Here is a 72089-nt window from a genome sequence, read left to right on the forward strand (position 1 = left end):
TCATACAGCTAGGTGAAACCCAAAGTTGGGGCTACTCTGTAGGGGGCGCTATCGAGCCAAAATGTCATGCCGCAGCTGGACACCCCAATAATACTGGAATTTTCACCACGATTGAATTTTGTGCCAAATTTCAAAAGATTCCCAGTATCCCAAGCACCTCCTTTTTGCGATGAAACTGGTACGATAATAATAATAATAATAAAAAACATTAGAATAACAATAGGTCCTCCGCTCCGACTACGTCGGTGCTCGGGCCCAAATAAAATAAAATAAAATAAAATAAAATAAAATAAAATAAAATAAAATAAAATAAAATAAAATAAAGGAGTTCTATCATTTCGGTGACTTAAATTATTTTACTCAGGTAAATTATGTTTCTTTCACGTATTGCAGTACATGTCCTGCCCTCAAAGTGAATGCATCTTTTAGATTTAGTTCCTCCGCTGTTTTTAGTCTTTCCGCACAAGCGGAAGTGTCGATTTAGTTCCGGGCACATGGTGCAGGGTGGGCGTGCCCAGGACACTGATGTAAACACAGAATACGCCCCCCCCCCCTCTGATAAATCACAGTGGAGCGAATTTGCGAGATTAACCCGAACAGCCTCCGTCTGTTGGGGAAAGCGCTCCGTGTCCGTCGTGTGTAATATGCGTTAAGGCGAGGACGGGCGACGCCATGGACTTCTACATCAATCTGAAGGTGAATTTCAGGGGAAATTCCAAAAATTTCCTCCTGTCAGGATCTGAGACCAAGAGCTGGGAGTCGATGGAGGCCATGGTAAGAGAGGGGAGAACCGCCGGGCCCGTCCTCACACACACACACACACACACACACACACACACACACACACACACACACACACACACACACACACACACACACACACACACACCGACCGTGTAACCTGCTCTCACACACTTAGCAGCGCTCGTGATGGTGATGGATGACATCGCTGGGCTACATCGGAGGGCTGCGTTAGCCCCAGCTCCGCGTATGCTATGACAGGTTCGATGCTATGAACGACCGTCAGCTGAGACGGTACAGCTGTGAGAAGCGTCCATCGCGCTCAGCAGAGCTACCGGTAGATGTGACGGGAGAACACAGCGCAGTCCTGAGGGTTGTTACGGTGGTGTGTCGCCATGGACACACTGTTTACCAGCATCACAACAGTCTGGATCACACCTCATCTAGACGTGCTCTGTGTGCTGTGAGGGGGTCAGCGTCAGTGCATAGAGCTCTGTTACACATTGATCAATCAGACATTATGATATAACAGCTGTAGGTAGTCCTAATCCCACAATGCATTGCTCTCTCTGTTTCCAATGGGCTGTTATTAGAGGCCTGGCTTTCATATAATTTGTTTATTTGTTTATATTTGCTGCCATTTTTAGCCTAGTCAGTACAATGTACATTTCCTAAACCATTAGAAACCATAGCAGTCATGTGACAGGCTAGTTAGTGTACATTACAACATCAAAGAGACTAGTCTGTGTTCAGCTGTGTCAATACAAATCTTCCACTTAGACATTTTTACCAAGGTATGTATTGAATCATTATCAGCAATGAAGATTTACTGGTTGAATATTCATACATATTCATATCGCATGCAAAACGACCCCAAAGAGATGCAAAAAGACCAGGAAGAAATGCAAAAGTACAGTGAAGACGAGTGAACGGACTATGGACAGGAGAGAGTGAAGCCACTCTGGACTAGGGATGGGTATCGTTTGGGTTTTTTCTGATACCGGTGGTAAAACGATACTTTTAAAACGATACCGGTGCTAAACGCTGCCTGAACCCATACTTTAAAAAAACAAACACACAAAACGACGATTGACGACATTAAAGAAAGGCTTTTTTTTATTGCCAAGGCAATTTGTTTTCTTCAAATTGAACAATATATTAACTGTTTGAAGTATACTATAAATATAAATAAATACAAAACTCTTGGCTTCAAACTACAGCTTCAAACTTTTTAACTTCAAACTATGAACAATATATTAACTGTTGACAACAGTTTACAGTATACTTAAATACATATAAATAAACTTCAGCAATTCTTTTGCAGAAATATGAGCATATTTGCCTCGGCACCGAAAGGCACCGAAAGGAAGCACCGAATGTATTTCAGTCGACTCAGGCACCGACATCTGCGTTGCGTTTCGGTCCGGTTGGCACCGGTTGTATTGGCACCGGTTTTTGGTACCCAGCCCTACTCTGGAGACTCAAAGTGTCTGGGTGTTGTGCTCCTAATGGCGTCGTAATTTCTGAAGAATCAACTTACAGTACAAGCTTAGTTGTATCGGTCGAGGTGAAGCTCTCAACTGCTTTCCTGTTGACTAGATTTCTTGTGTTACCAAAACACTAAACGCTAAAATGTGTTTCTGAAAACATTTGAGCCAAGAACTAAGTGACTCAGCTGCTGAATCTTTACTTCCCCACGCATGTGATTGGCCTGTTCAACTCATACATGCACAGGAGAGGAGAGTTTCATCAGTAATGGCCGAAATACCCACCATTGTTTCTTCGTACAGGTTGTGGAAGTCCCAGACACTGCGGGACACCAGAGGCGGTCGTGTCTGGGTTCATCCGGAGGTGCTCTGTGAAGTTCACTGAGCCGTATTCTCCGTATCTAGAGAGCCACGCTGTACTACGGCTGTATGAACCCAAAATGAATCCAAAAAGCCAATTCTGATGTCATGTAATAGCAATAAATGGATAAAAAGGATGCAGTTTGAATGCAGGCTCTGACAGCTCTCTCAGTCTACTGGAAACACTTAATGCACACACCAGTGTTATTTCACTGCATCCACTGCCAGTGGCTCACAGATAGACTGAGTTAGCACAATCTGTATCCAGCTAAGCTGCTGTATTATGGTAGCACTGGGGCACAGAGGAGATTCTAGTAGCGGGACACTACGCTAGCAATGCTAATTTAGCAGCACTTGCTAGCGTTTAGCCAACAAGCCAAAGACGGTAGCCACATTTCTTGTGTTGAATGTAGCTTAGTGTCTCGCAGACTAAAGGTTCACCTGAAGGATTCAATCCCATCTGTTTTTGTGACTCTGAATGTCTCGCTTCATAGCTAGCTCCCCTCTAGATAAGTACCGGTTTAACCTTTACCATGTTTTTGGAAGTACCCTGAAAGTACCTGGAGCTTGCATCGAGTGTCACTCTCCTGAGTAGAGGCCAAATGTATTTCCAGAAACTCTTCCTTAAACCTGTGTCATTGACTTCCTCTTAATGAACTGGACAGGAGCTAACGGTGTACCAAGCCCCAATCAGAATGAGCCTCTAGCCTCTCAAAGGTGTGAGGGTGACAGACCGGAGGAGCTGCTTTCTAGCCGGTAGCATTGTTCAGGGCCAGCGTGGAGGCAGGCGGTGAAGTGTGGGCTGGGAGCCCTGCACTGTCGGATTTATGGTCCGTCTCTCTGGACTTCATTTGTCTGAGTGCTGCTGAGTCACAGAGGTCAGACGTCACTTTGAGTTGTTGTTTCTCCAATGAATGCGTTTGGTGTACAGGTTTACCATCATCTGTTTTTCATTGGACAAGAACTGCTGAATAATAGGTTCAACATGAGCCAAATGAAGAGAAGTGAACATCTTTCAGTCAGTTAGGACCCAGTAGGAGTGTGAACGAAGAAGATCAGTCGGGTTCATCCGAATTGAAATGACTGTTAGGTCTGACATTGTGACCACTTTATTTTTCCCCTTAGGCCTTGGCCCTTTATGTCTCTCATCCTCCTGTGATGAGCCGTCAGTCCTTATCACATCTGGTTGTGTGTTGGGTGTGTAGGTGAAGCGCTCCTTTGGCCTGTGCAGTCTTCAGCTGACCTATTTCGACGAGGAGAACGAGGAGGTGAGAAACTCTGTCTCATTGACTGTTTTCTTCAAACATCACAGTAAAGTTGGTCAATATCACCTAAAATCAATGCATAAGGATAATGCATTTTATTTGTAACGCACATTTCATTCAGAGACTCTCAGAGTGCCACAGAGCCAGTTCATAGTAAACACAGAGTATAATAAAAGCTGGTAAACATGAATGAGCTCATGATTCAGAGGGCTACGACGCCATTATAACACTACTTTTGATTTATCTTGATGCATCAGCATGTTTCTATACCAGATTTATTTTCTCTCACTGTGACTATCTGTATATTTTAATCATTCATAATAAAACAAAGTGATACATTTCTTCCATTATCTTTTATTAATTCAATATTAGTAACAAAACAAAGAGATGTGTCAACTGGAGGGTCACATTTCCAAGCACAGCAAAGATCACCAACAAGAAGATCAGTAACATGTGGCCTGTAGTGAGAACACAGAACTCAGCATGAGTCATGTGACACAACAAGCTGCCCTCATTCTCAAATACATAATGTAGACTTCTCTTCAAACAAATATCCCCTTGTTACAGGCAATGACCAGCCAGCTCTCTGGAGCATGTGGTGAAGCTACTCCGTGATAAAGTGTTCATGGTGACACAAGACTCTGTCACGCATTGCGTCTCTATCATCATACCCGCATGAGTTATCGATTATTGAGTTTTCTGCATTGAGTCTTAATCTTTTAAGAGACGATCTAAAAATCCATTTTTCCCACACCCCTAGCAGTGAGAACGCTCCTCCAGAGCAGCAGAAGACATGATCCAACTGTTTTCACGCGCTGACTAGTAGCCTACTCTCCCTGATGAGTACATTGAGCTGCGTTCTTATTGGTGTGCCTCCTTTAATTCACTGTGTCACAAAACCAAACCGCATAGTGTGAACGTTCACAGATTTACATGAAGCATCTCTCCTTGTCTTCTTCCAGGTGTCCATTAACAGCCAAGGTAAGTGAACAAACAGCCTCAGGACACGGCATGCTGAACAAAACCAAATGGATCTGTGAGATGATAATGGGTTCCACATTAATGTCATGTTAATTCATATTTCTGCTTGTATTCCAGTGGACTATGAGGAGGCGTTGAAGGTAAATTGACTTGAAGTTGATAACTTTGATGTACTTATGGGAAACAAATAAGTACTGTACAGCACATTTTGGCCATAGAAAAAGAATAGCAGTAGAACAGACATTAAACAGTTTGCTGTGGTCATTTGAACAGTACAAAAGAAAAACGACTCTCATCAGTAGGTATTCACACAGCTGAAACAAAACAAGGCAAACAAGACGTCTTTTACCACCAATTAATACAGTCAGAAGACCCAAACAATCCATCCCCACTCTATGTACATTCAAAATGATACTTTTACTAGTAAGATAAGTAATACTCAAAGCTGGGAAAAAGTCCTGGATGAGGTTATATATGATCTGTTTCTGACGGCTTGTAATTTAAGTTACGTACTGCAATGCTTCAGGAGGCTGACGTCTCCTCTCTAGCAAAGCATTGTATTGTTATCAGAAGAAAGACAAAGCTTCGTTTGAATTGATCTAAAATGAATAAAAGAAATGGCAGCAGGTGACACTAACGCATTTGCTATTTCCTAGAGTGCAGCGAGGCAGGGGAACCGACTCCACATGAACGTATATGAGACCCGGGGCCAGCCGGCGAGGGTCCCCACCACCAAGGCCAGCGGAACAGAGCCCAAGAGGGGTTTCAGACCCCCGCAGCACTGTCCCGCTCTGGCCCAGGTGGTCAGCCGCAAAGTCCAGGCTGCAGTGCCAGAACAGGGCATGGTAAGACCCCAACACACATTCCTTCAATATGGCCCCTGGGAATTTCTTTGTTCATTTACTAGTCAGCTGCCACGGATCAGAATTTTGACAAACTTTGAACATCATGCATCTCATCACTGGACTTCAGTATTTGTACATTAACAAAGGGTGTGGATCAGTCATTTGTTCCCTCAGATTACTTAATTACCTTTAATTAATAGTGTTTAATTATGCACTCAGTTTTCTTAGGTACACCACCTTAAACTAATGCAGTCTAATACTGCAATAAATCCTCCCTTAATGAAGATTTGAATGTTCAGGTTTGTTGAAACCTTAGTGTTGATTCAGCTGTATGATCATCTTGGCAGATGTAGTTTGTGCTGCTAGTGAACTGTACTGCGTTATATATAGAGAGGAGTTTTAAAATGTTATTTTGCTCCGCCTCATTTGCATAAATGCTGTGGACAAAGTGTTACAAACACCTGTCAGTGGAACACAATACAATCAGTTGCAGAAATAACACCTTACCATTTAGCCTTTGATTCTAATTTTTTCACATTTTTATTTGAAAGTGATGAAGCAAGTCTTGACAATGGGCTATATGATCTTGAACTAGGACTTGTTGTCTTGACTTTGGTCTTGACTTGGGTCTAGATCAGGGGTATTCAATTAAAATTCCAAAAGGTCCAGATTGAGTAAATCTCCTCGTGCAAAGGTCCAGAACATTACAATAATATCTAACTTGAGCTATTTAGTGCCATGTGTGTGTGTGTGTGTGTGTGTGTGTGTGTGTGTGTGTGTGTGTGTGTGTGTGTGTGTGTGTATATATCTATCTATCTATCTATCTATCTATCTATCTATCTATCTATCTATCTACACTGGATGGTTATCTGATAGAACCACCCGGCTGCTCATCAAATCCCTTATTGGAAAGTATGTTGAGAATATGAACTCACTGGATGGTAGGCAATCTTTTCTACTCTCTGACCTTTTGTTTCACATGAATTCAGTGTAGCCATCGTCGCAGCTTCTACTTTTGTTTCCACTGTCTCGGGATCGCCTCTCTGCTGTTTGCAGATGATGTGGTCCTGGTGGCCTCCTCGGATCGTGACCTCCAGTATTCACTGGGGCGGTTTGCAGCCGAGTGTGAAGCGGTGGGGATGAGAGTTAGCACCTCCAAATGTGAGGCCACGGTGCTCTGCCGCAAACCGGTGGATTGCTGGAGACGGAGTGCCTACCTCAAGCGAAGGAGTTTAAGTATGTCGGAGTCTTGTTCACGAGTGAGGGTGAGATGGAGCGGGAGATCGACAGGCGGGTCGGTGCGGCTGCAGCAGTAAAGCAGGCGCTGCACCGGACCGTCTTGGTAAAGAGGGAGCTGAGCCGGAAGGCGAAGCTCTCAATTTACTGGTCGGTCTACGTTCCTACCCTCACCTATGGTCACGAACTCTGGGTGGCGTGACCGAAAGGACGAGGTCGCGGCTACAAGCGGCCGAAATGAGTTCCCTCTGTAGGGTGGCCGGGCTCAGCCTCAGAGACAGGGTGAGGAGCTCGGAACTTGGAGTTGAGACGCTGCTCCTTCGCGTCGAAAGAAGTCAGCAGAGGTCTATATATATATATATATATATATATATATATATATATATATATATATATATATATATATATATATATAGAATAATAATTGATGTGTACTTTATTTATTTGATTTGACAGTTGTTTACTACACAGAGACGTTGTTACTACTACTAGGCTTCTTGAATATATATATATCTATATATATATATATGGCACTAAATAGCGCAAGTTAGATATTTATTTATTTATTATTTATTTATTTTATTACACTATATTTATCCCGTTGAGGGGGAAGTTTTTCTCTGCATTTGACCCATCCCTGTACCAGGGAGCAGTGGGCTGCCCATGACAGGCGCCCGGGGAGCCGCAAGGGGGACAGTGTCTTGCTCAAGGACACTTCGACTCAGAACACGTCCCAAACACGGTCGAACTGCCGACCCTCCGGTTCCCAGAACAACCCTCTTAGCCTAGTGAGCTAGTCGCCCCCAATATTATTGTAATGTTCTGGACCTTTGCACGAGTAGATTTACTCAATCTGGACCTTTTGGAATTTTAATTGAATACCCCTGATCTAGACCCAAGTCAAGACCAAAGTCAAGACAACAAGTCCTAGTTCAAGATCATATGCATGTTTTATCTAATGAATATCATAACTTGTGTTGATCAGGTGATCTTGAAAGACATGAAGGGGACCAAAGAAGAAGACAAGACTCCTCCAGCCTGGTTCACCTCTTACATGGAGAAGGTAAGAACAACCTGATGGAGAAACTCACTGACTCATTCAACAGCACAAAAACACAAAATGTGCGCTCTCCTCCTGTCTCCCATCAACCCCCCTTTTATCCCTCCAGTTTAAGGACCAGGTAGTCCGTGAGGCGGTGGAGAAGATCTGCCGGGAGTTCTCTGGACAGTGCTGCATTCACAAGCCCCTGGGAGGAGGAGGAGCAGGAGCAGGAGGTGGGGGAGGTAGAGGGGAAGCGGTAGGAGGAGCAGAGGCCCAGCAGGTCCCCGAGGTTTCCTCCTCCACTCTGCCTGGAGCTCCGTCCTCCTCCACGCCTCCCTGCTCCTCCTGCCGGGGGCAGACCACGGGAGGAGGCTACCAGTGCAGGTATGTGCTGTCGGCAGCTAACTGGCTATCGCAGGTCGCTTTAAATGTAGTGCTGGAACTTCTTTACTTATCCAGACTCATGCTGTCCTCTCCTGCCACCGTCTATCTCTAAATTCCACATCTGTGTATTCTTCACTTTGTTTGTCTTCCTGTGCTTTGTGCTGGGAGAAGAATGAATGAAAGTGAATCAGCTTCTCAGATACCATTTTGGCTGATGACGTTTGACAGCATTTACAGTGCTTCTGAGTGGTCAAACAATGCAAAACAATGCGGAAAATGTTCTGATTGGTGGACAAAAGTCTCAGGGCCCGTGGGTAAACGTGAAGGACACAATGTGAGGTCGTATTTATTTTGAAAACTCTTATTTTTAAAGAAAAGATTGAGGACTGTGGAAAGGCCTTAGGAGTACTCTACTGATTTAGCATCGCAGTCCTGTAACCAAGCATCCATTCGGGGGTCAGGGGTCATGCCACTTTAAATTCATGAAAAAAAGGAAATTAAAAAAAAAAAAGAAGAAAAAAAAAGCTGAGCAGAACTCAGAGGAGAGGCTTCTCACTTAAAGGAGAATACCACTGATCCATCATAAAGGTCGGCCCACCTTTAGTGTGCCTGAACTGGAGCACTAACCTTAGGGAGAAGTCCCTTCATGTAAATCAGCAAGAACTTAGCATGGGCCTTGAGGAGTGTAGTGTAGCATTTATGTAAGTAAATACACTCGCTAATGTTACGCTGTGCTTGCAATACGCTGCTGGAAACCCCGCCAGAGTCTGCCAGGCAGACGCGTGTCTGACGACCTCGCAGCGTAACTCCTCCATGCGGTGGAGACGAATGCTTCGGTTGTACTAGCGCTTGGCGCCGCAGCTCAAGCCTCCGCAGATGGCGCGTAGATTTTACTCAATGTGCTGAGCGCTGCATTATTCTCTAAAACGCCAGAGGGCATGTACAAAAAAATATCTAATAATAAGGTCAGAGAGAGGAGGAGGAGGATGGAGACACTGCTCTACTCTACACTGGTGGGTGTAGCAGGGTCCTCCTTCAATCAGAGGGTCGGCGGTTCGATCCCCGGCTCCACTAGTCGATGTGTCCTTGGGCAAGACACCTAACCCCAAGTTGCTCCTGTGGCTGTGCCCACGGTGTGTGAGTGTTGTAGTCCTGATGGACAGGTGGTTCCTTACATGGTAGACCTGTCATCAGGGTGTGAATGTTGTAGTCCTGATGGACAGGTGGTTCCTTACATGGTAGACCTGTCATCAGGGTGAATGTTGTAGTCCTGATGAACAGGTGGTTCCTTACATGGTAGACCTGTCATCAGGGTGAATGTTGTAGTCCTGATGGACAGGTGGTTCCTTACATGGTAGACCTGTCATCAGGGTGAATGTTGTAGTCCTGATGGACAGGTGGTTCCTTACATGGTAGACCTGTCATCAGGGTGAATGTTGTAGTCCTGATGGACAGGTGGTTCCTTACATGGTAGACCTGTCATCAGGGTGAATGTTGTAGTCCTGATGGACAGGTGGTTCCTTACATGGTAGACCTGTCATCAGTGTGAATGTTGTAGTCCTGATGGACAGGTGGTTCCTTACATGGTAGACCTGTCATCAGAGTGTGAATGTTGTAGTCCTGATGGACAGGTGGTTCCTTACATGGTAGACCTGTCATCAGGGTGTGAATGTTGTAGTCCTGATGGACAGGTGGTTCCTTACATGGTAGACCTGTCATCAGGGTGAATGTTGTAGTCCTGATGGACAGGTGGTTCCTTACATGGTAGACCTGTCATCAGGGTGAATGTTGTAGTCCTGATGGACAGATGGTTCCTTACATGGTAGACCTGTCATCAGGGTGAATGTTGTAGTCCTGATGGACAGGTGGTTCCTTACATGGTAGACCTGTCATCAGAGTGTGAATGTTGTAGTCCTGATGGACAGGTGATTCCTTACATGGTAGACCTGTCATCAGGGTGAATGGGTGAATGATGACATGCAGTGTTAAAGAGCTTTGAGTGGACGTAAGACTAGAAAAGAGAGAAACCAGTACAGTCCACTTACTATTACTACACAGACATGTTTCTTTATCTGAAACTTAAAAACGGGATTCAGTTTGGGTTTACCTGAAGAGTTTGACTGCAGCTGCTCTGCTTATCCCTCCATTTGACCCTCAGCCTGTCTCGGTGGACAGTGTTGTGGACTCTAAAGGATGTCCTTTTGGATTTGTCTCATGTCTCTCTCTCTCTCCTCTCCCTGCGTCTCTGGTCAGTGTGTGTACTTCCTGTACTCTGTGCGAGCCCTGCAGCTTCTCTCATGATCCCAGTCACAACCTGGTGAGAGCCAGGACTCCTCTGTCCATCCCAGAGCACGGATCACCCGCCCCAGACCACAGCAGGTACGACACAACACCGTCCATGCTGTTCAATAGCAGAGATCAGAGTTTGTTTGAATGGGTTTGGATGGCTGAAATAGTGTCTGTGGTTAACACAAGCCTAAGAGGTCTTAACATTCTGTTCTATGATAAAGAATATATCGTGAATTCATAAGCCTTTACAGATTTTAAGAAAGGGAAGTGGCTAAATGTCTTCATGGTAATTTTAATTTAATCATTTTAACGCCTAACATTAGCGTCTCACTTCTGCCAATTGTGTCCAGGCTTCAAACATCATGAATGTGGTGATCGGTTGTAAAGATTATCTTGCTAAACATAGTGTGTAAGTATCATACCATTGTGTTTACCACAGAGCTCATTTTCTGCAATAATCCCAAATCCAATGGGAAAATCCAGGGAACCGGTGCGATGCTAACTTCTGGGTTGGCCAACATAAAAAGCGTCATGCAAATAAAAAGGAGTGAGGTCACAAAGGTCACATGGCCTACGAGAGACAGGAAGCAATCCACAAATGTGCAAAAGCAATTTCATGCGAACAAATTGATTCACAAATGCATATATATCACTTTACATGTAACCCTATAACACAAATGTATGAAATAATGTTTACAGAGTAATTCATGCAAATTGCTCTGTATTTTTGTAGATATGACTGTACATAATACAAATAAAAAAATACATGTTTGTGTATAGTGATGTATTTTTGGATCATGGTACACATTTTTGGATTGTCTTCTGTGGGTCCAGCTGTTAGAGTCCAATATAAAGTACCATAAGATTCCACCAGTGATCACTAACAGGCTCAAAGAAGAGTCAGGGTCAGTAGTGCTAATGGTAGAGCAGCGGAGGGTAAGGTGATGTCTATCCTGTTGACTGTCTTAAGCCCTATTTACACAGACTATTACCTGGGAACCTCCAGTAATTTGAAAAATTGTGGCGGTCGCGCCACGTCTGTAATTTGTAAATCGTAATGATAAATTCTACTGAAAATTAGGAATTTGCAGCAACAGTGTTGCTTTTTGCTGTAATGTATTTTTTTCATATTCTTAATCGCTATCAGTCCAATTTAGTGCGGTAGAAGAGTGAAAGGATGCGCCAAAGGCCTCCTTTAATGAGAACACGCACAGAACCTGCGGAACGTAGAACACCACTGTGTGTCCCCGTTATCTCTGGGGTAAATCTGAAGATGTCAACATAGTGGAACATGAAGTAAAAGCAGCAGAGAACGTTGTATTAGTGCGGTGCAGGTGAAGTGTTAGGTGATGCGCTCCGTATGCTGGTTAAAGTATAGATGCTTCATGCCTGAAAGTATAACTTAGATATTCCAAATAAATACTACCTGAGCTGACAGTCAGTACTTACGGACTCCAGCTTAAAGGGATAGGTCGGTGTTGTATGAGGTACTTAATATCCATGATCAGTGTATTACACCTACGGTGTATGGCGGTTGACACGCCCCCAGCTTAGAGAAGCAGACGGGAGTATACGCACGGAAGCAAAGTCGTATTCTGCTGTTGACTGGGCAGCAGGAAGGCCCGCCTAAAAGAAATCAATATCTGTAAGCTATATTCAGAATATTTTACCTTGCCATGAGACGGCCGTTTCCCCCGTCGTATCCATCTATGCTCTCGCCAAAGCCACCAGACTCCATTGGGGGGAAATAAAGCGGTTGCTGGTCTACCAATGCCTCCATCTGTTTGTGTTATTGTGTGGAATCCAAACTAACCAACACATACTAATGCTGACTATGGATAAGTACCTGATCCCACCACGCTCCAAAACACTATCCATTCAAACATGAAATCAACAAATGAGATGTGACTCATTGTCCACATGGCACACTGGCTCCAACTCTGGTGTCCCTTCAGGTTCTACAGGCGAGGTGACCGCAGTTTCCGAAAGGCGGAGAAGCAGCGACTGAAAGCAGAGAAGCGCCTGCTGAAAGCCGAGGTCAAGGAGATCCGGAAACAGCTGAGAATGGAAAGGCGGGGCATACAGTGGAGCTCCTCCCACAGAGATGGAAGCTCCTCTCCTGTCCTCCTGCAGCCTCGAGCCACCCAGCACAATAGCCCTGAGTAGGTTACTAAAAACAAATCGGTCAGACGAGATTGGTTATAATAGAGCAAAAAGACCTTTTCTCAGGTCTCAGTAAATGAAAACAAAATATTCACTAAAAGGTGCAGGCCAGTGATTCTCAAGCAGGGTTGTTTTGTATTTGTAGTCGGAGGATTGTGGAGTAGCTCAACACATTTGAAATAATATAAAATACAATTCAAATAGAAATAATTGTATTGATCCAGCTATAAATGAGCCAGCAAGCACAGAAGTGGAAACGTATATATGGATAAAGGGTTGAAATAGATGGCTAAAAGTAATGGATTCATGTTAAATATAGTTAGCTTAAATGTTATAATCAATTGTGAAATAGCTAAAAATAATGTAAAAACCTTTAAATAACTAGCTAGATGTAATATGGATAAATGGTTCAAATAGATGGGGTCTACTTGAGGGCCATGGCTAAAACGTTTGCCATTGTTCAATCTTACTTGTGTCAATGCATCTTAAATGCTTAGTAACAACACAGCAGGACAGGACAACACGTCCATGCTGACAGTTGGACTGTTAGCTTCCCGTCCACACGTGATTCTCATCACCAGGCACTTACCTGTATGCACTTTTAGGTCAATGCGCCACCCTGTGTTCAATGTCAGAACTGCATGTCTAAATTCACCTCGCGTTTCCCTCAAAGATAAAAGAAAACAACAAAACTACATTATGGCTCCAACATAAAGATGAATTGAAATCTTCTGGGATGTTAAAGAAGTTATCAAACCTGGTTTAAAATTCAACTCCAGATCAATGCAGGTCTAAAGGACTTTGTTTCTTGCCCAGGCGTCCAAAGCGTCCCTGTCCCCTGGTGGTTCCAGCCATGACGGCTGCATTTCTGGACGAAAACCTTCCCGATGGAACCCGACTGCGTCCTGGGACCAAGTTTATCAAGTACTGGAAGATGAGGAACACTGGAACAATCTGCTGGAGCGCTGACACAAAGGTACTCTTCTGTTGCCCATTCTACTCTTCCACAAGTGTGAAGTGTGTCGAGTGGATTAGAAGAACTCGTGTGCCATTGAAGGAAAGGTAGTGGAGTGTCTAACATGGAAAAGGTTCGTCGTCTGGGGAGAATGGGCTCGGTTGATATATCTAAGTCTGCCAACTTTTTGTGAATACAAATTTCAACCTCTCAGTGGAGCTGGTCAAAAGGTCCAGGTGGCACCAAGAAGGAAATCATCTCCTGGAGACCAAGTAGAGGCTCGGCTCCAGTGATGCCAGTGTTTGTTGGTCGGTCGATCCACCGCTTCAGAATGAAGTATCCTGGCATATATTGAATGGATGGTTGTATACTAACATTTGGGGATCCCAGAGGATGAATCTATGAAGCTATAGAAAGATCTTGGATCCGCACCCGTGTAGAAATCCACTCGGTGGAACGCCAAGCCGTCAGGGGAGAAGGCAGACAGTCCCAGAGGGACAGAGGCAAGGAGGAGGAGTCCAAACAGGCCGGGTCGGCACCGGGGAACCAGTCTGAGGGTAGACGTGGGACAGTCTGGCGTACTGGCAGTGAGGGTGAGACGGGTTTAAGTAGTCGGTGCAGCAGAGAGAGCAGGCGAGAGATAGAGGGTACATCTGTAACAGCTGGAGAGACGTTTGATAGTTTGTGTCTGTTCACATGATCACTGTACTTCATAATAGTCACTAATAACTAATAAAGAGCCTTCATCACTGTTAGAGTAGAGGTGTGTTCTCTCTGTAGTCTGTCACCTCTTTAATAAACTGTGTTCTGTTTATGAGCACAGGATCCACTTGTAGGCAGAATGCGTTTGTCTTATTTATGACTTATTGTGACGTCATTATTAAATGACCCAGAACATGATTATGGTTCCTCTTGAACACTGGAATGAATGTATTAGGCTCCATGTTTCAGGTTAAATGATAAAACTCATCAAACCCTCAGAATGATCAGCCTCACGTGACTGAATGAAATGATGATCAGTGATGTAAAAAGATCTCTGACTTTAATCGTTTCCATAATAAAAGTTATTGAGGGAAATATCAGATCATGAAAAGACAAATCTTTGTAATAAATGAAGAAGGTTGTTTTTGGTTCTTTTGTTGTTCAGATCAGTGAACACATATTTAAGCCAGACAATGAATCAGAAAACATATCAAAGATAAACTAGAGTTTAATGTGATCTGTCTTCACTCTGGTGTTAAACTCCAGTCAGTCTGATCAGCTGCAGCGTCCAATCACATCACAGATGAAAAATGAGGGGCGTGTCCGCCGTTAAAACACTTCCTGGAAGGCTGCTCTCGTGCGTCCTCGCTCATGTCTCCTCAGAGATCTCTCCTCTCTCCTCCATCCTCGCTCCTCAGAGCTAAATAAGAGCTTTGGGACGTCAATATGAGGGAGCAGAACAACTTCCGGTTCAAGCGAGGATCGAGGAGATGACAAATAACAGACTTGAGATGTACCCAGAGTGACAGGAGAGGAGGGGCTGAGCTGTGACCGTACAGACGGTAAACATGAGACCTGCTAGCAGTCTGACATCCGCTGCTAGCTCAAACAACTCTGTCGTTAGCGTTGCTGTAACTCTTAGCTGCAGACTTACTAAGGATTTGCAGCCTTTTTAGGTGCTAAACAGTCAGTTGCAATTGTCCTTAATGGGCTCATAATATATTTTCAATATGTATTTTAAGGCGTCAGAGTTGGTGATAATTACCTGTGGGTTCGGCACTATGAGTGACACCTTTCACTTAATTATTGATTTATACTGTCGTCATAGAAACTGCCATTGACCAGTGAGCATCATGTCTGCTCTTGTTTTGCTACCTGCAGCTGAAGTTCATGTGGGGAAACCTGGCGGTAGGTTCTGGGGACCGTTGGAGAGAAGTGTCTGTTCCCTTCCTCCAGCCAGGACAGGTCAGAGGACGTCTTCTTTTACACCTATTATTGGAAAAGTACCCTGTTGTTGTTGTCATCCTTCTTGTCTGTCTGCACCACTGCATCACGTGGCTGTGTTCAGCACCACGCTGCTCTGTGTACAACACATCCCTTCCTTCTTTAAATGTTGATGACGCCTCATGTTTTCTGTTGCCCAGGTTGGTATAGTGAGTGTGGCGCTGTGTGCTCCTGCCGTAGAGGGCTCCTACACCTCCCACTGGCGCCTGGCCCACGCTGGAGAGCAGTTTGGACCCCGGGTCTGGTGCAGCATCGTGGTCGATCCTCTGGCCCCAGCGCCCATGATGGCTGATGGGATACTGGTGTCACCGTGTGTCACGCCACAGGTAGAACCAATGTGTGGATGAATGAAAACGGGAATCTCATGACTCAATGCGTAAATCAATGGGGTCCCGCTTCAGAGCTCCAGGCTCTGACACCTCCGGTGCCGGGACCCAGCTCCCTCACCAGGACCACTGGTGGAAGATCACGTGTGTTTATAGCTCTTCTTCATCAACGCTGACATGCTCGCTCGACAATCGAGCATGAGCACTACACACAAGTGTGTGTGTGTGTGTGTGTGTGTGTGTGTGTGTGTGGTGTCATCCGTCAGGTATGGCAGTGGATGAAAACAACAAGAGTCGCCTTATTTAAAAGAGGTTATGAGGTTATTCTTTTAAAGAGAGCGGGTCGTATAAGTTATTCTTCTCTTTTGTGAAAATTGGTGGACCTGAATTCAAACCACATCTCACACTCACATATTCAGGATCTGGTGGGATTTTGGCTTTGTCCCGTTGTTAAGGCTTTTGCTTTTGCAAGTAGGCCTCATAGCTCTAAACAGGCGGCTCCTCTCTGCCCCACCCATGATCCTCTCTGGCATACACTGTTTCATAAAGGGTCCAGCGGAGGAGGCGGGCCTAAGCCTGGAACTCTGCAGCTGGACCCTTCTATGGATTATCAGAAATACACACTGATACCTTTACCGTATATACACACACACACACACACACACACACACACACACACACACACACACACACACAGTGTACTGTGTGCGATATGGAACTGAAAAGATGTGACTTTGTCTGCAGGGTAAGAACCCAGTTGCAAAGGATGGAAAAGCCTGTGCAGCAAGGGAGCAGCCACTAATGTCAGTGGACCAAGAGGAGTACTACATCCCCTCTGTGGACCTGCTCACTGCACAGGTAGTACAAGCTGCAGTCATCACCCTCCTGCACACGCTGCACTAAGGCCGCGTGAACGACCATCACACACCAGCATGCTTTTAATGTGTTGTGTTGTAGGTTTATGAAATTGCATAATTACACTTGAGCAACCTCATAATCACAGTCAAACAATCAAATTGTTGTCTAATATTTAACACACACACAGTGGTGGTAGAGGTACTCAGACCCTTTACTTTTAATACAAGTAGCACTTAGCACAGTAAGTGAAAGTCCTGCATTTTAACTTTAAGTATTGTAAAAGTACAGATGTGTAATACCAAAAGTACCAAAAGTACAAGTAGTCATTATGCAGATTGGCCCTTATTCATATCCTATATATATTGTATTACTGGATTGTAATTGGATCCCTTTAAAGGGACACATATGTTCCTCTTACCTGTAGTGCTAATGATCAGTGTAGTGTTGGAGGTGATGGCGTAGAGACATCTTCTCTTCATTAACATGGAATGAGATGAGTCAACATCTGTTATTTATTATAATGTAATGTCAGCCCTAAACTGAGCCTTTACCTTTTATTACGCTTTGGTAAACGTGTACTACAACTCATTTCATAACAACATGATGCGTCAACACTTCTGTTTTTACCACTGCACTGACATTAAAGTGTTTGTATTGTGAAGCACATGCAGGAAATGGCAAATACAGTATCAGCGGTAAGACAAATTAACAGAACATTTTCAAGTTTCCTTATTCAAAACACCTCTCTTTTCACTTCACATTCCAGAGTCAAGTTGATGCCTTCAAATGTCTTGTTTTGTTTAACCAACAATCCAAAACCCAAAGATGGTCAGTTCTACAATAAAAAGCAGAAAATCATCACATCGGAGAGGCTGAAACCAGAAAATGTTTGGAATTCTCCCTTAATAAATGACTGACTCACTGACTTTCATTCATGTGGGAAAGTCACATGAGACCGATCAGACAAAAGAATGGCCAAAACCTCTAAACAGGAGCTGCGATATCCTGAGTGAATCCGTAGTATGGCTCTCCTAACTCCTAAAACACACCCTCCTATATGTCCCATAATGCAGCAGCTCAAAGGCATTTTATTAGCTCTCTGTTCATCTCTCAGGATCTTCTATCTTTTGAGCTGTTGGACATCAACATCGTCCAAGAGCTGGAGAGTGTCCCAAACAACACCCCTGCTGGTAAGAAGACTTCTTGTAGTTTCCAGTTGGTTAAGGGAGCTCGTGTCCAAAAGCTGATAGTGTTTTGAATCAAAGATGCAGACGCCTGATACTGGAGCAGAGTGAGACATGTCTGTGTTTTGTTTTTGGTAGCAGCTCCTATTGTAACTACAAAGCACAGACCTGTGTCAGTGTAATGTGTGGGTAGCTTCAGAGACCTGACTGACCTTTTCCTCCGTCCAGACATGACCCCGTGCATGTCCCCTCTGCCTCAAGAGGGACACCTGCAGGACAAGGGCAGTCCCTCTCTGGCTCTCATCCAGGAAGAAACAGAAGTCATCAATAGCATCATGGGTAAATGAGTTTTCTATTCAAAGTCTTTTAAGGCTCTCGATGGAGTTTTGTTGATGAGTTGGTAAATGAAAAGACAGCTGAGTGACAGCTGAACATGATTTGAGGCCTCATGTATCAAAGCATGCCCATGTGTTAACACAGGCGTTTGTATTTATTAAACGGATGTACTCAGCCCCTAATACAAAGAACAATGATACATTTCACCTGTTCATCTGCTATCAGTGACCCCACAATGCCATATATGGTCAATACTTCCCTTTGGAGTACCCTTAACCTCTTCCAAGAGAAAAACTACAATTGCAGGAGACCTTGACAAGTTAAAGTGATAGAATGTGGACCAGCCTGCTTCTTCATATAGTCTCGGTGAGAAGAGCGATATTTATTTATCTCCTGTAATGAAATGCAAAGCACAGTGAAAAACTGCACCGACTGGTTGAACGGTGGAGTTTGCAGCATGAAGATGATGGTTGACTGTAAGTTCATCTTCATGTCCTCAAGACAGAAACATGCTTAATTCTGATATACATTTGATTAATTAAATTGGACTGAGTGGTACCTGGATGTAACGCTTGTTACAGCATGTGGTCCTCTGTATCCCTTAGGCCCTGTTCACACCTGGCACTACAGTGTGTCTTGAGGGACCTCTCTTTCCCACTCTATATGCAAATATAAATGTACATTGTTTTCGGTTTGCCAAATGCGTTGTTCTTTAACCAACGAGAGGCAGCGATGCACTTTGTCAACCACTGATCCGATTGTGCAAGACGCATTTTAAAACCAAGTGTAAACAGGGTGTGACAGGAGCCACAGGTGTTCAGTCCTGCTGAGAAACAAGATGAAGTAAATGCATTATGGCCATAAGTTCACTCTGAAACACATTATTTCCTTGGTTTCCAAATAACAGCTGAAACAAGTCCATGGGGGACGGTAGAGTTTGTTTGTGTGTCTGCATAGGAACGGGTTTTCCTGCGATTATACCAGCGGACCACTGGGGATTGTTGGTGTTTATGGTCAGCAGTGGTTCTCAATGTATGCAAGAGGAAGAACCTGGCACTGATAAAGGTGGTCCCTGATCTGGCTAACAGACATAACCTTTGTCCACCTGTTACTGGTCCACAGATGTCCCTCATGGGGGGGGATCTGGAGCAGAGGGGGGCGGAGTCCCAGCTCAGGAGGAAGGGGAGGATGACATCAGCGGGACTCAGTTTGTTTGCGAGACTGTGATTCGCTCAATGACCCTGGAGGAGGCTCCTGACCGCGCCCCTCTGAGAGGGTCCCGCCCAGGGCCAGGTAAACGCCAGTCAGCAGGGTTATGGCTCTGAAGTTGTACACTTTTAAATGGATTACATTTTTTTAACTTTGTTGATTAGAGTAACAGTAAGAGTGTAGAAACAGAAACTGAATGAATGAATCCAGCATTGTGAGTGTACATTCCCTCCAAAATGTGGAACAAATCCATAACTACACGTCACAGTCCTGGATGGTTATCTGATAGAACCACCCAGCAGCTCATCAAGTCCCTTATTGGAAAGTATGTTGAGAATATGAACTCACTAGATGGTAGGCAATCTTTTCTACTCTCTGACCTTTTGTTTCACATGAATTCAGTGTAGCCATCATCGCAGCTTCTACTTTTGTTTCCACTGTACTCCCCCCCCTGTCTGCTCTCTGTCCACGTTACGAGACATGGAGGAAAATAAATCATTCAACAGTGTAACGGGACGCGCGGCTGAAGAAATGCATCATAAGCCAGCGAACAGCGCATCGGCCATTGTAAATAAATATCACATCTTCCAGCTCTTTACACTCGCAAGACTACTGGAGGGATTCTGGGAGTTTGCCCAACCAGTCTACATGTGCTTTGTGGACTTGGAGAAGGCTTTCGACTGGGTCCCTCAGGGGTTCTTGTGGGGGATGCTGCAGGAGTATGGGGTGCCGGACCCGTTACAACGGGCCATCCGGTCTCTGTACGACTGCAGTAGGCGCTGTGTCCGTATTCAGTCAGACACGTTCCCGGTGGGTGTTGGCCTCCGCCAGGGCTGCCCTTTGTCACCGGTCCTGTTTGTGACTTTCATGGACAGAATATCTAGGCGCAGCCGGGGGGAGGAGAACGTCAGGTTCGGAGGTCTCGGGATCGCCTCTCTGCTGTTTGCAGATGATGTGGTCCTGGTGGCCTCCTCGGATCGTGACCTCCAGTATTCACTGGGGCGGTTTGCAGCCGAGTGTGAAGCGGTGGGGATGAGAGTTAGCACCTCCAAATGTGAGGCCACGGTGCTCTGCCGCAAACCAGTGGATTGCTGGAGACGGAGTGCCTACCTCAAGCGAAGGAGTTTAAGTATGTCGGAGTCTTGTTCACGAGTGAGGGTGAGATGGAGCGGGAGATCGACAGGCGGGTCGGTGCGGCTGCAGCAGTAAAGCAGGCACTGCACCGGACCGTCTTGGTAAAGAGGGAGCTGAGCCGGAAGGCGAAGCTCTCAATTTACTGGTCGGTCTACGTTCCTACCCTCACCTATGGTCACGAACTCTGGGTCGTACCGTGACCCGACCCCGGATAAGCGGAGGAAAATGGATGGATCTTCCAACCATGTAATCTGTAATCCACCACATCTCGTTTAAAAAACAGTGTATGCTAAAGTAGCAGTAAAGTCATTCCATTCTCCAAGTCTTTGAGCGAAAATTCAATCCAGCACCATCTTTGAACTACATGGCTTGTTTTGACTTTAATGGAAGAGACCTCTCTCTGTTGGAATCAGTCCGTTGTTCTTACTCTGAACCCAGAAGACATGTTTTCTATCCTCCTTAGACATCTCTAAACCCACTGCTTACTGTCATGTGAGTTTTGCAAAAGCCTGAGTGACTGAACTATAACGTCAAATCAAATAGCTATCCAGTATCATGGGCTGGTAAAAAACTATGAATGTATGATGAGTCACCCAGGACAAGTGTCTTTAAAAGTTGGCTATGGCTTTGTTAAATTATGAAATATGCTGAGTAAAGGCCTCTCTTTGGGCTTTGACAAAGACAGTCCAGATCAGAGGGTTAGGGTTATTCGCAGATGAGTTTTGGGATTGTTGTGTATTCGCCATACTACAAATCAATGTTAAGACAAACAGCTCTATATTGCTCTATATTTGATTCTTGCGTTCAGCTCCAGCATTATTTCAGACTAGAGTTTTTTACTGTGCCTGCTGCTACATGTGTTTGTATGTGATTGAAATAGAAAAGTATTACTGTACAGTATTTAACAGTGGACTTCCTGTTTACCCCCAGTGGTGCATCCGGCTGCTCAGGGCGGCTCCTCCTCCTCTTCCTCCTGTGTGAAAAGTAGAACAATGAAATCCGAAGAGAGCCCAGACAGCAGCCCCAGCACCTCTAAAAGCCCCCTGAAACCACCGGCTACACTGAAGCCTTCCCTCCCTCCGCCGCTGAAAGCCTCCCTGCCGGCTCCCCTGTATATGGCCTTGACTCTGGGACCCGGCCCCAGCTCAGCCCCGACCCCGCTCATTGCTCCGCCAAGGTCCTCCACGCTACAGGAGCACACAACCACAGGTGACCGGTTGAGCTGAGATACCATTTGACATCAGATCATAACTACAGCTCTTGATTGGACCATTTTATGTTTGGCTAAACATGTGTAAGCACATTATTTTGATTTGATAGTTTATTGCAGAGGTGTGGACTCGACTTGAGTCATGAATCTGATGACATCACTAGACTTGGCGCAAGTGCATTTAGGACATCCAATTTTGTTAAATGGTAAAAGTAAAGCATAGGGGGCAAAGGGGTTATGTTTAAACTCTAGGTGTGTTGTGGGCGTAATATGAAGTCATCTCCCATTCCTTTTAAAAGCCAGGTACGCCTGCAGCAGGTGCAACCTCCAGTTTTGAAAAGTGAAGCCAATTCAGAAGTGCCTTAAACTTGCATTCTTTCTAATGGCCATGAGGGGGCACTCCTCTGGTTGCAAAAAAAAAACAAGATGGCAACGGCCAAACTCAAGGTCTGAAAACGGCAGTCCATAAACCAATGGGTGATGTCATAACGACTATGCCCACTTCTTATATACAGCCTATGGCCTGCTCCTGCTCCATTACTGTTTAAATAGTGGACTCTAGCAGTGAAAATGTTGTTTATGAAAAGCTTAACGCCAGCAAATATGGATTGAAAAGCATATTTGGTTGGATAAAAGCATGTTGGGAATTTCAGAAATGATTACATATATCTTTTTTTCAATCAACTTTCGACGTTTCACAAAACTCTGGAGTTATGGGAAATGTTTGGATCACACAAATCTGAATCAATCCAGCACAGCCACAACTGGAATCTAAACCTAATAGTATAATAGCAAAAATATTATTGTAGCCTGATTTTTATCTGCAACTGGGCAGAAATACCAGCTTTGAACACAAAGAATAGACGTGCAAAAACCATCTGGTACTGCCCCCCCGCCGTAGACCATCTGTTTCCTCACAGGCTGCATACGTGGAGGTAGTCGTCGTGACGTCACCCATTGGGTTTTAAAACCATGACTTCGGCATTTTGACCTTCGCCATCTTGAATTAGGGCCGTCGCCATCATGGCTTTTTGCAACCAGTTACCTGAAGTATACATCTCAATTAAACCTTTGAGTGTTTGTTCAATTTACCTTTTGTTAGAGATGTAAGGCCAATAGATTCAGAAAGGGATGTTGATCTGTTGAAAAGGGGACCTGAGGACCTATTGAGACATGAAACACAAAGTTTAGGACATGGAGCTGCCATGGATCGTGTTGGTCCTGGTACTTCTTACAGTAGCTAAGACTTGAGACTTTAAAACAATGACTTTGGTTCATTGCATCGGCTTGTTCATCATTAAGTGATTGGGTGGATCTTTCACACTCAAAGACAATTGTGTATTAAATCCGTCATTGACAAAACACTATTTATACACAGTTCACTGTTGTTCTGTTGACAGTATTTATCTTTAGTTAATTTGAAGTAATGACAGCAGAATCAATACAAAGGGGAGCATGCATTTCAAGTTCTGAATACATGGAAAAGAACTTTGACTTGTATTTAGCCAACTCCTCTTGTTTTAAGCTAATCAGCCCCATAGATTGTGACTGATCAACCTCAATACGTCTGAGTAAAAGCTGCAGACTCAAGTGTCCAAAAATACCTCTTTAAATTACCTTCTTGGTCAATTTTGGTTGTCCAGGAAAAGCTGAGCAGCATGATATTTTGCATCTGCTACAGTTTCACCCGGTGCTACAGTATCTCAGTGAAGCACAGTCAGAGGTGCGATGGGTCAGATCAGGCCACATGCTCAAAACAGATAGGGTAGTGTTTCTACTACTGGGTCGATGCACACTACATTTGCAATCATCAGTTCTAAATAAAAAAGCAGACTACTAACTAACAGCACGGCAAGAATACGCACAATTCACCCGAGACCCCCTGAGAAGTGATCAAAATAACACTGCTGTTTCATCATGTTCACTTTATTCTTTCTGATAGAAACACAGACGTAGCGCTGCATCCACAGTACTCCATACTGGTATCTTACCTCGTCATGTCTGTCTCAGCTGCTCAACTTATCCTCATTCAACGGTTCCTATGATATTTTACAGAAAAGTTCCTCCTTATTTTCTGTGCGTTTTCCTACAAAAGCCAACAAATGTCAACTTCAGTCTTCAAAGGAATCAACTTACTTCAGTTTAGGAGTATATTGTGTTTTGAGTTCAAATAAGTATGCAAGTTAGGTAACAGACATCAACGTTGACTTACAGCGGTCTTCTGAGCAATAAAGAGTGCTTTTATGTTTGGAATCTGACCACTCAATATTAGGCCTCATTAACAGCACATGGATCTGGAAGTCATTCCACATTTGTTAAAGCCAATTTAATGCCTTTGCATAGCTATTACACTCCGCCATACATCTGTTCATAAATTGCGTGTGCACACTTGATCATGTTTAACAACTCTAAACAAGGTCTCTGGCCGTAATCTTGTTGAAAGAGTTTAAAACGTTTTAAGAAATTGTCCCTGGCGGTTCCCATATCGCCTGTGAAACTCAGCAGTCGTGTTGATCCCAATACAGTTGAAGGTGAGGAGTCCCACATGGAGAACATCCGTGTGGAGAAGGGGCCGGAGGAGGAGAAGGAGAAGGAGGGAGGGAAGAAGAGAGAAGGGACAAGGAGTCGCTCCTCCTCCACCTCCTCGGAGGATTACATCATCATCCTCCCTGACTGCTTTGACACCAGCCGGCCACTGGGGGAATCCATGTACAGGTACGTGACTCAAAACCATGTTTACATGCAGTGGTCCGGGAGCCGGGCTGTGTATGAACAGCTAACAGATGTATTGGATTAGAATCACAGACTCCGCCTTAAAATTTAAAATTCATAATTAAAATGACTATGAAGCAAGTTGTCTCTGTTTGTCTTTCTGTGTGTGGTCCAAGTCGGTCCCTGGTGTTTTTTCCTGAACTACAGTTTGATTCATCAGTTTTTCTGACCGTGAGCAGTAGCCATAAATTGGGCATGTGATGCAACTACTCTAAGTCATGGCAGGTGTTTTGCTCAGGACCCAAAAAAGCTCAGCGGTTCTCGAGAACCTGTGGTGTTGCAAGCAGCAACAAGGAGCAACACCACAGGGTGAGCAGTCGGCTCTGAACAGGCAGGTTTTAAACGGGCATCGCACTAGATGTAAGGATGAGGTTAGGACTTTGAATGTGGCCACTGGAGGGTGAATGTTGTCACTTTCCCTTTAATTCCCTGTTTCTTGCCCCATTGCAGCTCTGCTTTGTCCCAGCCTGGCGACATCCCAGCCAAGATCCCCACAGACCCAGAAACCCCATCTCCCAACCAGCCGGGCCGTTCAACCCCAGAGGGGGAGTTCGGTCAGGCGGACGAAGCGGCGGCGGCTCCAGGGATGGTGGTGTCGGGCGCCAGCAGCGCCAACGACATGCTTTGTACGTCTCAGACGCTGGACGACGAGCCTCTGACACCTGAAGTGGTGGCACCGCCTCAAGCCACCGTCACACCAGGGTCAGTATGAAGGGTGGAACACAAACACAGCAGCTTACATTCACAACTGCAGGCCTCAACAGGCTGATATTGGAGATTTCTAATCAGCTTCCATTTGAATTTGCTGCTGATGAAACCTCATCACTTCCTCCATGTTTACCTCTTGTCTTGATTAATTTTATATTTATAGTATAATATTTATTCATACAGCACTAATTTCATCAGCACATACAAAGTTATGTCATCTTACCTATGGACACTGACGTTAAATTGTGGCATCGAAAATGAAATTTGCCGTTGAAAATGATCTGAACTGAAACAAGAACCATTGGCACTGAAACAGGTTCCTCTGAAAAATAAAACTCTGATATTATTAATTACTAGTAAGTAATTAAGTAAAATTACTTATTTTTAATGCCTGTGTTTTGTTTTTCAGTTCAACTTGTTTCAGTGCCAATACAATAAGAAAATATGTGGCCTAAGCAACAGCAAAAGCAAATAATAAGTTAATGAAAATGGTATTTGTGACACACATGATGCTGTAGGGCTGCTTGATCGTGGCACAAATCATAGGCACCATTATTTTGGTCAATATTAAGATCCAGGTTTCAAGACGGGTCAGGTGGGTTGCCACACTGAGGACGGTCCGCCTCAGAGTGCGTCTCTCACCGCAAGGAGAGAGGGTTAGCACTAAGCTGTGGGGTCCTGGGCCTTTCCAAGCCAGCCTAGAACCGGTCCCGGAGCAAATACGCCCGGCGAGGGCCAACCAGGGAGGGAAAGAGTTCCCACGAGGGGATCCTGCTCCAACAAAAAATCAAGATGGCGCCGCGGATGGCTGAAATTCAAGCAGTGCGCATTGATTTGTGTTGTTTTTGTTATCGCGACACGGAGCTCTCCGGCAAATTGAAGGGTGGAGGAATCTGTTTCTACAGACAGTGGTTCTGCAGCAGTGTTCTCCTGATCTGGAATCTTCCATCATGAGCTGTAAACCCTTCTACTCCCCCGTGAGCTCGCTTCATTCATACTAGTCGGTGTTTACATGCCGCCGCAGGCCAACGTGCAGGAAGCACAGCGGACACTCACCGAACAGACACTGTGTGGAGCGGACCAACCCGGACTCTGTAGTTCTTGTCCTTGGTGACTTTAACAAAGGAAACCTCAGCCATGAACTCCCCAAATACAGACAGCTTATTAAATGCTCAACCAGAGAGGAACGTTGTAGACCACTGTTACACCACAATAAGGCCCATCACGCCCTCCCTCGAGCTGCACTGGTCTCTCTGACCAGTCATGGTCCATCTGATTCCTGCATACAGGCTGAAACTAAAGCTCTGTAAACCTGGTGAGGACATTCAAGCAGTGGACCAGTGGAGCCATGGAGGATCTTCTGGCATGCTTGGACCGTACAGACTGGGATGTGTTCAGGACTGCTACCAACAGTCTGGATGAGGACACAGCCCAGATAGCAAACTGACTCCGCTCCGAAATCCCTTGTGCATTTATATCCAACAGTGGAACAGTCCTATCAGCAGCTCCATGGGTTCTAATCCCAACTCTCCTTTACAAGGATTTTAGAACATCACATGTATGACATGTCTCCCCCTCCACCCTGAAGCATTGTGCTGATCAGCTGTCTCCGGTGTTAACAGACATCTTCAACACCTCACTGGAGACATGTCACGTACCAGCCTGCTTCAAGGCCTCCACCATCATCCCCGTCCCCAAAAAAACAAGGATCACAGGACTTAACGACTACAGGCCCGTCGCCCTGACCTCTGTGGTCATGAAGTCTTTTGAGCGCCTTGTCCTGTCCCACCTGAAAACCCTCACTGACCCACTCCTGGACCCCCTGCAGTTCGCCTACAGAGCCAACCGGTCTGTAGATGACACAGTCAACATGACCCTCCACTTCATCCTCCAGCATCTGGACTCCTCAGGAACCTACGCCAGGATCCTGTTTGTGGACTTCAGCTCTGCTTTCAACACCATCATCCCGTCTCTGCTGCATGACAAGCTCTCCCAGCTGCACGTGCCCGACTCCACCTGCAAGTGGATCACAGACTTCCTGTCAGACAGGAAGCAGCACGTCAAGCTGGGAAAACACGTCTCAGCCTCCCGGACCATCAGCACCGGTTCACCCCAAGGCTGCGTTCTTTCCCCTCTGCTCATCTCCCTGTACACCGACAGCAGCACCTCCAGTCACCAGTCTGTCAAGATCCTGAAGTTCAAGGATGACACCACCCTCATTGGACTCATCTCTGGTGGGGATGAGTCCGCCTACAGGTGGGAGACTGACCATCTGGTGACCTGGTGCAGTCAGAACAACCTAGAGCTCAACGCTCTAAAGACAGTAGAGATGGTTGTGGATTTCAGGAAGAACGCAGCCGCACCTGCCCCCATCACCCCTCTGACTCCCCCTATCTCCATCACCCTGTGTGACTCCCTGGTTGATGCTGTGGAGTCCTTCCTCTTCCTGGAATCATAACCCAGGACCTCAACTCAAGTGGGAGCTGAACATCAGCTCCATCACCAAGAAGGCTCAGCAGAGGATGTACTTCCTGAGGCAGCTGAAGAAGTTCAACCTGCCAAAGACAATGATGGTGCACTTCTACACGGCCATTGTTGAGTCCATCCTCTGCTCCTTCTTCACGGTCTGGTACGCTGCAGCCACCGCCAAGGACCAGGGCAGACTGCAGCGCATCATCCGCTCTGTGAGAGGGTGATCGGCTGCAATCTGCCGTCCCTCCAAGCAAGAAGGATCGTAGCTGACCCCTCTCACTCTGGACTTGAAGTGTTCGAGCCCCTTCCATCTGGAAGGAGGCTGAGGTCCATCAGGACCAAGACCTCACGCCACATGAACAGTTTCTTCCCATCCGCAGCCGGGCTCATTAACAAAGCCCGGGACCCCCACTGACTCTGTCATCTCCAGGACAATTTCCTACCGGTCACTCCCCTGCTCATCACTTCTATGTTTCTTTATTTAAATACACTCAACACTTTTACACTACACTTACATCTCACTTGTTTATTGTCCTGTTATCTGTTCGTTTGTGCACTTTATTTATATTTCACTTTATTTTATATGTTGCTTTATTTTATATTTTACTGTACATTTGAACATGTTTCTACTTTTTGCACTGTTGATTGTTGTTGACTGTTAAATGTTACGCACCACCCGTCATGTCAAATTCCTTGTATGTTCAACATACCGTGGCGATAAACGGTTGTGATTGTGAACACGCTGTGAACACAGGCAGCTTTGTATTCTGTTTGTTGTTAAGTTAAACATGATGGCATCATGTCGCCTGTTTAGACACCAGCAGACACAGAGCAACGATAGCATTGTTTTTGAGTTGTGTTTGGGTCTACCTGATGAATAGAGGAGCAATATTCACTCTCCTTTTAGCTCTGGTTTGGTCTCCACAAACCCGTGACACAGAATGTCTGGCTCTCTGGGCTTCAACGTGTTCACCAGCGAGCTTCTATCGTCTGCTGTTGGATGCTGAGCAGATTGTGTTAATCAGAGCTGTGTCACTGAAAACAGCTGCCTGCTGCTGCTGGAAACAGATGCTTGATGAGACATGTGAGACTAAATGAAGACAGAGAAGTAGTAAAGCTACAGAGAAAGGGGAAATGTGTGTGTGTGTGTGTGTGTGTGTGTGTGTGTGTGTGTGTGTGTGTGTGTGTGTGTGTGTGTGTGTGTGTGTGTGTGTGTGTGTGTTAACCACTCTGCTACCGGACGCCTCACTGCAGCTGTGAGTCAAACATTGACGGTGTTCTTTGGTGTTTCTGTCCGATGGTTTTGGGGCTGCCCTACTGTTTGCTGCAAATACTTAAAACAATATGTTTGCTCTTGATGTTGTGCAGTCCAGGGAGTAGTGGAGAAACAGATGTGGACCCTGCCACCTCTGGGGAAGGAACAGAGGGCTCTGAACTGTACCAAACTGAGGATGGTAAGCATGTCGCTATTTTGCTAATACCTTCACTAAGCTATTTGTTCAATTTAATGTGACGTGTGTTTGGACCAAAACCACAGCATGGAGACGGCTGAGCCTGCGGTTAGTAGCTAACAGTGCTAACAACAGCAACAGTGCTGACAGAGCTAACGGTGTTAACCTGAGGGAGGCTGCTACGCTTCCACGACCGCGCCGTCCTGCCAAGTTGGGTTGAGACGGCGTTATCAGCGGTGAGCGCTGTATGAGCGCGGTGCAGAGCGGCTACGGTTAGCTAGCCGTGGGACACACAAATAGCTTAAATTCACACGATGGGTATCAAATATCAATAACACAATTGTCCTAAATGATGATAAAGAGAGGACAGTAGAGCAGTGAGCCCTGGAAATCAAGAAACTACTGCAACAGTACCAATGGAGCTGCTAGTAGTAATGCCATACAAATGTAATTATAGAGGAAACTAAATTAATCTCTTCATTTTTCTCCATTTATCCAAATGGCATTAACTAACAACACCACGACGCACCACCAGCTTAGTCATCTGTAAGTGTAGGGAGACATAGCTCACAGAGAGGACACCGTCAGGACGCACACATGTCATGGATGTTTCTTTAGTGCGTTTGCATAATTGCAATGTAAATCCAAAAACACTTATCCAGACAAATGTAAAATGTGTAACAAAAAGGCAAACCTGGGTTTGTACCTTGGTTTGGACTTTCGAATGTGAAAAGGCTCTAAGAGTCTTCAGCAACACTGTACCAAGGTACGGCAGCTTTAAGTGTCGTCTTCTTCATTCTGACAGCAGCTTCTTTCATAGATGTTGAGGGATAATGTATTCTTTGTTGTACCACAGTCTCCTGTCCTGAACAAACTCAGACAGATGATGCTGAAGTTACTGAAGACACAGAGGACATCCCTGAGGACCCCAGGTCTCACACTCATACCTTCACACACACACATTCAAACTCAGCAGAAAGGACACACATTGTACTGCTGGCTGCATCCAGGCCCCTAGCTTACTAGATCATGGTGGTGGCTAATTGGTGAACTATTAGCTGGTGAGCTAACCACTGACGCACTGAGGCACTAGCTAGGCGGAACATGCTAGCGTTAGTCTAGATTTTCATAATTTCTTCTTCTGGTTTATTTTCTACCCGCTGGCATTAAGTTCTCAATATTATACTTTCATTATTTCAAAGGTTTTATCTGAACCAGCCAGCTTGTTAGCACTGTTATTAACATGACAATAAATCCACACAGATTCTCTAATTGAATACGTCATGATTTGTGTAGAAGTGCTGAATTGGAGATGGAGCCAAGGCTTTCACATAGCAGTCACGTTTTGAACGTAACTTCTTTACTGTCGCTCCTCAGGCACCCAGGCCTCACCGGCGGCCTGGTGAAAGGAGCTCTGTCAGTAGCTGCGTCTGCCTACAAAGCTCTGTTCACTGGACAAGGTCCCACACAGGTCAGCATGCGGTTTATATCTAGCAATCTTATATCATACCTCATGTTGTTAACAAGTTCACGGCCGTCTTAAAGTCTCGACTAGGGACGTTCCAATCGACTTTTGTTCTTTGGCCCTGATCCCCATCAGAGTCCTTCAGGATTAGATATCTTCCAATACCAAGGCTGAGCCGATACAACATGTTCCTACTTCCGTGAATTATGCATAACCTCAGTGTAGGTCTACACTTACATTCATGTTTACGGGACACTGGCGCACATTACTCTGTCACGAAAATGAGTGGCTGGGGTTTGCTGGAGCATAAACTTTCCTGAATCCAATGAGCAGTAAGAGCCGCTAACAGTAGCCTAAACTCTGATAGCACAGAGCTTACATACAGCACAGCACTACACGTTGAATATGTATGTCGGAACCACATCACATTCTTTTTTTAAACGTTTTAGATCTACCATCCAGGGGTGTGTATTGGCAAGAATCACGCATCATGATACAGGGGTTACCATTCAATAGATTGCGATACTCTTAACAAGGTAATATTGCGATTTGTTAAATCTAATTTTAAGAAAACTGATAGTATGATAAACACAACACCATATGCATAAAATACAAAAAATAGTTAAACAAATGTCATCCAATGACAACAGCGGGATCTGCATTGATCCCAGTCCCTCTGAGCCACTGTCTCCCACAGACCCTGACATGTGAAGGGTTAGTTTAACACCGATGGTGGTTTTGAGAGTCACCACACTGTCACAAAACATGGTATTGATTACGTCAGCCCCATGCACACTGCTTCAACATGTGGAGAGATCCAAAGCTAGGCCTGTGGCGCCTAGGTCAATACGTTTCTTGTATCTACGCAGCCTCCAGTGGACGCATCCACCCAGGACACCATGATGGCCGTGCTGGTGGAAATGGGTTTTGGGGATCGGCCGCTGAACCAGCGGCTGCTGAAGAAATACAACTACAACCTGCTGGACGTGGTCAACGAGCTCGTTCAGATGACTGACAATGACTGGTACTCTACACGCTACTGACAGGAGACAGAGAGACAGACAGAGAGACACAAAACAAGAAATGCCAGAGGAGGAAAGACTGGAAGAGAGAAACTCATTCACTTTTTTTTGCCTCCACCTTCCCCCCCATGATTCCTTTGTTTGGTACAGTTGGATTGAGATTAATCCTCTCTAAGGCCATTTAAGGAGACATTCCAGCTAACTCTCTGGGATATTGCACTGGAGCACCAAACACACACTGTCTGTAGTATTACTGTCCGCTTAGTTCTTGATAGTGGCAGGGCAGCTGCTTTGTATAGAGGGACGAGGACAGAGAGGTGTTCCTCAGGTCTCAAAAGAGCTATGTGTAGCATTTAGCATTTGCCAAAATTGAGTCCCACTGCAGCCTGCAAAGGGAAGAGAAGTATTCAAACTGATAACAGCCCCCAGTAACGACAAATGAGTATTTTAATGTCGACGTGAAGCTGTACCCTTAACAGTTCCACTTCCATGCTCAAAAGTAAAGTAACAGATTTGACCGTTTGACCTCTGCTAGCTCAGTGGCTAGCAGAGGTAGATATTCCCACATCAACGACAATCCTTATGCCTTTCATCTGGAACACTGATGAAGTACAAAGCAGCGATATCACATCAAGAATACAGATCTACTGAGAAGTTAAGTCAGAGCACTGGAATGCTTCCGTTGAGCTGTGTGTGTGTGTGTGTGTGTCTGTGTGTGTGTGTGTGTGTGTGTGTGTGTGTGTGTGTGTGTGTGTGTGTGTGTGTGTGTGTGTGTGTGCGCGCACGGTGGATCCCTTCTGTTGTTGCTACACATTCCATGAGATGTGGCTCAGCTAAGAGAGCTAGTCTCTGCTTTTCTGCCATGACCTCAACATTAAACGAATGGTAAACTCGTGGAGCGCCGCCATGTTAAGTCATGTGTAGATTGTGCAAAATCTTTAATCCCAAATGAAGGTGTTCCAGAGTTGGCCAAGGATTATTTGGACGCGACCTGCCTTAGGGTTCAGGTAACAAATATCCCGGGTCCTAGCAGAACTCTAGGCCCACTTGAAATAGGGTTTAGTCCAGTTGAGTTTGGTTCATTTAAAATGTCATTTGTAGAAAATGAAAGAAAACACAGTAGATATGCAATGCACAGACTGCAGTAATACTGGTGCATTAGTCTGGCAAGGCAGTCTTCTGTTCTTATCTTGGGTTCGGGTCTCAAAATTGGCAGTACCGATTGTGTTCAGTCGGGTCCGGACTCGGCCTGTTTTAAAGAGGGAACCATCTTTTAAATGTGTACTGTTGTGTTTGGCAAGTTGTTGCAAATCAATGCACTTTGCCAATTGATTTCCCAGAGATGTTATTGTAAAATCCACTTACTTGTGACATATATGAAGATTGTGATATACAGTAGAACCACATCCCCCCTGAAGAGTGTATCATGATCCTTGAGCTGGGGACAGCGTGATCCTCTGTGCTCGTTCAGGTTCAAATCTACAGTCTAGCACTATTGATGATAATATTATTGTTGTTTTGTAACTTATATCCATATCACTGGAGCAGAGACAGGGTTTCCACTCACCTCTCACTGTACTGTGTGCATAACCTACTGAAGGTTAGTTGATGAGCACTGAAAGCAGAAGAAACATTCCCCCATGAACCTTTTTGGGATTTGGATGTAGTGTTTGCACTTAAAAGCTTGCAGGTCACCGGGTCCACTCAGTCAGCATCACCGTGTTCCCGGTGTCGACTCTCCGTCTGACACACGGTCTCTGGACCTGTTGGACGCTGGTTCTCACAATAAGCATCCTCAGTTCCCTGATGATCCAATAAACTCTTGGTTTTGAGGGTTGAAATGTTAAAAATGAAGACATTCCTCACATGTTGTTCTCATTATTCCTCTTCTTTTATCATCACACATGACAAAGATCTTTACAGATGAGCCAGAGAGGCCGGCGCTGCTCAAACACTGCAGACGGGGTACATGCATCGACCTCCAGGAGGGTCCAGCTGTGTTGACGTCTTCATACCGTTGTGCACTGCTGTCATGTGTTTTGTGTTTGAGTTGATACTCCTAAGGGATGTGTACTTCTTTTGGTAGAGTACATGAAGAGTATGTACAGCTAACAGTAAGGTCGTTCCAGACTTGAACTGGAATGAGACCGTGTATGAATATATAGAGAACCTCCTGGTTTGAAGCGGTGACTCGGTTGACTTCAGTAGTTTGGGTTCCGGTTGTTCTCGGTGCTTTTGCTTTGGATGCTTGGTGATTATGTTGTACTTTTAGGCTTATTGTGTGGTGGTTGAATTTGCTCTGCTGTATGTGTGTGTTAATGTTTTTGTTTGTAAAAAAAAAAAAAAAAAAAGTGAGTGGATTTGGGATTGGAGTTGACATAACTTAATAAAGCAGCACTTGTTGTAGAAATAATATGAATACATGAATAAGTGCTCCAAAAAAAGATACAGATATGCTAATTCAGATTTTATTTAGTTTCAGTCACATACAAAGCACTGTGTTTAGTAATCCATAGACACACTTCACAATGATGTCACATGGAATACTTTAACATTTTGGGAGAAATGCTCATTCGCTTTCCTGCCAGGAGTAAGATGGAAAGACAGGAGGACGAATGAGGACGAAGGACCCTGACGTCGATACGTCTCGGTGACGAGTGCTCAGGTGTAACAGTGGAACACGTGGTGAGCTGGTTCACTTGTCTGTTTCGGAGGCGTCCCTTTGAATTGCTCTCCTGCTGTATATACACAGTTGCTAGGGGAAAGCTCTTATCTGCCATAGTTTACTTAAACTTCACATCATGTATTCCAGAGAGTACATTTTGGATCATATTCACTCGACTGAATCTCACCACAGGCCCTTTAAAAGACATCAAGTGTTCCCCAGAGGTAATCGAGAGGCTAAGCCACGCCCCTTCCGGTTTTCCTCATGGGACCTAATATCGGGAGAAATATGTATGGTAGTCAATGGCGAGAGACAAATTATTTTTTTATCCTGTTTGAATTGTGCCATGAATTACACAAGTATTACTCTCTAAGTAAGCATTTTAAAAGGCTTAAGACAAAAAATGATCTTTTAAATTGCCAAACATCATATGTGTAATTCATGGCATTGTTCAGACACGATCATATTTGTCTCTCACCGCTGACTAACGTATCTTTTCTGAAGTCAGGTAGCGAAAGGGGCGGGGCTTCTCCTCTTTAAATGACACCCTGCTTCACCTTTCTAACCTTCCAAACTCCTGCGTGGTGAAATGGAACCTGGCTGAAATGTGCACTGGATGAAGGAGAAGACCTTCACAGACCGTGCGTGTTCATCATTTTGCTTTAAATTGACGTGTTATGTGTTCCACGAGGAACGGTCAGGTACAATATTTTCATATTGGGATATAAATACAAGTTGAGTATTTAAGAAGGGAGGAAAAAGCTGGGTAGTTTGAGCTTTTATTCTGTGTTGCACTTTATGAACATGGTTACAATGTACAAATCAATCTGTCTCCAATTAAAGTCGTTACACCAATAAGGGATTTCTGGCCCTTTTTTCTTTAAGTGACAGGAAGACGTATGAAGGGAAAAGCGCGCGTTACAAAAGGAAGCACAGTTCCAGTTATATGGCGTCTCTGATGTGACCCTGTGTACGAGTCAAGAGACCTGTGAAAACCACCACATGGACACCTTTGTCTTTGTACTTCATGCTCTTTTGTTCTTGGACTAAACAACAGATAATTGTCAATTAAATCCCAGTTTATAGCAACAGAATAAAAGAGGACAAGAAAAGGTGAAAACAACAACTTGAGGTCACACAGGGGCATCATAGCACCAACACCCCAGGGCCCTTAAAGGAGCCGTTTGGATTGTTTGAAGTGGGGTTTAAGGAGGTGCTGTGGATAAATAGTGGACGTAGTCTTCATGACGCCACTTGTTGCTTTGTGAACTGCCCTTTTGAAGCCTCAAGTTTTTTGGCTGTTGCCATCTTGGACTTTGGCTGTCGCAACGTCTTTTTTTTTTTGCAACCGGTCAACAGAAGTGACCATATTTGGACTGCAATGGAGTGACGTAGAGAAGCCATATACGACTCCAGTAGCAGTCACTACCTGTCAATCAGTGTGTAGCCCGCCCCTAAATCATCCCCTCTCTATGGTCTGTTTGACTCTAAATGGACCATAATGTACTAAATGAACATCATGCTGTATTGAAGAAGACTGTAAACTAGAGATTGAGACCATAAACTCATGTTTACAATGTTTACTGAGGGAATAAATCAAGAGAGAAGTAGAGTCATTTTAGACTAGACTTCTATACAACCAGAGGAGTCGCCCCCTGGTGGACACTAGAGAGAAGTAGAGTCATTTTAGACTAGACTTCTACACAACCAGAGGAGTCGCCCCCTGGTGGACACTAGAGAGAAGTAGAGTCATTTTAGACTAGACTTCTACACAACCAGAGGAGTCGCCCCCTGGTGGACACTAGAGAGAAGTAGAGTCATTTTAGACTAGACTTCTACACAACCAGAGGAGTGGTTATCATTAAAGATGGCTTACAATTAGCCATTAAATCGGTTTCTGTACTTTTAACTTTTTAATATCTTCAAATGGGCTATGTGGCCTGGGAACCAACCACTGCATGAAATTAAAAAAAGTATCCATGATATTCATCATGCTAGTAGAGATAAAGTAACAAAGCACCAGTTAAAAGGCACCAGATTACAGAAAATGACATCTACTTTGATAAGAATGTTGGTCCTCCCCTAGACCCCTTATGACCTCGTCCCACCCACATGTTCAATACTTCCTTCCTTCACTATGTTTTCACTGCTTTCACCTTGTCATCAGACTGTCCTTTCCAACAGGAACCAAAGCAGTTTAATGCGCCCTTCAAAGTCACAGGACTCCTTTGACTAAAAGAGTTAGGCCAAGTCCCAATGTCCCCTCACGGACTCCCGTGAAGTCCATGAGGGTCTAGTTCTGTCCCGCTGTCAGATCATCGAGTGTTTGAGGCTCTCTGGCAGACATGTTGAGTCCTTTATGAACCTACGCTGACTTAGCCTAAGGGAATTACCCACAAGTCATAGCATCGTGACGTTAAACACGGGGTGACCAGCGGACACATGGAGACGTTAAACAAAGAGGACGGCTCAGTGTGTTCAGCCTGTCTTATTACATTTACTCAGAAACATTAAGGGTTAAAGATGGAACACAATAAACTTAAAATCATATATTTATTTATTCATTCATCAAATATTTGATTTAGTCACAGATGATATGAAATGACCTCATCTAGTGAGGAAAGAGCCTGAAGACGTTCAAATCAGGGAGAACAAAAAATAAAATAAATACTCACAGTTATACATCTTATTTTGTCGTTGTCATGGTAACGTGATAAGTTGCAGCAGAGTGCTGTCCCGTTCATATTTACACATTTGGAGCCCTCACAGCCTCTCACACTCAAGCACTCACCAGGGGACGTCAGTGAGTCCTCGAGGGTCCAGGCTCAGGGTTCAGGGGGACATGGGGGTTTGGCCTTATTGTGTTAGGGCCCGAGCGCCGGCGTAGGACCTATTGTTCTTCTAATGTTGATTATTATTATCCTGTGTCTTTCGTCGCAAAAAGGAGGTGCTTGGGATACTGGGAGTTTTTTTAAATTTGGCACGCAAGCCAGAATTTGGGAAAATTGCAGTCTGATGGGGGTGTCCAGTATGACATATTGGCTCCATAGCGCCCCCTGTTGAGTAGCCCCAACATTTGGTTTCACCTAGCTGTATGAAATTTGATAGGTATGTGGAACGTGATGGGACGTTCAAAAAATCCTCTTGGAATTTTTCACTAAACCAAACAGGAAGTCGGCCATTTTTAATTTTCTGATGTTTTTGGACCATTTCAAGGCGTCATACTTTAAAGAACTCCTCCCAGAGATTTAACCCGATTGACTTCAGATTTGGTCAGTATGCTCTTGAGACCTTGGAAGTGTAAAGTTACTCAAAGATCAAAAATGTATCGAACTATGTGTCCGTGGCGTGACGGCAAAAAAACACCATTCGCCACGAAACAGGAAGTTGTTGTAACTCGGCCGTACATTGTCTAATCTGCTCCAAATATCTCATATGTCATAACATCCTGACCCTGAACACATCTATGTGACAATTTAGAATCATAGTAATAGCGCCACCTCGTGGAAACAGGAAGTTGTACGTTTTGTACTTTGACATCCTGCTCCTCACAGATTAATTAGATCCCTCTCAAATATTGTCAGAATTGTCTTAAGACCTTGATAATGATTCATTGTGAAGATTGTAAGAAGTTGTTGAAGGGTGGCGACGTGGCGGCTCGGAAAATTTCGATCCTTCGCCATGAACGAATAAACTGATGTAACTCGACTCCACATCATCAGATCTTCTATTTAAAATAGAATTGAATGAACACACATGATGAGCACATCTACAGTTGACAGACCTTTGTGGTAACTACATCAGCACCAACATTACAACGACAGGCTAGTGTCACTTCACATTTAGTGAGATCACAGAAGTGACAGGAGAGGCAGTAACATCTAATAGAATCAAATCAAGGCTGTTACCACTGGAGTGAGTGGGTTCATGTACAAAGTGAAACCAAACGTATCAAGAAGTGCCAAAAAGGTTTAACTTAGAGAATCAATATTCAGGTGAATATTGAAATCATTGAAATAAAAGAGACGCACCTACTCAAAAATGGAACGACTATGTGCCAGGCACCGCAGACAACACAGAAGTTTGAGGTGAGATTCTAAACAAGTAGCTCACATCCTGTTACAACAACAACAACCCTTTTTTATTCTAGGCACAGGAGCTCCTCCTCGTCCTCCTATATGAGTCTGGCCCCAGCCCAAGTTGCATTGGGCCAAACTCATTAGGGACTGTTGACTCAGGACTGTCGAATAAATCAAAAGAGCACCTGACAAAGGATTTGAAACCCTCTGGTCCGGATCATGGATTCATCCTTGCGTTAACTAGACCTCAGTCACATTGTTTTAGAAATGAAAACACACATCCTTTCCTATCTATTTCCATATTGCTCTGTTAGCTATGGCGATCCACAACATGAAGTGTGGTTTTATATGAAAAGTGTGGCTAGCTTGTGGCCCAAGGTCTCTTTTAATTTGATGATTTTTTTGTAAATGCCTGTGAGTGAGGGATGAGTCATCAAACATTTGAAACCGTTTTACAGAAGCCAGGGATTTGATGTGGATTTAGATATGAAAACACTCTAATACTAATTTGCATTTCGCTGGGTTACTAAGTTACAAAAGGTAACTGCATTGTACTACACACAGAGCTAAGATACGGAGTAGCAATGGAGGCTACCTCTAATGTTGGATGTTTCAGACAAGTCAAAAATGATATAGACTCAGCACAGTGAGAGCAGTGAGAAAATGGATTGAGAAGCAGCATTCTATCTCACAGAAACAGCTTCCTGCATCACTGAAAGCAGCGTCACGGCTGGGCTGAACTAACCGGCAGCCGGTTGCACCAACGGTATCAACCATCATGCAACTCAAAGGTTTGTGATGCCAATGCCAGCTGAACTCCTTGGAGTTTGTAATGCAGGCTTTCTGTTCTAAAATCTTGAGTCATGTTGATGACATCATCGAGGTCACCGTTTCAGACTTCCTGGGACACGGGAGACATTTTACAAATGTTTTCATTTTGAATAGTACTGATAGACTGAACTTCACGTAAAAAAGTGGTTGAAGCCTTTTTGATGTTTGAGCTTGGCCTCCGTCACAGAACATTATTCTGAAGTTCTGTAGAAATTATAAAGACGAATGTGAACAGTCACGTGGCACCAAACTAATTCAGCACACACCTAAAAGTGCACTGAGGGTTCTCTTTGTGTTCATTGATAGCGCTGTTATGAAGAGTTACAGCATATGGTTTAAAACATGTAGACACCCTAGTCCACATTCCTAGTGTACTTGTGCTGGGTTTGTTTTTTGTGGTCTAGGCTGCTTAGTTCAATTGAAGTCAAATGTAAATACCACCTTTATAAAATGGTGTTTTAGACCAACAATTAGAAAACTTCATAAAATATGGTCTTCAACCCTGTGGAGTCATAAGAGTGCCATAATGAAGATCTGATTATATTTGATGATATCACACTGATGGTCCAGTAATCCTGTGAGGCTGTCAGAGAACAGTGCTGCTCCTCATCTTCTTCACCACTGCTGATTGTACTGTAAAGACTGGAGGATAAACAGGCATCATTCCTCTGAAAATACTTCAAATAAAGCAAGTTGTTCTCTCCTAAAACCTGTGACTGTGCTCCAACAAAATGAAGAGGAGGATAACAGAGGGGGTGCAGATACTTACTGAGTATCTGTTGGGCATCTTGGCACTGTGATGGACAGGTGTCTTCAGGTTGCCCTTACAGTGGGGACACTGGCTACCAGCTGGGAACAACATGTGAAAAACTTCATGCATGCTTCAAATTGACCTTTTGTTAAAGCTACACTAACCAATCATTTCATATTAACAATGCATGAAATGAGCAACTCTGTGACCTTTAGCTCTACAAAGCCTTAGTCTGGTTGTCCAGCATGCAAACTTTGCTGTCATCAACCTCGTGTCCAGTAGCAGCTGTGTCATCACATAACTTCTGTTGTGATTTTGCACATTGATTTCACTCAACCTCCTGAGCAGTGCTGAAATGTAGTTCCAGGAACTCGTCCTCAAAGTGAGAGGACAACAGTGTACACAAAAGCAAACGCATAATAAAAGACACACAAGTTTTTGCGGTGTAAAAATAACGTATTTGATGATCAGCTTCTCACCTCATCTTCGAAGGTGACACTTCTCAAAAGAGAAAGTAGAACTTGTGTTTTTGATTGATGGTGACTGATAGTATGTCTGAATATATCCATGTTAAGTACGATGATACCTGTTTGCTCTTGTGTTGTGTTTGGTTCGGTTGCATTGCAGCTGGTCTCAGACCCTCTCTGCAGCAGCTGTAGGGTAAGAGGTAAACTGAAACTTCAAACGAAGGGAAGGCAGTGGAAAAGAGCACAGTTAACAGAATATAAGCGGATAAATGCATCACGACAAAATCTTCTCTACTTTAAGACCTAATCTCAAAACATCATCATGTTAACATGTTAGCATAATCATAGTGCACAACAATGCATTATATGGGGGGAAAAAGGAATTTGTTACATTTATTATATGAGTGCATTGTAACACCTCTACCATGGAAACTTGAAGCAAAAAGAAAAGTCTTCCAAATACTTCCACAAGGAAAGTAGCTTTGCGTGGTAGAACTGCAAATTCTTAATGTCAATGCAACTAGTCATCTGAACAAATACATATATGATTCATTTAGCAGGATAAAGGCTGCGTCATTTTTACACCTGTTTTTTTAAGGATTAAACGACCGTATACATTATGTATTATATATTATATATCATACTGTATAACCCGTTACTCAGTGAGCTTTGAAGATGCTGGTAGCCAGATGTTGTTGCTTTTGGACAGAGCCAGGCTAGCTGGACTGTTCTAACTAACCAGCTTCTGGCGGTAGCTTCATATTTACCGGACACACGTGAGAGTGTAAAAAGTCTAAATTCATGCTTTTCCAGATCTGTCTGCAAAACGACGAGAAAACAAGTTTTAAAATGCTTCTTTTTGGATCGGTCAGGGCTAGGCTAGGCTGACATTGTAGCTGGTCCACTCAAAATAACAATCTTTGCATGAATACAGCAGGAACGTTTATTGTTCGTACCCTAAATCAGGGGTATTCAAATAGCATTCAACAAAGGACCGGAACATCACAATAATGTTTCATTTGTGCATTGATGTAGTCCCATATATATTAAAGTAGTCAACGGTTGTATCAACATCTGTATTCAAGGTCAATTGAATAATATCTCCACATTATTTGTTTTCAAATTGAACTGGATGAATTATAAATAATACATACTCTAATAATAAATAGATGTTCTTCTCTCATTTCAAGGAAAGCAAGCACTGGATTAAAAAAATAAAATAGATAACAGAAAGCTTTTTAAAAAATATGCATCTTCAAATAAAGTACTTTTCAGATAAATGAACTGATGTGATGTCAACTAAAATAGATGACATCACATTCTTCTCATCTTCTAAAAAGAGGCATTTGTGTGCAGGAACTTTATCTGTGGTTATTAAACTACTTGTTTCAGCTCTATTCTCTCTGTTAACATCATAGTTGGACAGTTACAAATATTGTGTCAGGATTCTGATCATATTGAGCTCTTAGGTTTATTATCTGTGACTTCATTTTGGATGTGAGTGGGTACGTTTGCTCAAAAGAGTTGATTCACCCCCGGTGTGAAGGAAAGGTACCGCAGGTCCTTCCTTCACACACAGTATATACATATACATACATATATGTATATGTATGTATATGTATATACGGTGGACAGGTACTGCAGGTCCTTCCTTCCTGCTGCTGTCAGGCTGCACAACCAGCTGTGCTCCCAGTAGACCACACTAAACCCTAACACTAAAAATCTGTGCAACAGAAACACACTGTGCAATAAAAATACCCTGTCTGTGTATATATAATATTTTAGTATTTTAGTTATACTTACTGTGGATGTTGTACTTTTTTACTAAGTTGTAATATTCTTACTGTTTATTACTTATTTATAATACTCGTTGCTCTTGTGTTTTACTCTGTATCTTGTTGTCACTGTCCACTTTGCTGCTGTGATCCTGTGAGTTTAACTTTGACCCCGTGAATTGAACTAATAAAGGATTATCTTATCTTATCTTATCCAGATTTTATGCAGATTTCCCAGAACTACACAAATATGAGGTACTATCTTAGAGCTCTGGGTGAGGACTACAATATTTGTTTGCTCCATTTCTGGTTCAACATAATCAGAACGTCAGTGATGACAGGAAGTAAATCTCAACAGTGATAGGCTTTCACGATACAACGTCAAGTAAAGTTGAAATATTTCCAATGGGTGAATTACACATGAATGACGCAAATGATGTGTCTTTGCATTGGCTTTGTATGAAATCGCACCACGCAAAAAGTCTGCTTCACGTTTGGTGTGAACGCACCATAATCCTTTAAGCTATAAGCTATATAACCATTTAACCTCCAGAATCAAGCATATTGCAAAACAACTCGTGAATTTCATCTAGTGCAAATTAAAACCATAATCTCTCAAACAGTAAACTTCAAATAATTCCTTTTCTGTTGAAAAGAAGATCTCTTGTATAACGTCCTTCATTCAATTTAAAGGTGACGTTTGACGATTTCTTCTAAGCAAATAAAAAGTTAAAATGCTGCTTTTGGTCAAAAGCCTTGTTGTTGTTTTGTGCGGAAGATAAATACACCAGTGAGGATATCTGAGCTGCAGCTCTGTTTCCCATTGACAGACACAGTAACAGCAGCATCCCCTTGCAGTGGATTTTAAAATAATTTTCCCTGTTGAGTTATTCTAATGAAACAAAAAAGATTTCATGGAATCATTAATTTTGGATACATTATTTCATTAAAAACATAGATACCTTATTTTTAGTCTTCCTTCAAAGTGCCTATGAGTAACATTTCACCGAATTTTGAAATTCATTTCTATAGATATATGGTTAATGCTACTTAACCCAGGTCTTAAAAAATAAAACAGGGTAACATATTTCTGTCTGAACCCGTCCGGTAAATCAGCAACAGGATACAAGCTGTCAAATACACATAGGAAATAGGTTTGGCCTCATGCTGGGGTGTCCATGTCCCTTCTCAGTTTCCAATCAGCCCTGCTGTTGTTCAATAATAAAGTAGACCAGACAGATTGTTGCATTAGCAGAAGCAGGAGTTCAATGAATGATCAATCACAAACTGTAAGATTTTGAAATGACTGCTTTCTCTAAATTGATGACTACATCACCCCTGCACATACTTGGGCTGTTAAAAACATCACCATATATACAAAAATGTTCCTACATGATGTTTTCCTCTTAAAAAAAGGAAGGTACTTTGCAGTACACAGAAGTTGCTGGTCTCGCAATCGGTTGGTTTGTTTGTAATATTGGGTGACTTATAGATCCACAGCAGCACATTGCACATACACTGACCATGGATAAGGATATTTGTATATATATGTTGCAACGTCATCATTCAGAAACTTAGAAACGTATGTCAGGGCACGTGGGTTTTTAGACGGGCGTGGGAAAATCATTTTGCCGCTAAAACAAACATCGGAGTTGAATATACAGAATGATATAAAGACCTAAAAAGATATCAAAATAATAAAATACATTACCTGAGTAGATGTGCATACAGTTACATTCCCTTACCTTTTTAATAATATTTCAGTGAACATGTTACTCACCTGCTGTTTGTCTCTGGCCACCCTGCGGTCCAGAGCACTCTGACGCCGTCTGGCCTCCCAGTGCATAGCCGACATCTCGATGTTCAGTACAGCAGCAGAGGAGGCATCAAGAGCTCAATATTCACTACGGAATGATCTGACTTTGTTAATTGCATTAAGAACAAAGACAACTGTGGTTTGCTCACACATTAGGTCACATAATACTCTGTCTGTCTGTATGTCCTTTGCATATCTCGAGAACTGCCCATCTGATCTATTTAACGCTTGGTGGGTGTATTGCTGTAGACACCATGGAGTGCTTTTTTGAATTTGGTGCAATTTTGAAGTTATTAATGGAATATTTAAACCTGCAATTACAGTTTGTGGCCATTTGGGGGCAGTGGAAACAATGTGGAAACAACAGTGACATATTATCACCTTTTCAGTTGATAAGGCTAATGTGTGAGCAAACAGTTGCCCATTATCCAGCAGACACAGAGCAACATTAGTTTGTTGGGATCTGACAGGAGCGTGTTTGGTTATCAGCAAGTATAAAAACTAAATTATTGACATTAATACAATTATTAATATCTAAGGTTATTAACAAATATGAATAATAACGGGGCACCACCCTGAGATCAGGGAGCAATAACAAAACTATAAATGAAGTCTCAAAATTGGTGTTCACTCAAAATATCAGTAGTCAATGTACTATTCCACATTCAGAGTGAAGGTGAAGGTTTGAATTCGAGCACAGGCCACATATCAGCTGTTATCACAATACACATGCAAAGTAATCACAGAAAGCTGCTCTTTGAAGTATAACAGAGTTTATTAAATTCCAATGATACTGATCAAGTCAAATAATATCCAAAGCTAACAACAACTACTATACAAGTAAGAGCCTGCAATCTAACATCAACATTAATCTGTGGTGAGAGAGAGAGAGTGTGTGTGTGTGTGTGTGTGTGTGTGTGTGTGTGTGTGTGTGTGTGTGTGTGTGTGTGTGTGTGTGTGTGTAGGGGGAGAAGCGAGAAAACTACCAAAATGGTAGATGTAGTCTTGTATGTGACCACACCACATGAAACTACAAAATGGCGTTTTGGAGAGGAAACTACAAAGATGGCGGATGTAGTCTTGTACGTGATCACGCTTTGCAAAACTACAAAAATAGCGGTGGATAAAGGCAGCGTCTACACACCACGTGCGTCTGAGATGAGTAGCAAAACCTATATGTGTGTATGAGTATGTGTGTGGGTTAGTTAAACAATGAGGCAAAGAAAAAGGAGAGAAAAAAAGGTAACACTCAAAACAAGGCAGATCATCACCGCCACACTAAAACACAGAAACCCGACTGGCGAACTCAGATTTGGCAGCCTCGGCACTGGTCTTTTTAACTGACTATGACTATGGCCCAGACACAGCCTCTTACTCTGAGATGACTTTGTAGCGGTCGATGTGGTTCTTCGAATTCCTTAATTAAATTCGGGATCCAGAGCTTCAAGCTGCACGGCGATAAATAAATTCCTGCTTGGCCAGTAAGCTTTCCTTTGGTAGTAATATTAGGCTTTTGATTACAAATCTCCCTTTAAAGTCTAAGCGCCAAAAAGTCTTTGTCAAAGACTTTATCATCACTCATCATCTGTTAAACAATTATTAAAGCTCTACCATAAGTTTAGTCAGGAAAACTATCAGTGGTGGGCTGTCTTAGCCAGCAAAGCCTTCTCTGCTGGCCAAGACAGAATCACAAAGTTAGAGCTATTTTATAATGTCATATTTTTTCTTAAATACACTACATGTATTATAATTATTTTTTCCATTAGCTTATTATCTCATTGCACAGCTACTGTCTTCCTCTGTTGCTCTGCTTCCAGCACAGCTTGTTTTAAGTAGAGCTCTTATCCAATCAGATTCAGCCTATACTGTCTCTAGGTTAAAAAAAATCTGCCTGTTGGTCTGAAAAAGTGAATCTATTTGCAGTTTAAGTAAATGGGGACGATATTGTTGATTGTCATAGTCTTCAACTAATCAGATCTTTAGTTTGACATGTCAGAACTTCTAGCTGACCTACAAGTACGTCAGCATTAAGGTGAAGCTTGATTGGTCAGTGGGCCAGCGTGACTGTTGTGAAGCTCCAGCTAGCTAGCAGAACTTAGTAGTAGTAAGGGTTCAAGTTGAAAGATATGTCACTCAATTGGCTGAAGGAGGAGGAGAAACGGATTTGGTGGCGGATTTACTGGCAAAGCCTTTCTGGAGAAGGACATTGTAAGTAAGGGTCGGCCAACCCCACAGCTTGCCCTGACCTGGAAACGGAGCTCCACAACAAAAAAAAGTTCAGAAAAATAGGGAAATACTGAAAAGACTGATAGATTGTGTCATAGATTGTGTCATCTCTTTGGGTAAACAGGAGCTCTCATTCAGAGGACACGACGGAAGTAAGGAGTCCACAAATAGGGGCAACTATGTGGAGCTACTTTCCTTAGGCCATGTCCACACTACTCCGTTTCCATTTGAAAGCGCATATGTTTTGCTACGTTTACACTGAGCGTCCATACTTTAAAGGCATTTTCCACTTTGTTTGGATAATTTATTTGTGCTTATTTCAAGATGAAAAGTTGGTTATTGTAATGTTGTTTTCCTGTTTACGTCATGGCATCACTTCCAGGTTCGGTCACTTCGGGTTAAATCATGTCCGGTTTTGTAGCTTCGTGGGCTGTAGCCAAACTTCTAAAACTTTCCACAAAATGTGTCTGTTTGAGTTTATAGAGGAAGATTTTAGAGGAAGATCTTAAGTATCAAACACGACCTTTCATTGTTAAAGACTACTTTATTACTCTGTCCTATTTTTTTAACTTAGCAACCAATCTACTTCCTGTTTACACCGGCACCCACCCGCATGTCCAGTATACGTGAAGAGTCACGTGACATTCGTTTTCAGGCATTTTATTCTGGACGGAGATCATTTTCAAAAACGTTTCCACTAACAAAGTGTTTACCGGGACATCAGGCAAAATACAAAACGACCTGATCAGTGCTGTAGCTGAAGTGATGGGAGAGGAGATCAGACGCAAGATAAATCAAGCACCCTTTGTCGCTGTTATGGTGGACGAAACGACTGATGTGAGTAATACATCGCAGCTGGCGCTGGTGGTCCGTTATGCAACAGATACCGGCGTCAAGGAAAGGTTTGTCAGATTTGATGTTACCGGCAACAAGAGAGCTGATGACTTTGCTGCTCATCTCATTCGATTTCTGGAGAACCACGATTGTCTGGACGAAGTTGTGGCTCAGTGTTTTGATGGCATCTGGACTTAATGGAGTGCAGGCTAAAGTTACAATGAAGGCTCCTATGGCCCATCGGCTGAATTTAGCGCTGACTCAAGGGGTCTCAAAGCTAAGAGAATGTAAAATATTTCTTTCCCATCTCAATGGCCCAACGCGCACACAGCTGCTCGACAACATCTGCCTCGTGTGGCACCAACACGGTGGCAATATAGCTCTAGACTGGTCTCTTTGAAAAGAGAGCTGCCCTACGGGGGCTTTTTGATCACATTCTGGAGCACCATGACGAGTACGACGAGGAATCTGTGCGCTGTGCTGACGGATACAAAGCCCATCTGGAGAGCTTTGAGTTTAGTTTTTTGCTGTCCACTTTCCATGGGATTTTTGAGTATTCGGATGATTTTTGGAGTACTACAGAACAAAAAAGTGGTCTGAAAAGAGTGGATGAGTTTTGTGACACTATTGAGAGAGAAAAGGGACGGTTTGCTAACGCTTTTGAGTCCACTGTGTGTGAAACTGGTGCCCCAAGCTCACGGAGAGGCAACTGCAGGGAGACATTTGTGAACTGTACCAGAAACTCCACAGCGATCTCTTGGACAACATTCTTGCCCAGATACGAAATACAGGCATATCGGAAGAAATTTGGACTTCTCCAGCCTAACGCAGAGTCACAGAACTCTATTTGATCTGACACGGCTTAAAACAGAACAGACTGTAATGTATGCCAATGTATGCCATGGTGGTAGATATGATTTCCCTAATGATGAAACACAATTAAAAAAAGTTCCACATGTCCTAATCTGCTTTCTGTGTCCCGTTGTTATCATATCTTAGGAAAAGGTCTTTTGTTGTCGTTTGTGTGTTTTCCTACCAAGGCCCAGCATCACGAGGGATCACTTCAATTAAGTTAAGTTAAGTTGAGGAAACTCGCCCATCCCCCCGAACTCCTCCCTACGACTTTGCTCTTTACACGACGCCCCCTATTATGAGAGACGCTGTTTGCATGTATGCACACGGCACAACAGCGTATCTTCATTGATTATTTAAATCTTGTTTTTTTTCTGACGTATTTTAAACATGTAGTTATTTTTCATGAATTGTCAGGAAGCTTAGTCAAGATACAATACAATATTGATTTTGATATACATCTGCTCCTCTCTGTTTAACTGCATTGTATCTAAAGTTCTTGATCTGACATTAGTTACCTGATACGCTTTAACTCCCTACAGCTCCTCTGATTACCGATCTCCTCCTTTGTTTCCAGCGCTCACTGCAGCTCCTGCCACCTGGCTCACGCTGACCATCCTATCACAGCTGCTCGCTAGTTTGACCCAGTTTGTTAAATTGTAATGTTGTGTCATGCATGTAAATATGCCTGCAGGGGTTTACGTTAAATATAAACCAGATACATAATGCAGCACATACATTTTCAAATGATACTACATGAAATCCAAAATATTCCTAAAATATTATAAACATGTGATTGTAAGCCTCTATGGAAATCAAAGTAAAGGCAAACTAAAGAGTCTGTCCCGCCTTTGAGGCAAAAATAATGAGATTACTATTACAATTAAACAACCTTTTGTTTAATTGTAATAGTAATGTCATTATTTAAGACATGAGCTATACAAATCCCTGGTAACGCTGTTCACTCAGAGGCCATCCTTACCATAACCACTTTAGGAGCGGTAACCAAGTCGTATACTCTTTGGCTCACTTTACCCCAGTATCATGTGTCAAAGAACTAGTGAGCCATCAGGCAACGTACAAACGGACCTCTCTAGAGCGACTGTGGCTCAGTGGAGAGCAGGGTCGTCATTCGATCAGAGGATCTGGTTCGAACCCGGACTCCACTAGTCCATGTCCATGTGTCCTTGAGCAAGACACCTAACCCCAAAAATGCTCCCGTAGCTGTGCCGACGGTGTGTGAATGTGATAGTGTGATAGGCAGGTGTCACCTATCCCCTGCCATCAGTGTGTGAATGGGTGAATGATGACAAGTAGTGTGAAAGCGCTTTGAGTGGTCGGAAAGACTAGAAAAGCGCTCTACAAGTACAGTCCATTTACCGCTCAGAGACAGTCTTTTCTGGGCTACTGTAGCAACAATGCAGTGCAAGAAGTTGGGAGTACTGTAGCTCGATGGGTAACGGTAAACCCCAAGATGTTACCTGGCCGTTTAACAGCAACACTGCTTCAATATTCTAAGGATGGTTTAAATGCAAATTTCATGTACATATGTATGCATATGAAATTGTTGTAAATATTATAATCCATTTCTGCTTATAGATCCCCGAAATGCTACACACTGGCCCTTTAAGTCATCATAGTATGCACAGTACAGAAGAAACTCACACAGCTTACACACCTGAGTGAAGTAAGAAGTAAGAAGAAGAAGAGTGCTAGCTCCATGTGAAACTAAAGATCTTTGGTGTCCGAGTAAACATATTGTAGTTGGGTAAAGTGTTGCCTAAAACATCTAATGTATTTAGGTGAGACACATAAGCATGGGATACAACACGCAATCTTTTACTGTAGAAAACAGAATATTGGTTTTAGCAATACACATCAGCACAGGGATGTCTGAGAAATAATGAAGGAGCTGGTTTACTCACCTGACTTGTGGCCTGGAGAGAAGGCAGCTGTAGCGTTCTCAGTGGAGGACTGGTGGAAGCTGCGGCTTTCAGTCTCTCTTTACCTCTCTCCTATCTTGTTAAGTTTCCAGGCAACATAATGCTCTCCCAGGGCAGCTTTTGTAAGAGAGCAACAGAAAGGTAGGGCAGATAAACCATTGTTCACCACCTCCTGCGGCTCACCACTAAAGCACTAAACAACTTGGTTAAAGACCTTCATGGTGCATCAAACTCACAATATTAAACAACATGCCTGGCAGCAAAGGAAAAACACCTTACACAATTATTCTGTCAGTATTTCCTAAAAGCCATATACTGTAAGTAAGACAACGAGCAATGCAAGAAAACCTAAAGAAATAGACAACACTGGATGGTGAATGCTACGGACTTTTTTTATGTTGCTATCTCGAGATCATGACTTGTTCGAGAAAACAAACTTTGTTATCTAGAGAGAACTAGATAATCAACCCGCTATCATCACAACAAAACACAAGGCAGATTTCTTGAGATAGTGAGATTAGTGGTCCGAGTAGTCAGAGTAGTTGGATGGTGTTCCGCTACTTGTGTGTGTGTGGTTGTGTGAATTATTAATGATGCTTACGCAATTATAAAAAGCAGAATGGGAGCAAACTATCAACATGCTACATCCACCACAAGACATTGATAATCTTCGAGCCCAAAGTCTATGTATAGCACAGTGCATTAAGAGGGAATAATGAAGACCACAATACTGTGCACAACCTTAACATTGAGGTCACAACTCTACGTAATAGATTAGGTACAACTTCAGCCTACAGTCTGTCAAATTGTGATACATTTTAATGTTAATGTGCTACAATTTGACTTTTTCTTCTGTTCACAATACATAATCACTGAGGAATTGCTATGAAGGCAAATCAATGTCAACATCCATGAGCAGAAATCAGATCCAAGCGTGTGTGTAGAGGTCAAATCAAACAGCCCTTTCACATCACTGTGTGCAGAATGTCTCTGCTCGAGCCACCAAAATTACAGCCTGCGAGGAGAAACCCATGCTATGAGTAAGAGGGGCGTTTCCTAGCACACGACTTACTAAAAGTAAAAGTACCAGCACTGTAAAATGTTCTCTGTCACTGTTTTATTATTATATCTGATGTTTTAGGATATATATATATATATATATATATATATATATATATATATATATATATATTGCTGCATTAACGTGTATGCTGCATGTTTTTAACTCCTTTATGTACTGTAGGTTAGTTTAATCTATAGCAATGCATCATATTCTATAAGATCATCGTATGCTTGTAGTGTCAGTACAGTACAATACTTTTCTCTGAGATGTAGTGGAGTAAAAGGTACATTATGTACCTCTGAGAGTGGAGTAAAAGGTACATTATCTACCTCTGAGATGTAGTGGAGTAAAAGGTACATTATCTACCTCTGAGATGTAGTGGAGTAAAAGGTACATTATCTACCTCTGAGATGTAGTGGAGTAAAAGGTACATTATGTACCTCTGAGATGTAGTGGAGTAAAAGGTACATTATGTACCTCTGAGATGTAGTGGAGTAAAAGGTACATTATGTACCTCTGAGAGTGGAGTAAAAGGTACATTATCTACCTCTGAGATGTAGTGGAATGGTGCTTACTGGCGGATTGATAACCACCTTTATAGCGCCACCTAGCGCCTGTGTCAGAGTGATATCCGGCCAATCCAAAGACGAGGATTGTAACTAATTAAATGTAGTGATACAATGGTGACTGGGTCCGCCCACTTAGTGTCAAAAAGACAAACTACTTCATTTCTTTATGAATTTTATTTATAAGATTTTATGAAAACAAAACCAGTGTAACAAATCATTAAGGAATACCTAAATATTAAACAATATATCAAAATATGTTATCTTTATTCAAGGTTAACAAATGATCAAGCAAAAAATCCAATCTAAAACACAGCATGACTTTACAGACTCTTCCCTCCTCAGCAAAACACGACATAAAGTGAAGATATGTATGAATAATGAATGTCCACTTTACAGTAATGTTGGTCAGGGCTGCCATCCCTCCAGCAGACAAAAGAGCGCACTGCTAACCTGTCAGATGAGGAATGGTGGCCTGTGGCTAACTGCTCTGGTATTAGTTAAGCAAATTCTCAACTTCTGGATAAGGACAAGAAAGAAGAAGAAGTTGCTCCCGGGTTAAGCAGGAATATTTTGTGTATCTGTTAGGTGAGGGCAGTTTATTAAGAAGTAACTACTTCCCAAACTTGAGACATTAGTGAAAGACAATGCTTCAGTCTGGATGACCAACAGAGTGTCTAAGCAGGTTTCAATAGTCCAACTGTAACCTGCATTTAAATGCTCGACTTCACAGATGATCCTGCAGCAGTGCATTTTTTGGGACTATGAGCCTCGGAATAGTTTGTTTACAGATACAGCTTCATATTTTCAAAGTCACCGGTTCAGCAGTCAATAAATATGCAGCAACATTTTTAACTAAAAATTCCAATCCAAAAACTCTGTGAGAAGCGTGTCCACCACTGGTGAGCGTGATAAAGTGCTAAGGCACTACAGCACTAGAGCACACTCATATTTGTTTGATGGTGCCAAAGTTAAACCCACGTTTCGGTAACAACACTGACACAATATGTTTTCCTACGTTACTTGGAGAAATCATGCTTTTTCTACAAAAATGTTCTATTTTAAATGTGTAAATGAGCGTTTCATTTTTAAAGCAACTGTAAACAGCAGGAACGTACAATACCAACGTTTTTTTCTGGGATGACTGGCATAGAAATTGAAATAACAAAAAGTGTCAAGTATCGAAAGGTGGAAACAAATGCTCTGTCAGATAATGTACTTATTCTTTGCTCAGATATATAATAAAAATAAAATATATAATCACAATTTAGCCAATATTTTTTTCTTGCAAACCACAGATAAGTTAATTATCAACGATTTTGCATTCAGTCAGAGCAAGTGACATAATATAACAAGCAACCAACAGAGTAAGTGATGTCATATATTGAGCGACCTTTATCGAACGTTACGTGGTATAATAAAGAGTATATCAAGCAAGAAAGTCCACTGACATCCACACTACTCCATTTCTATTTGAAAATATATAACTATAATATGTTTTGCTACGTTTACACTGAGCGTCCTCACTACGCCGGCGTTTGAAAACGCTCCTGAAGACGGATGAGTTTGAAAACTCCGGGTTGCGTCTTCATGTGGAAGTTTGGAAACGATGACGTAGACACTTGATTGGTTCTTAGCAGTCATGACGTGTCCTTCCCTGATTCGTCACACCTCTATCACGTGACCGGAAATCATAAACAACAGCCTTGATTACCGGTCGACTACCAGGTCAATTCAACACGGACGACTGATGACGGGTGCTGTTGACCGTGTTGTCTTTACTAGCAGCTGTTGTTCAGTTAAAGTCTGCATGTCTGGAGGAAGCAGCTGTTAATGGAGCGATCAGTGAGCGACGTGACCAGCGGAGGAATCGGACCTACGGAGACGTCTGAAGTCACGGTTAGCGGCTTTGGAGAGGACGGACACAAAACGGAGGACTTTCCTGTCCTTATTAATGCTTATTTTGTTCTGCGCAACTATTGTGAAGTCCACAGATAACATGTAGGCTAAAGGAACAAAAGCAGTAAATGTTCTCCAGTGGGACAGATAGTTCAGCCTCCAGCAGAGCTACGAGTGAGAACAGACAACGAAACCGAGAGAACGAGTGAGAGACGAGTGTTCACCACATTTATGGACCATAATCTAGTAAACTTTTATGTGTGAGTGTTGATATTAAAGTAAATGTGATGAGAGAGAGAGAGAGACCCGCAGCGCTGTAACCAACGCTAAGTCTGAAAAATGAAACTTCTAAAACTTTCCATGAAATGTGTCTGTTTGAGTTTATAGAGGAAGATTTTAGAGAAGATCTTAAGTATCAAACACAACCTTTCATTGTTAAAGACGACTTTATTACTCTGTCCTATTTTTTTAACTAAGCAACCAATCTACTTCCTGTTTACACCGGCACCATCATGCCCAGTGTACGTGAAGAGTCACGTGATGTTGTTTTTCCAGCGTGTTAGTCTGGATGGAGACGGTTTAGTAAACGGAGTAGTGTGGACATGAGTCCACGTGTAGGAGGAGCGGTAAACACAGGACTTACACCCAGGAGACTACTGTGTGAAACCAAAATGATTAACTAAGCTTATGTTTTGTATGACATTCAGGTTATAGTTGAATGTTATGTTGTTAGGTTATTATTTTAAAACAAAACCATGATCTTTTCTTTTGGACCAGATAAGGGCCTTTAGATTTCTCTCTCACACACTCTTAAACACTTCTACTCATTACAGATGTTACTAAGATGTTACTAACAAGGACTTGTTTTACTCACTCACACATTTGCACACACCCACATCGTTACATGAGTGTTGGGCGTCAAGAAAGAACTATTCCACTGTCATGCAAATCAATACAGCTGAGTCATTATGTCATCGATGGCTCGTACTGAACCAGGGTGACCTGCTTTTCAGGAAGCCATTATAGCTCCTCTTAATTTGAACATGCCTTGTTCTGAGGTGACAGAACAACATTGAATGATGATGCAGTCTCCTTGATGACTGTACGAAATTCCTAGAGAGCGGAAGTCTTGACAAGACATCACGTCTGGGAAGCCTCTGTTCCACTAGCGTCTGTCACTCAATGCATTCTGTGTCCCTGGGCTTTACTTTATATATTCTACAACAGAGGTTTTCAAAGTGAGAGGAATATTGTATCAGAAGAAGATAACAGAATAAATGCGTGTGCTTTGGTGAGCTAGTTCAGAGATACAGTGGTCTTTTACTTTACACTGTTCTACAAACAGCAACCCAGTTCAACAACTGATATTTACATTGCGCTTCCAAATTAAGCATATTTAAATGATTAGGCTAAACAATTCTGAATCATACAAATCACATGTTACACTACATATGATTTTATTTCCATGGATGCAACGCAGTGAAGAGACTTAGCCGGCCGACTACAGCCCGTTGGTGTACGGCCCGTTGGTGTACGGCCCACGGCCCGTTGGTGTGTGACGCACCGGCAGGAGGCGGGCCAGAGAGACGTGGGGAACACCGTGTTCCACACGTCTCTCTGGCCCGCCTCCTGCCGCTGCGTCACAAGCGTCACAAGCTCGCGCTCGCCCTGCTTCTCTGCAGTCGTCGTCATCGGGCCAACGCGGCAGAGCCTCACGGTCTACGTGGAGCAGCTTTGACCGAACACTTGAGATTACTTTTTGTCGTTAAAACTTGGATCCCGGTCGCAAATTCGCTGTAGTGCAACAATGTTGACTACTTTGAAGTGATTCGAAGAGCCGACAGGTGAGCTCTCTCACAACGTTACACCCAGAAACTGACTCGGGTTGACTTTTGTCGTAGTGCTGCTGTGATTAGATGAATCCTTCCGCCGCGGAGCACTCTGTAAAGAGTTCATCGTTACTAGTTAAACTTTTGTTTACACGTTCACAATCCGCTCTCTTTTTTGAGCCGGTGTTTTTTTCCCTGTTTGGGTAACTAGTGTTATTTAACTCAGCTATCTAGCTTTAGGATTAGTTGACGATACCAACAGCCGGAACAGGCGTTGCAGGATTCCTCCGCTGCTGCTGGTTAAATCTAATGTTAAACCTGCTGTTTGTATACTAAATGAAGAATATCATTTCATAGAAACGACAGGCACACTGCGTTTATTAACCAGGTTAACGTGCATATTCACCATGCATACTTTAACTAAGTTAAAAATGTCGCTGACGTGTTGTGTTTCGTCGTGTTCATGCTGTGACAGTGGAGCTCCGCTCAGCTAATCTGATTACTGACAGCCCTGTGCCCTTGTTACAATAGCTGACTCGTGTTTTTTTTGTTTTATTAAGTGTATAACAAGTTTATACATTTATAAATGTACATGCATAATATTTACCCGAACAAAGTGCTGTGTGCCTGGGCCGGGAGGGTCTGGTTTTGATCCAGAGTCCTCCTGAGCTCAGTGAGTATGTGTTTTATTACCACCACACATCTGGTTTTCCACACATGTAATGCTGACAACCAGTTACATAACAGATTCATAATTCACATGTAAAACTAGGCCGAGGCCTTGAAGGACCAGACCTCTCGAGCTCTGTAACAGTCCATGATAGATGCTGTGTTTGACTCGTGTTGTCCTCCCCCTCATTGTTTTCCCTCTCATGTCCTCAGGGACTGCAGCCGTCAGTCTGTCCCCATTGTCCCGCATCAGCCTTTGAAGTGAGGCCGGAGTGTGAACTGCGCTCCGATCAAACGGAGTCCTCCTCTTACAGAGCCCCCCTTCACCGTCACCTTCAAAGTGTCAGGAAGCAAGTGAGACAAGGACACAGGAAAACAGCCAAATAGTGGGAGTTTAAAGGAAGAGCTGCCAAATTCAGTCTTGTATTCCACTTTTCAAGACCCTAACATGGGGAACCAGTTAACAGAAATTGCCCCCAGCACCCCGTTCCTCCCCAGCTTCCAGTCTTTCCACGTCGTGGTGATCGGTTTGGACTTGGCAGGGAAAACCTCCCTCCTCTACAGACTCAAGCTGCGGGAGTTCGTCGAGACGATCCCCACCAAAGGCTTCAATATGGAGCGGATTAGAGTACCCATGGGGAACTCCAGAACCAACACCACCACGTTCCAGGTGTGGGACGTGGGCGGTCAAGAGAAACTGAGGCCCCTCTGGAAGTCGTACACCAGGCGGACGGACGGGCTGGTGTTCGTGGTGGATGCAGCAGAGGCAGAGCGGATGGAGGAGGCCAAGGTGGAGCTCCACCGGATCGCCCGGTCGGCTGAGAACCAGGGGGTCCCCGTGCTGGTTCTGGCAAACAAACAGGACCTGGATGGAGCTGTGTCTGCTTCAGAGGTAATTATTGCTACATGAATGGCATGGTGTTGTGTAGAGCTGATTTTTCAATTAAAGAATTAAATGGTTAACAAAAATGAAATGTTGTTAATTGATTTTTTCTGGAGTGGCAACACTTGGTATTCAACTGTCTCCTACGTTTCAGGTGGAGAAGGTTCTGGCTCTCCATGAGCTGAGCTCATCCACACTGCACCACACACAGGGCTGCTCGGCGCTGGACGGTCAGGGCCTTCAGCCCGGCCTGGAGAAACTTCACGAGATGATCCTGAAGAGGAAGAAGATGCTCCGACACAGCAAGAAGAGGAGATGAGGCAGAGGAGCGCAGCGGTGCCGGTGATGATGGAGCTTTAGTTTTTAAAACACTACTTGTCTGAGGAGCCTTCTCAGCAGCCACGTCTGTGACACTTTTGGAACTTCAGAGGGTGAAACCAGAAGGAAGCCTGACTTCAGACAAGTTGGGATGAGTTCACACGTGTTCCTTCACCCGCCAGACGTTTGGGCAGACCTGCTTCCTTTGGGGTCGTGTGTCTCGAGCACTCTGCCCTCTCCTCGTGTCCCATCCCCCCATCCTCAAAGGAGCATAGCAGAGAGATGTACAGCACCGGAGGAAAACCTGTGCAATACATCATGAACAATCACTCCAATATTGAAGGATACTTTCTACCACTACTTGTACAAACTGTAGTGCCAACAAAAAACCTGCAGGCCTAACCTGAGCACAGTTCCTGTTCCTTTTCAATGTCGCAACACCCAAACACCTGCTTCTGGAATATTTACTCTTTTGTAAGAAGATGATTATGCTTATTCTAGGTTACAAACTGCCCATGTCATTTGGGCCTGCAGTTAAACATCAGTGTTAAATGTACAGACCGAGCCAGCCAGCCAGCCGTGCAAGTTTAGATGGTTTTCACTCCTCGCCAACGTTGTTGTCGCTGTTGGGTGTGTTTTAGGGTTGGCTGGACGGTTGGTTCGTAATTTCAAACGAGTATTTGTTTTTTTATACGGTGTGCATTTTAATTTGGAAAATGTCAACATGAATAAATTATTGTGCAACATTGGCATTAATCACTGGGATATTCTTTGCCCTGGGGATACATTGACATGAACATATTACACACGTTGGGCCCCGATCACACCGAGAAGCGCTGCACAACCAGGCGATCAAATGTAATTAACGGAGAAAAAAACTGATTCAACGAGCTCATGCTGTGGAATGAAGAGGTGGGGAAGAATTCTATAGTTCATAAAAATAAAAAAAACGCTAATATCAACCTTTTGTCTGCGTTTTGGTGTGATCGTGGCCTAATATAATCTATGCTTGTTCAGGGCCAGTACAAAGGTACCGACTGAGTAATGTCACTTAGTATTGGCTGATGTTACTCTATTTGTCTTAATGTCAACAATCCAATCACAAAAGCATGTATAGTGTAAAGTTAACCAGATAGAGTGGTGGGCTCCCAGTGGTGCTTCCTACCCTCGTACTTGCTCGGGCCACACCTATCTTCAAACTCTACCTTCCTTACACACCTGTAAAGCTTTGTGAGAGCTAGCAACAGCAATCTCTTTGTAAAAAAAAGAAAAAAGATTGTAAGTATATATTTTTTTAACTAAGCAACGTACTTCCTGTTTACACCGGCACCCGCATGCCCACTCAATAGTCACATGATATTCATTTTCAGGCTTGCTGGAGCTGCTGGAGTCATAGCGGAAGGAGTTAACTGAAGTTGCACTTTGTTTCTTTATGGTCCTCTTCTGTCACATGCATTCTCATGGTAGACTTATTCAAAGAGCGTTTCTGTTAGCATGCCAATAATGTAAGCTACTGATGCCTCCACTGATGGCCCGTCCACCAAGTCCCAGAACTGTAGATATTGAAGTTCAGATCATGGCCCAACCCCCCACCATATGCTCAAACCTGCAGACTAATCCCCAATCCACTTTATACCAAGAGCCATAGGCTATTCTTGCTTGTTGCTGCGTTCTCTCTCTCACACAGGAGTCACCTACACACTTAATAAATGTGAATATGATATCAAGCTACTACTCTACTTTACATGAAACATCTGGTTGTTTCATCCAAGTCAACAATTATTTGCAGCAACTAAAAAACCCATCTCCCTGTAGTCTTTAGATCACTGCTCCGGGGCTCTGGTGCCACTTACTGCTCCGTCAGTCCAGTGGTCCTGGTTGGAGGCTCCGTCCTGCTGCCACTGTGAGAGCAGTAAGTATTAGTGAGTCAGAAGAATGGACAGGAAAACCCTCCATGTGAAGATTCTGTCGCCACACTTTCATTTAATCATGCTTAATTAAATAACTGTCTTGTCATCAATCTTTTACTTTCTTCTTTTCTTTTGTCTTTTGGCCATTTTTCTTTCTTCTTGCTCTTTCGTTTTTCTTCTTCTGCTGTTTTCTACACGTTTCAGAACTGGTATGTCCCTTTCCTCCACATTGCTGCCAGTAAAGCAGTTTTTCCAACTCCATCTCCCCAGAAAGAAATGTTGGCATGTTTCTGCAAACCACAGGATGTCGATGTTTCTAAATCAAAAATAGCTAAAGAACAGAAAGACCCAGAGATTCCGTCATCATATAGACATTTATCAATTCAAAATACAGATTCAACAGTACTAGCCAATATTTTGGTGACACATCTTGATTTTGTGCTGCCCAAGTTAGTGACCACTGATCAAACTGGATTTGTTCAAAACTGCCAATCCCACTCAAATATAGTAAGATTGTTGGGCATCATGCAGTATGTAGGGTAGAACAACAACAATGCGGTTGTAGTTACTTTAGATGCAGAAAAAGCGAGTAGGATGGAATTACTTATTCAGAACGCTCAATGAATTTTCCTTTGGTGATATTTTTATTGATTGGGTCAAGTTGCTTTACGGATTCCACAAGCTGCTCTTTCAGTTAGTGGTTTGACATCCCAGGTATTTCCACTAGAGAGAGGCTCAAAACAGGGCTGCCCCCGTCCCCTTTACTTTTTGCTCTGATTGAAGGACCTCTTGCCGAAACTGTAAGAGCAAGTGATCAGGTAAAGATACAATTTAATTATATACAGATGACATGCTTTCACGTATTTATGAATGAACCATCTAAATCTATGCTGGCGATGAGAGGGAAGGAAGCCGGGGTACTTGAGCTGCATGAGCTTGATGGTCTGATTGCCGAAATGTGCGGAGATGAGGTGCCGGGTGATGGAAGCCGCGCCCATTCCACACACACACACTCACACACAGAGAACAGAGGGAAGACACCAGGAAAGGGCTGGAGTCACAGCGGAGCCGTAACAAACATAACTCCAAGTAGTTTTGCTGCCTAAACCTGAAGTTATTTTGTTTCAATTCACAGTGTTAAGTGTCACTTTCACAGTATTAGAATAGGAGTGATAACCACTGATAATGCCCATTCAACTGGCTGACGACATTCAACATGAGTGTCAACAGTTTAGTTAATATTTACTTTATTTAGTCAACTTTAAAGTGAAACCTTAAAACAATTACCTTTTAAACCATACTTCCTAATTTATTTTGTTAGCCGACAGTTTCACTGACAGCAGAGCAGACTCTGGATTGATTTCTGTTACCATCATCACACATGCAGATGGAATGCTGCTCTGTTCTGGCTCAACCTGCTGTGTTACTTCACAGGTTTTAAACGGAAGGTTATTCCAGGGAGTGACCTCAGAGTTACAGGCTGTTCTTTGGTATGTGGAGCATGTGCTACTCTGACATGCTTCAGGCTACTAATCACACAGGCATCTAGCTGCGTATGTCAAAAGGCCATTCATACATTCTTTGGTATCGGCATTTTATTTTATGCAACTAGAACAGTTTCACATAATTTAAACATATCACTGCTGCTTGTTACATTACATTACATTACATTAAGGTCATTTAGCAGACGCTTTTATCCAAAGCGACTTACAATAAGTGCATTCAACATTGGTAATCAAAAGAACTACTAGTCACCAGAAGTCATAAGTACATCTCCTTTAAACAAGCATCTAAGAGCATGAAGCAGAGACCTCTGAGTGACGGGCGACCGATCGCCCCGAGGCAGCAGAGTGAAGTGGTCGGGCGGGGGTGTAGGGCTTGACCATGGCCTGGAGATAGGAAGGAGCTGTTCCTTTCACTGCCCTGTATTCTAGCACCAGAGTCTTAAACTGGATGAGCTCTTACAGGGAGCCAGTGTAGAGAACGGAGAAAGGAAGTTGTGTGGGAGAACTTGGGGCGATTGAACACCAGGCGAGCTGCGGCTTTCTGGACAAGCTCCAGAGGTCTGATGGCCGACGCCGGGGCTCCAGTGAGTAGAGAGTGTCAGTAGTCCAGGCGGGAGATGACAAGAGCCTGGATGAGAACCTGCACCGTCTCGTCAGTCAGGAAGAGGAGAATCCTCCTGATGTTGTAGAGCAGGAATCTGCAGGAGCGTGTAACGGATGAAATGTTTGCCAAGAATGACAGTTGGTCATCCAGGATCACACCCAGGTTCCTCGCAGTCCGAGTCGGCGTCACCACGGTATCATCAATGGTGATGGACAGGTCCCGGTGCGGGCAACCCTTCCCCGGGAGGAACAGTAGCTCAGTTTTGTCTAGGTTGAGCTTGAGGTGGTGTGTCGTCATCCACTTCAAGATGTCAGCTAAGCACGCAGAGATGCGTGTCTCCACTTGGGTGTCACCGGGGAGAAATGACAAGACCAGCTGGGTGTCATCGGCATAACAATGGTAGGAGAAGTCATGCGAGCGAATAACAGAACCCAGAGATGTTGTGTAGAGCGAGAAGAGAAGGGGGCCCAGAACTGACCCTTGCGGAACCCCGTAGTCAGCATGCGTGGTTCCGACACGGCCCCCCTCCAGGTCACCTGGTAGAATCGACCCGTCAGGTAGGATGCAAACAGGGAGAGTGCAGATCCATTCCCTCGAGGGTGGAGAGGAGGATCAGTGGGGTGGGCTTGTGGTGGAAAACAATCTTTTTAACCTCCTGGTGAGAAATAACTGAGATGAGAAAACTCTTTAAATATAAAAACATATTTATTGAACAGACACTAATAATAATTCAGCTGAATGGTTAAAGCTCTCTCCCTACAGATGGTTCGGAGGTCTAACAATAATGAATAGTTAAAACAGAGTATGTATGCACATTATCTCGTCTCCCCCCCCCTTCGCAGATGTCCTCCTTCTCCTCTGTCTGCCGATGCATCCACCAGGGCCAGGTTCTCAGACTTGGTATTGTTTTTGTGGGAAGAGGGTTAAGTGTTGAGATCAGGATGACGTCATAGCAAGCCATATATGATATGCCTTAGATATGATAACATTTATTATTTGGGTTTAAATGAGTTCAGTTGGCATTGTCTGCATATATGCACGTTTAAGCGATACTAGTTATAACTAAAAGAACAATATGATACATTTCCACAACACTGCTGACCGTACACAGTCTTATGTCAAACGAAAACTTTTCTGGGTGTACGGGTTATTCTAAAAGTGATTACTTTTACTGCGTTCCTCTCATGCTTTTAAAACAGAAATATTTGATTCTCATTGAAGGGGTTGTTGCAGTGATTTATTGCACTTAAAAAAAAATGAAGATCTCACGTAAGACAAATTTAAAAAAGAGTGTTTCAAATAAAATCAGCGGCGGCAGAAACCCCTTTCAAACAGCCTGTTCAAGGCGGGATATTTGCATCATCATTCCGGCTCGCTGTTCTGTATAACAGGTACGGAGACAGAATCGGGGGACTGAATTGTTCCCCCACTGATGCAGCAGAGGAGGTAGTCACAGAGCTGACGTCTGTTTAAAAAGTAACAGCCGGCACGGAGGAACGCAGATGCTGTTGTGTTAAACGTCACACCTCATTTGCTCCTACGATGTCCCTACGATGTTTGACTTCAGTTGTCCAGATGTTGCCCCATCTGAAGTCAAACACTGGGGCAACGTTGTGCTGCCATTATTTGGTTATGTGTGAAAAAGCAAAGCCGGCATGAAGGCAGATCATCTTTACTGCAGAATCTCTGTGTGAAACGGGCTGGAGATAGCAGGCTTTTTATTCCCTCGTTTAGTCAAACTGATCATTTGTAAAGGTACTAGTAAGCAGGAGGCAAAACCATTGAATGTTTTAAAAAGCCATAACAGCTTTAGAGCATTCATTCCTTTGATGACATTGCATTACGTACGGACTGAAAATATCAATGCATTTCATTAAAAAGATTACCATATGTTGAAAAACAAAAAAATGTCATAGTTCCAATAATGTTATTTGTGTTGAGAAGCCTGTATCACTGCACATGTCCCTGAGGCAGAAAATCCAGGTGTTTCAAGTTACTCAGGTAACTCAGGTATGGAAGCTCACCTCTCCTCTGTGGCTCATCATATTCCATTTTGTCACTTACACCTCTGGCAGTACACAATCAGTACTTCACAATTGGAAGGGTAGACAAGCCCGGCAGCTGGACTGACGTCAGTGGGCTGTTCCTCCATTTTACTCCTGCAGCTCCACACCTACTTCAGTTGAATGCAGGTGTTGAAAACAGGCCTGTCTGGAAATACAGCGTCATCCCTATAGGCGTCAAACACTGTGGATCAGTGCTTTTTTAGTCTCAGCTGAGATGCTGGGATGATTTTACAGCCCCAGAATGTGAAGAGGGAGTATTTATGGTCATGCTGACAATTCAGTCTATTTGAGTCCCCAAACAGAATTCATTTATAGAAGACTTGACAGCAAGTGTTCCCTTTAAAATATAACCATAAATCACATAGAAACAGGCATTAGTGAGTCACAGTAGTGTCCAGTCGGCCCTCAGTCCAACATGAGGACGAAGAAGTAAAGCTGCTCCAAGGGCTTGTCAATTGTCTGTGTGTGTTTTGACAGCTTGTTTATTAGATTCAACTTTAAGAAAAGTTACAAACTTAAGAAAGTTGGTGTCACCTTGAATGCGATTTGCCTGTCTGCAGGAAAACAGCTCCTCTCTCAACGCATCTGGATCCTCAGGGAGCGATAAGAAACTGTTTTCAACTGCCCCATCGCTGCTGTTGACTGAGTACCAGTTATCAGTGTCAAAATGACAATGTTGACTTACCCAACACAAGAATCTCACAACAATGATCTTTTTAGACCTTTTGATTTACAACTAGAAAGGTGCACTCAGTAGACTGCAGATGTTCACCAGGCATGTCTGCATCAACCACTGCTGTAATGTTTGATTAAACACACCAAAATTGAGATAACTTTGTGTAAACTTGCATCTCAGATGCACCTATGTTTTTGACAAAAGCGCTTGTAAACGCAAGGTTTATGCCCAATAAAAAGGCTCAGAAAGACTATCGCTTGCTGCATAGCAGCTGCTAAGAGGCAAAACTATAAAACTGAGGAAACTCTCCAACTGTGTCTTACTTGTGTTCCCAACCAACCAGTAAGGTAAACCTGTAAAGAGTAGTGGGTGACTGTGGTTAAGTGGAGAGCAGGGTCACCTTTCAATCAGAGGGTCGGTGGTTCGATCCTCTGGCTCAAATTTTTGTTCCGTAATTCTTTTAATCTGAAAAGCACTTTGAAAAAGGCCTATATAAATACAATGATCATTATTACTACACTAGTTTGCTACTTTGAGAAATTCTGACTCACTGCAAACGCAAGAGGACCTTAAGCATGCAGTCATAAATATACTCACAATATTATGCAGTTTGGTGCAGCAGTTTGATAGATAGATAGATAGATAGATAGATAGATAGATAGATAGATAGATAGATAGATAGATAGATAGATACTTTATTCATCCCCCAGGGGGAAATGTCCAAGATATACTTCAGCAAACAAAGTAACAGAGTAAAAATATTAAGTATGAAAAATGCACAATATATACAATCAAATAACAGAGTAGAACATATTCAATATAAGAATATAAGAAAAGAAAATAACAAAAATACACAGTATATACAATGAAATAGAATAGTGTTAAATGAACTAACTAGGTAAAAAACAGTAGTGCAAAGATCAACCAACAGCAGTGTAGTGGTGTTGTAGTCATGTGAAGGATGATCTGATTAGGGATGCACCGATCCACGTTTTTCACTTCCGATACCGGTACAGATATCTGAGGTTTAGTATCGGCCGATACCGATCTGATACCGATCTAATAGAGAAAAACAGTGCTGAATTGATTTAAAAAAAAAAAAATTCTGACCGCACGCTGTGACAGAAGTCCCTCGTTGACAACCAGCTGCATTGTATGTGCAACGCAGCCGACGCTACGCGCCCCCAGGTTGTCCATCGCTTTTCTCGTGTTGCTGGCGTTGTCCCTCAGAATCACGTGGATTTTGCTCAACGGAATTTGCCACTTGTCAAACATTTCCTTCAGGCTAGCTGCTATCGCTTCGCTGGTGTGTGACCCACGAAAGTTTGTTGCATTTAATATTGCACTGTGTGGCACAAAAGTTTCATCCAGCCAGTGTGCTGTTAAACTTAAAAGTGACACAGGGGAAACGTCGGAGCTCCAGATGTCTGTCGTGAAACTTATCGATTTGACATCTTTTATCTCCTTCAATATGTGTTTGCACACTTTACCGTGCAGTTCAGGTAGCGCCGTCTCCGACAAATATTTTCGGCTTACCATGTCGTAGCGTGGTTCCAGGTGGTTAAGTTGGTTGTGTTATAACTTGAAGTTTTAGTGCCACCCCTTGGAACCATCGCTGCGCACGTATTGCAGGTAGCTGTCGAATGTGTTGGCTGAGGTAGTGTGAAAAAGTTCCAGATGGCTGATCCTTTTGCTCGCTCCATTTTGAAAACAATCTATGCGGCCAGTTCGCTAGCGCATTACGTTACGCAGAGCACAACGCATATAATTGGACTGAATAGATTTGCCTTTATGGATCGGTCACATTGTGACCGATACCCGATCTAGAATTTTTTCCTATATCGGGACCGATACAGATATTGATATCGGATCGGTGCATCTCTAGATCTGATCAGAGGTGATTTATTGTACAGTGTTATATCAGATGGCAGGGATGTTCTCCTGTACCTGTCCTTGTGACAGCAGAGCTGAATCAGTCTGTCTCTGCAGTAGGTGGTGGAGAGGGTGGTCCAGGTTATCCAATATGGAAAATAATTTCTTCAGAGTCCTCCTCTCCACCACCTTTCCCAGCTTGTCTTGTTTGAAGCAAGATTAGCCGTGGACAGACACAGGGATTATTAGAACCAACCATTACAGTGAGTGGAAGGCTGTGTGACCAAAAGTGCTTTAACGTGGATTTGCCTCATCTCTGTTTGCCAGCTGTTTGGAAAAAGACAGTCAGAACTCCGCATATACATAAACATGCACACAGTCTGTATTTGATATGTGAGAAACAGATGTTGAGGCCTCTAGGTGATGACGTAACTGTCGAGAAGGAAAGCTGAACTCTTATGTGTGGCGATATGTGTTTGAGTGCTTGATTGTTCTGCCAGGTAAACTGATGATTTGCTTTACAGCTGTTAGCCCTGTGGCAGTGTGTACGCTCTGTATGTGTGTGTGTGTGTGTGTGGGTGTGTGTGTGTGTATGCATTTGGAGAGGTTTCAAAAATACTGCACACTGAAAAGTCATCAAACTGAGATATTGTTATGCATGCATGTGTTTGCTCATAGCGTCCATCACATTTGCGAGCGGGGGGGGGGGGGAGGGGGGGTGTCTTGCAAACAATCATTTGTGTCAAATGAAGTGTTGGATGAGCAGGTATAAAATATGTATGTATGTGTATGTATGTGCATCAGCTGTTGGTGTAGCAGAAGATGATCCACTGAGTTCAGTTTATTTGCAGCATAAAGATAACTAGCCTGAAGTTGTACAAAATAAATGATGAGATGTTTTCAGCTGTGAATCTATTTCCTATGTTTTAGGGACTGCTGTGCTGCCTTCAAGGTCCTGCCCCCTGGAGCTCAGGAACACGTTTTGTGGGACTGCTGGAGGACCTCAGAGGCAATTGTGGCAGAGGCGACCTCTGGAAACCTGGCCAACACCAGCGCCTCAAGGACCAAATATAACAAGGACATAACTATGAAGTTAGACTTGTTCCATCGTATGCGGCGCTTCACCAGGGAGTGTGTCTCACAGCACCACAGCTTCTACAGCTCTTTTTGACAGTTCCTCTCTGCAGTCTTCCTTGTGGTGGACCGGGCTGATCTCCAGAAGCTCAAAGAGGTGTACACCTTCTGCAGCATCTCTCCTGCTAATCCCACCAAGCAGCACAAGAGAGCACTGCAGGACAAAGGTGCCACAGCCCAGAGAGCTGCTGCAGAGAGTAGAAGATGTCCTCCACCACTTCTACCTGGTAAAAGATGCTGAGGACCTGCTCCTCTTCAAAGCCTCCCTGTTAAAAATGTGGAGGATTCAGCAAGTCCACATCTTGAGAGGCTGCCTGAGCGACCCTGAGGTGGGGGAGGGAACCCTCTACAGGTATGGTGGAACCTTGCAGCTCAATTACAACAAGGGCGAGGGAGCTGCTGTACCTCTTTGGATCCCTGTGAGAGGCACTGCTCAGCAGGAGGGCTTCCACTTCCACCAAGCCCAGAGGGTGACAGGGAACCGGGGGTCCTGTGAACTATTCCAGGCCCAGGCCATGACAGGGGTGGCGCGCTGGAACTTTCAGAGGCTTGTTGACCTGAAGCCGCCTGGTGTTGAGCTGCCAGTCGTGTTCGACCCCCTGTTGGCAGCAGAGCTGAACATTTTGTCTGCAGAGGCAAAAATATCCCACTGTGCAGATAACCAACAGAGACACGGGGGAGAGGTTTGGACTTCACTATGTGGAGCCTGGCCGTCGTCCCGTTCTTCTCAACTGGGACGAGAACAAGGCACAGACGGACATGGCAGCTGCTGTCGCCATGGAGACTTAGCATCACTCCCCCGCTACTGGAGAGGGTACAGACCGTAAGGCAATCCAGATGAATCGGTCTGTGTCAGTTACTGACAGGCCGACGCGCAGACTGACTGAATCCCTGTATTTGATGCTGTATTTCAGGAGACCAGCGGCTCTGTGAGGGAAGCTCCAGCTGCAGCGGTGCCGATCCTGTCCTCCCAGCAGTGGTCTGACGCAGTTTCCAAGTTCCAGCCACCCTTGATACCATCGTCTGCCACAGGTGAACCAGAGAGCCCGTCTTTGATGATACGGGTCATTCAAAGACCTACCGTCCCTCAAACAGACGTCACAGTTAAAACCAGCCGTACACGTAAAACACATAACATCAGACAATCATCTGAATATGTTGGTCAGTAACAATAATCATTAAGCCAGTGCGTGAAATTGTAAAAACCATTGTCAAATATAAAAGAGAACTAATATATGCCAAACTATATAACTGTACTAGAACATAGAATTCCTCTGAAGTTTGGCAAAAAACAATATAATAAACATGTGCTTTATCTATATTTTATTTATCTATAGCACCGCTGCCCATATCCTCCTCTCCTCGGGCCACTCGCACCGGACCCATCAAGACAGGAGAGATAGTCCAGGTCCTGGACCAGGACCGGTGGACAGAGGCCATGAGAGCTGCCGGTGAAGCACCACGGAGCTCCAGCACGATGAAGACTACGCTGCCACGGTCCAGAGGACGTGCACCGACCCCAACGGTCCGTTTCACCTGACCACATGCCAACACATCTGGAGATATGTCAAACATCTGACCAAATTAAGAAACACCAGCTCAACCTCCAGCCCAGAGAAGGTCCTCCTGTAACCCTCAACCCTCCACATGTGGCTCCTCTGAGCCGGGTTACAGTGGAGAAGAGTGTGGCAGAGATCCTGGAGAAGCAGCAGCAGCATCACCAGAAGAACAAGAACAAGAGGATGAAGAGGAGGAGGAAGTGTTTAGCCTGCGGTAAGGTTACCCTCACTTCTTCTATCAGACTCCAACAGTGAAGAACTTCTACTGCTCCACTAAAGTCTTTAAGACGTACGCAGGTGAAGTCCTCAAAGACGCCCGCATGTCCTTTGAGGACTTTGCAGCGTCTCCGTTCTTTAAGCGGGAGCTGGAGGAGAGGAAGCAGAGGAAGGAGAGGAAGCAGAGGAAGCAGAGGAAGGAGAGGAAGCAGAGGAAGGAGAGGAAGCAGAGGAAGCAGAGGAAGGAGAGGAAGCAGAAGAAGCAGAGGAAGGAGAGGAAGCAGAAGAAGCAGAGGAAGGAGAGGAAGGAGAAGACTTCTATGAGGCTGAGAGCGTTAGAGAGGAAGAACCAACAGCCTCTTCATCCTCCCTCATGACCAGAGGAGAAGTGTTCAGACTGTGAGGCCTCCTGCTGAGATTCACTGTTTATTATTAAAGTCTGTTCTTTATCTTTTAATGTTTCTGATATTCATGTTTTTATTCTTGTGAAGCTCTTTGTGATGTTGTTCTATGAAAGATGATTTATTAAATAAACTATACTTCAGTAAAAGTACTAATACCACAGTACAAATACTGTTACAGGAGAAATACTCCTCCAGTAAAAGTACGTCAGTATAATCAGTAAACTGTTGTACTCTGATATATATTAAATCATTAGATTATTATTATTAATGTAAAAACAGGATTTTACTGATCAATGTTTTGTTCATTAAAACTAATTAATAATCACTTCTTAAAAATTTACTTTTGAAATTTTCTCTCCATATTCTCGTATATTTATGATTATATTCTAGTTTTTGTTTCACATAACTATTATTAATTATTTATAATAAAATATAATAAATCTTTGGAATCAATAATTAGTATTACTAATAAACATTAATATTATTACTAATAAATTATTAACATTTAGCAAAATTTACTTCAACCATCAAAATTGTTTCAAATATTTGTTTCTGTAAATGAATGAATTGACTAATATTTTCAGCTGTACTTTTATTAACTGAGGGATTAATTCATGACTCAACATATTTTATAAACTATAGTGTGTGTATGTATATGTATATGTGTGTGTGTGTGTGTGTGTGTGTGTGTATTTATAACTATATAAGTCTGTAAAGTGACTAAAACTGTCCGATAAATGGAGTGGAAGTAGAAAGCAGCATGAAGTAAAGTACAAGTACCTCAGATTTGTCCAGTACTAATAAAAGTACTGCGTTACATGCCGACACGTCTCCAGATGTGTAAAGTTGAACAAAGACTCGGCAGCTGTTTGTCCTCAAGACGTTTAGTCTCTGATCAACAGATCGACTCTTCTTCTCCAAACCGACTCTCTGAAAACAGACCGTCTCTTTCTGACCTCACGGTTGAAGCGTCGTCGTCGTCGTCGTCATGGTGACGTCACGGCCGGCGCTCAGTCGACTTTCTGTCTGTGTTTCCTGAAGGACGTCTCAGGAACCAGGATCCACGGAGACAAACACAGAAACGTCTTCAGTCTCTCAGAGTATGGAGGACTAAAAGTGCCAAAATGAAATAAATAAATACACCATCAAATAATTACTTAAATGTGTAATTAAATAATTAAAATACCAATTATTTCAATATTGACATTTACATTTCACGATTTACATTTACATTTCATGATTTACATTTACATTTCATGGTCCTGTGTTGCAGTGCTTCATGAATCGTCAAACTGTCAAACTCGCCCATCAAAGTCAGTGGGTGGGGCTAACGCTAATCTAGTCTGATCCATTGCTTTGGTCTGAAGTAGAGCACCTGGATAGAAAAAATGGAGGATCTTCATGAACTTTCTAGGGAGTTGGTGAGAGAAGTTTTAGAGTTAGCAGAGGATGTGGAAGCAGGATCTGCTGACCCAGAGCATGTAGCGAGTAAAGCAGAGGAACTTATTGAAGTTCTTGGAGTTATTTCCGCACTTTCCGACCAAGATATTGACCACAGAGTGACTGCAAATTTAGAAGAAGTAGTCCACCGCTTCTCTGGTACCAGGGTGCACCAGGCCCAACACACAAGGGAACCGGGGCGTTTGGCGTATGACATACCGAGTGCAGTTCTGGAGCATCAAGTTCTTTGTGGATTACCCGCTGGCCAAATTGCAGCGATTTTCGGAGTGTCAAAGAGGACCATCAGGAGGCGTATGAAACAAAACGGTTTAAGGTATTTGGACTAAATTCATGATTTTTCAGTTTATGAATTGCCGGTCTCATCCCCTCAGAAAGGATATTACGTTTAAGGTAACATTACTTGATGTTTTTGTTTGTGCAGAAAGACAGACCTCTATTCAGCTGTGAATGATGAGGAGTTAGACCGTATTGTGAGTGAAATTCACAGAAGACATCCAAACACTGGCTACAAGCTAATGCGTGGTCATCTGAATGCAAGAGGTGTGCGTGTTCCAAGTGAGTATAATAATATGGGCATTATTTACATTTATTTTTAATGCGGAGCTCCGCCCTTTTGAAAGGTTAAGGAAGCCCGCTTGTGAAAAGACGTCGCCCCTGAGATGCAGAATGTATATTATAGAAGAGAAACACATTTCAGGACCGCTGACTTGTATCATCAGAACAGACATGTCCTGTGATTTTTAGCCTCCTATTTAATAGAGGTGGAACAATAACTGACAGTAATGTTCTCAGCATCCGGATGTGCCCCCACCCCCACTGTAAAGGGTATAATATAATCATAGAAAAGTGTGTGTCGTGTGTTCTGACGATACAAGTCAACAGTGTAAAGTTCGAGCATGTGGGATCTTTTATATAATAGAGGGACAATGTCTGACACTACAGTACATTTTTGAGGCTGTGGTGGTTCTGTAATAGTTTACTGTCTAACACACATCATGTCTTTTACTATTTCCTCAAAATAAGTAGCTAGTGAGTGTGTGAATCCAGACAATGAAGTCCATCTTTTCGCACTGCACCGGATCTTCCTTCCACTAATTCAGCAAAGCCTCGACTCCTTCCGAGATGCTTGGAACTTTCATGGTCTGAGGACTGAAAGGAATCAGTCACCACAGCAACTCCGGAGAAGATACAGAGAGCAAGGACCTATGGATGATCCTACTGAGGTTAAAGAATGATCAACTTTAAACACTTTAACTGTCTGTTTCCCCAAAGGAATTATGGGACAAAATATTGTGCTAAATGTGCTACTTTAAATGAAACAGGTTATAGTCTCTT

The 72089-nt window shown here is 43.5% G+C and overlaps 3 protein-coding genes and 1 long non-coding RNA gene across 6 annotated transcripts in view; 3 read left to right on the top strand and 1 right to left on the bottom strand.

The window, feature by feature from the left end:
* Nucleotides 1-561: 561 nt before the first annotated feature.
* Nucleotides 562-35406, top strand: nbr1b (NBR1 autophagy cargo receptor b). Of its 3 annotated transcripts, XM_068724750.1 has the most exons (23): nucleotides 562-774; nucleotides 3794-3856; nucleotides 4816-4834; nucleotides 4952-4974; nucleotides 5491-5679; nucleotides 7901-7978; nucleotides 8085-8341; nucleotides 10595-10720; nucleotides 12586-12792; nucleotides 13610-13769; nucleotides 15612-15695; nucleotides 15875-16060; nucleotides 16805-16918; nucleotides 18033-18108; nucleotides 18331-18441; nucleotides 19561-19731; nucleotides 21712-21990; nucleotides 24517-24706; nucleotides 25214-25465; nucleotides 29312-29397; nucleotides 30251-30326; nucleotides 30772-30865; nucleotides 31729-35406. In XM_068724750.1, exons 1-23 carry the CDS (start codon nucleotides 673-675, stop codon nucleotides 31900-31902), a joined length of 3117 nt encoding a protein of 1038 aa, XP_068580851.1. In that variant the 5' UTR covers nucleotides 562-672; the 3' UTR covers nucleotides 31903-35406. The 3 variants fall into 3 exon arrangements, with proteins under 3 accessions (XP_068580851.1, XP_068580852.1, XP_068580853.1); XM_068724751.1 differs by lacking the exon at nucleotides 19561-19731; XM_068724752.1 differs by lacking the exon at nucleotides 30772-30865 and having other exon boundaries at nucleotides 31729-31853.
* Nucleotides 35407-55338: 19932 nt separating this feature from the next.
* Nucleotides 55339-58103, top strand: arl4d (ADP-ribosylation factor-like 4D). Its single transcript, XM_068724825.1, has 3 exons — nucleotides 55339-55492; nucleotides 56360-57038; nucleotides 57184-58103. The coding sequence occupies exons 2-3, from the start codon at nucleotides 56595-56597 to the stop codon at nucleotides 57346-57348; spliced, it is 609 nt and encodes a 202-aa protein (XP_068580926.1). The 5' UTR covers nucleotides 55339-55492; nucleotides 56360-56594; the 3' UTR covers nucleotides 57349-58103.
* A 12826-nt stretch (nucleotides 58104-70929) lies between these two features.
* On the top strand, nucleotides 70930-71864 carry LOC137882513 (uncharacterized). Its single transcript, XR_011103959.1, has 3 exons — nucleotides 70930-71067; nucleotides 71176-71309; nucleotides 71781-71864. It is a non-coding gene; the product is annotated as an uncharacterized lncRNA (long non-coding RNA).
* The window catches only part of LOC137882512 (G2/M phase-specific E3 ubiquitin-protein ligase-like), a 9050-nt gene continuing 8770 nt past the window's right edge, over nucleotides 71810-72089 (bottom strand). Inside the window, exon 13 of the mRNA XM_068724854.1 lies at nucleotides 71810-71903. The gene's annotated coding sequence lies outside the window, so the exon portion shown is untranslated. The remainder of the gene's footprint in view (nucleotides 71904-72089) is intronic.

The sequence above is a fragment of the Cebidichthys violaceus genome, unplaced genomic scaffold, assembly GCF_023349555.1.
Source record: "Cebidichthys violaceus isolate CVI_PGR_0920_01 unplaced genomic scaffold, fCebVio1.0.p SCAF_32, whole genome shotgun sequence".
In the NCBI taxonomy this organism is placed as follows: Eukaryota; Metazoa; Chordata; class Actinopteri; order Perciformes; family Stichaeidae; genus Cebidichthys; species Cebidichthys violaceus.

What these genes read in the sequence shown, in the direction of transcription:
- arl4d (XM_068724825.1), top strand. Translation starts at nt 56,595, where the DNA reads ATGGGGAACCAGTTAACAGAAATTGCCCCCAGCACCCCGTTCCTCCCC. An exon ending in GAGCTGTGTCTGCTTCAGAG is followed by an intron (nt 57,039 to 57,183) that starts GTAATTATTGCT and finishes CCTACGTTTCAG; the next exon opens with GTGGAGAAGGTTCTGGCTCT.
- nbr1b (XM_068724750.1), top strand. Translation starts at nt 673, where the DNA reads ATGGACTTCTACATCAATCTGAAGGTGAATTTCAGGGGAAATTCCAAA. An exon ending in GGAGGAGGCTACCAGTGCAG is followed by an intron (nt 8,342 to 10,594) that starts GTATGTGCTGTC and finishes GTCTCTGGTCAG; the next exon opens with TGTGTGTACTTCCTGTACTC. An exon ending in CAAGCCACCGTCACACCAGG is followed by an intron (nt 25,466 to 29,311) that starts GTCAGTATGAAG and finishes GATGTTGTGCAG; the next exon opens with TCCAGGGAGTAGTGGAGAAA.